The sequence below is a fragment of the Azolla caroliniana genome, unplaced genomic scaffold (assembly GCF_043228905.1).
Source record: "Azolla caroliniana isolate FFs.n. ecotype wild unplaced genomic scaffold, voAzoCaro1.0.p SCAF_7, whole genome shotgun sequence".
NCBI lineage: Eukaryota > Viridiplantae > Streptophyta > Polypodiopsida > Salviniales > Salviniaceae > Azolla > Azolla caroliniana.
In genome coordinates this window covers 3,539,990-3,610,812 of record NW_028230442.1, presented here as the reverse complement: position 1 = coordinate 3,610,812, position 70,823 = coordinate 3,539,990, and the positions used below count along the sequence as shown (strand labels likewise).

The window sequence follows — 70,823 nt, the reverse complement described above, 5'->3', positions numbered from 1 at the left end:
TGTAGGTTGGCATTTCCTCTGGAGCAGCTACAGTGGCTGCCACTCGTGTTGCAAAACGACCAGAGAATGCTGGAAAGCTCATTGTAGTAAGTAGTAAACTCATATATGTATAGATGATGTATGGTGTTTGTGTCAAGAGAGTGATTTGGCCACTCAGCCTGTTAAGTGGACTGGATAATCGATTATTCCTAAATAGGATGAGCTTCTCTTATAAATTTTATTTTTCATGGACAGGTTATTTTTCCCAGTTTTGGTGAGCGATATCTGTCTACAGTTTTGTTCCAATCTGTCCGTGAAGAAGCAGAAAAATTACAACCAGAAGCTTAGAGGTTTAAAGTCACCACATGAGGTTTAAAATCTTTGTTTTTCTCAAAATATCATAAGTTTCTCGAGTATCCTGTGCATGGAGGACGACTCAGTCACCACATGATTTTGATCATTGCTATATTGGGGACATTTTGATCATTCCTAAATAGCATGCTTGAAAATGGTGTAACTTGTTATTATGTATTTGCTATAATCTGTTACATAATATAGCCTAAGATTGGACTTTTCCTCTTGTTTTTACTTATTGCGATATAGAATATACGTCTCTCATCAAGTAAATTCTGAAGTGGTGATTGCGAAAACATTTCTTCACGTATCAGCCAAGTTAGCTTTTCATGCATGAAAAACGAACAGGGAATTATTAGAAAATGCAACAAAATTGTAAGATTCATGTAGGACTATTTGACTTGTTTTAGAGCATATTAATGTTCTGAACTGTCAATTTCAAAGTTTTTGTGAGTTTAAGGATTCATTGCTCCCTGGAGACAGCTTTCCAAATTCTTTGAACATCTCTGTCAAATGCTGGACCAAGTTCTTAGGTCAAAACTATGTCCTAGGACCAACATTATTGTGCAGACAAAATACTAAGCATTTTAAGAAAAGTAACTCCCGCTCTGACATAACTCAACTCATATTGTTGTGTGCATCCATTGGTGGGTCTCAACTTTAAAAGAGCTCTTTGAGAGGACCATGCTAGTATTCAAACTTTTCCTGTGTTTAATCGAGGGCAATGAATGAGAGGGCTAGTCATGAACATTGAATATTTAACTAGCATAAAAAAGATGATGAAATATCAAAACTTTGATGCCTAGGCATTGGTAAATCATATGATAAATTCAAAATACCTTTCTCAAACTATCAAATACAATCACTATCATTCTATGTTACAATCCTCATATTATGGCATTGCACATTTCTTGAGAGATTAATGGCCTAACAAGAGAGTCTATCCACACCCATCCTCTAATGCAATGAAGGCTTAGGAAAACTTGTTTATAACCTTTTAATGTTATGAAGACTTGTGTAAAGGTTTGATTTACAAAAGCGTCTTTCTTTATAAGTTTACTCTTCAATTTTGATTTACAAACTTTCTCAACTCCATTGTAATGAATTCCTAAACATGTATTTTTAACCTTCTAAAGGAGATTTGGGAACTCATTCTTAACCTACTAGTCCAATAAAGACTTGTGTATTTGCAACACATTTCAACATTACATTGATAAATGAAAAATCAGACGTATACCATGCACGATCATGCAAGATGTACACATGGTATGAATTCTTTATCATATAAAGGGTAAATTGTCAGATGTGGGTGCTTGAACAAGAAGGGACTCAATTCAGATGCTAATATATTTATGTTGTGTTTGACCACCAATACCAAAATGGGCCACACTCAATGGTGGCAATAGAGTCAAGTTTCTGCCAATGAGAAGTTGTCATAGCCATAACTGACCGTTATGATTCTAGTCATAACTTATCCTCGCACAATATCCTTCCATCTAATAGTTTATGTGTAGATTTGCCCACTTGTCTTCTTGAGGATAACCATGTTGAAAAGGTTCATCCTAATTGCATTCGATGTATTTGCTTGCATTATCGTAACGTTTGGGCCAAGAATGAAGCTTACACAAATTTGGGATTGGAAAAAGGCAAATTTGTTTGTTAATAGTTGTATGTAGAACTTGAATGCATGATCCAAGTGATGTATTCATAAGATAGGGGGTGTTGTTACTCAATAGTTTATTTTCAAGACTCCATGGAGATTTTGTGGCTTGCTCCAAGTTATGCCATGATATAAACTTGATATAATCACATAGTAAAGAAAAGACTCGTTACTTAAACAACAAGAGATTCTACCAGATTTCCCATGTGCCCGATAGAAGAACAAATGGAACAAGAAATCACCAACTCATTTAAGTTTCCTTGATTCCATGCTTAATTAAGTACATGTTATTGATAATACAATGGAAGTTGCTAACTTATAATTAGGAGAGAGATATTATATTGACATATTTTATGCGGCCAAAATGGCCTAAGACCAAACAAGAGTTTACATATTATGTCTAGACACTAGTCTTTGAGAACAATAAGCTAAAATAAATGTTACTAAGTTAAAAAATAGGGAAAAGTACCAGGATACCCCTGGAAGTTCGTCTATTTACCAGAATGCCCCTGGTAAATAGACGAACTTCCAGGGGTATCCTGGTACTTTTCCCTAAAAAATACAAATAAGATAAAAAGGAACAAATGTCCCATTCACATTAGAGGGTCTTTCCCAATCTCTTTTATTATAATTAGCTTACCCTAGTGGTAAGTTTTACACTATTAGCATTACATTTTGGGTTCGAAACTTCTCACCTCTCTATTACACCATATATATCTCTTATTTCACTAGATGCCATTGTGGAATGTAGGGGTTAAACCCATGACAACCTGGTCTCCATTAGGCAACCTTACCAACTAAGCTACATCCATCTGAGCTCTCTCTCTCTCTCTCTCTCTCTCTCTCTCTCTCTGTAAAAGCACACAATTATATTAAGGGAAAAGTACCAGGATACCCTTGGAAGTTCATCTATTTACCAGAATGCCCCTAGAAGTTCCAAATTTACCAAACTACCCCTATGTCCAAAAAAATACACTTTATAAAGTAATTATACACTTAAATCTACATGCCCTATTTACCAGAATACCCTTAAAACACAAATTTCTTTACTTAAGAGATTCTTTGGGTCCTTTGTACTTACTTTATAAAGTGTATTTTTTTGGACATAAGGGTAGTTTGGTAAATTTGGAACTTCCAGGGGCATTTTGGTAAATAGATGAACTTCCAGGGGTATCCTGGTACTTTTCCCTTATATTAATGCCACTAGAAAACCAGAATATGCACTTGAGGAAACGACCCCCACATGCCCTAACATGTTGAAATTCCAAAGAATAATAACTTTCAACTTCTTCATATAGGCTTTCACCCCATTGTCTATTATCAAACATGAAAGCATTACGCATATTCCAATTGTGTTGCAGTACCCCACATTGCAAAAATTGGAACAATTTCTCCATCTCATCATTTGAACCATTTTGAACATATTGAGAAAAAACTCAGTGTCGAGTCCTCAAATAACAACGGGTTAAACTTTGCCAAATGTTCGATAACTACTTCCAAATGATACATGCTATAATGACATTTAATGAACCTATGTGGACTCTCCTCCAAGTGAATGTGCAAAAGAAGCATGTGGTGCTTGCTTTAATCCATACAGTGCCATTGCACACATAACATATAAAGTGAAACAGGGCGTTGGGGCACAAGTGATGAGAGTGGTCGGCTATGCACACTTTGCCCTAAACAAGTTCGTGAGTCTGAGTATCACACTTTGATACAATGCTCTACCTTTGATCATATTCGACCATGCTTCCACATCTCTTCGATCGAGCCCAATCTTTGCATGAATTTCTCTCACAACCACAATGTGCACTCTCGATTGCAACATTCATTGGTAAAGTCCTTGAACATTGAGAGTCACTACTCACTTTCACACGTATCACGTGAAATGTAATATTTTTGGTCTCATAGGTCATATTTGACCTCCGAAGACGATAATATAATCTATCTATCTATCTATCTCTCTCTCTTTACATGCTCGACATATAGTCCAATTCGTTCAAGATATGCTGACATACTAAGAGGGAGTGATAACTTAAGTGCCATACTAAAGACACCACCAAGAAGGTTGAGCTCATATGTGTATGCTTTATTCACACATAGAGACTTTGTGCTTCAATGTATGAATACCCCTTCTTAGTTCTTAAGAAGGAGACACATATCAAGAACACATGTATACTCTGGTCCCATAGCTCAAAATTGGCCTCTTTATGGACGATAAAAATTCTAATTCTCTCTCTCTCTCTCTCTCTCTCTCTCTCTCTCTCTCTCTCTCTCTCTCTCTCTATTGTAAATAGTTCGCCCTAGTGGTAAGTCGTTACACTACTAGAGTCCAACACACTATATACCTTGGGGTTGAAACCCAATTTTCTCACCTCTCTATTATACTCCATAGATATCTCTTATTTCACTAGATGTCAGTCTGTGGAACCGTAGGGGCTGAATCGATGACCACCTGGTCTCAATTGGGCAACCTTACTTACCATTGCCAACTAAGCTACATCCATTGCTCTCTCTCTCTCTCTCTATTACCCTTCTCTATCTATCTATCTATCTATCTATTTGTCTGTCTGTCTATTATATTACCCTACTTCTACTAGGGAGCCTTGAGTGCACTGGTGGACTAGGAAATGACCTCCATTGATGGTCATTGGTGGGTGTCCAGTGATAAAGTGAGGGGTCACTAGCTCAGCTTACATAGGGTGAGTGGTGAAACCGATGAGAAGCAGGTGGCAGTCTGCAGAGACGAGGTAAACTAGAGGAATCGGTTAATGGTGTAATATAAGTAGGGCCATCAGATCGATCAGTAATCTGTTTCTGATGTGCTGAGTAGGCGGCGATCGTTTTCAAGATATGAAAGCAAACTTTCTGATCGTCAAGTATACCGAAAACTCTGGTAGTTTCAGTCGTTCTCTTCATCCAGACCCGGGAACCACCTAGTATGTAGTGCGTATATACATATGTAGCTTCTGCACATCTTCAGAGATTCTCACATGTTCTTCACATTACCACTTTTCTCTGCATTGTCGTGTTCCACGGGAAAGATCTATGTTGTGGATGGTTGCTGCGAATGCATATATGAAGACGTAGATTTTTTATGATGTGAAATAAGGTGAGAGGTAAGTCTTCCAAATTTTTGTTCTGATTAATGGGGAATATCATTCATTTGGGGGGGTGGGGGGGTGGTTAGGGCTTCTATTGTGAATACGACTTATGGTTCTCTTATGGCATGTGTTTGTTCACTAATTGTCCGTTTGCTCCAAAAAGTGGTATAAATCTGCTTAGTATTATGCCAACCAGCAGAAACTTTAGTTGGTTGTAGGTGGTTTCAGTCTCTTTTCTTCCAATAAGCATTGTAAGAATTGTTTTTCCATCATCCATCCACTTCAGAAAGTGGCCTACATATGCTTAGTTAATATCGATCAATTTCAAGGCTCATGCATTTTTTGGGGATTTCATAGCCTCATTTTTTCAATATGAGCTTCATTTTAATGCCGTTTCATGCAAAAGCTCGTGCATTTTGGCGATTGCAAAACCTTTACTGTCAATAAAAGCATGGTTCGTGTAAGATCTATGGCGTGTTTCGCCAAGAATGGACAATTCAGTTTAGAAAGTGACCTAAACCTGCCTTGTTTATGCTGGTTTGTAGACAATGCTGTGTATTTTGGGGGTTGCAAAACTTCTCTAGTCGATATGAGCACAGTTCTTTTAAGATCCATGGCATGTTTTATCAAGGATGGATAATCTCTGTAGTTTGATGCTGATCTATGGAGAATGCCATGTATTTTGGGGGTTACAGAGTCTTTATTGTCCATATTATCATGTTTCTCTTAAGATCCATGGCCTGTTTTGTCAGTAATGGACAAATCACTTCAAAAAGTGTCCTTCATGCAAAAGCAAGGGATTGCCATTCCCCAACACACAGCTTTGGAACTGATTCAAAGCTGTTCAAAGAGGAAAGACTTGGTTTCTGCCCAAGAAATCTACTCTATCCTCTCAAACGATGGCTTGACATTGATTCCCATCATCCATAACCACATTATCCGAATGTTTGCAGCATGTGGTAGCTTGACTTCTGCTAATGAAGCATTTCATAAGGTTAGGAGACAAGATGCTTACGCATGGAATGCCATTATATCTGCCCATGCAAAGCTTGGAAACATTGATACTACATTTGACATGTATAATAGCATGAGAAGGAAAGGCATTGAACCTTCGGTAGTTACATTTTTATGTGTCTTGAAGGCATTCTATGGTATTGGATCAGTGGGCAAAGGAAGGGCTGTACATGATGACATTATTAGAAGTGGGTTTGCAAGGCATTTGACTTTGAGTAACACGCTCATAGACATGTATGCAAAATGTGGAAGTGTACAGGAATCAAGATGTGTTTTTGACATGTTACCAGATAAAGATTCAGTGTCATGGGGTGCAATGCTCACAGGATATGTCCAGCATGAGTATGGCATGATTGCACTTGAACTTTTGGAGAGAATGCATGCAACAACTATAAGAAAAAGTAAAGTCATATATATATCTGCACTCAAAGCATGCACAATTACTAGCTTTCTAGCACATGGAAGACAAATACACTATTATATGTTACGAGAAGGGCTGGAAATGGATGCACAGTTAGCAAGCGTGCTTGTCGACATGTATGGAAAATGTGGAAGTCTCCAGGAGGCACACAGAATATTTGATGCTCTGCCAAATGAAGATGTAGTATTGTGGTCTTCCTTGATTGCTGGATATGTAAAGAATGGTTGCTTTGTAAATAGTTTCGAGTTGTTTGAGAAGATGCAGAGAATTCCAATACAGGCTGACAGGGCAATCGTCATTTGCATTCTAAAAGCTTGTGCTGGAGTTGGTAATATCAAATATGGATTATTGATGCATGATATGACTATCAGAATGCATCTAGAATCACAGAAAACTGTTGGAAATAGTCTCATCGACATGTATGCTAAATGTGGAGACTTTGAAAGTGCGTATATTGTGTTCAACATGATATCAGAAAGAGATGAGGTGGCATGGGGTGCCCTGATTTCAGGATATGTACAGCATGGACATGATCCTGATGCCCTTCATCTCTACGGAGAAATGAATGAGTGTATACTGCCCGATAAAGGCATATTTTTGTTAACCTTGAAGGCTTGTAGAAGGTTTGGAGCACTTTTGGAAGGCAAATTAATAAATCAACATATGATTGAAGTTGGTTTGGATGTTGATGTGGTAGTTGTAAATGCAATAATTGAAATGTACAGCAAACTTAACGAATTATATGATGCAATCAATATATTTGAGAAACTTCCAAACAAAAACATAGATTCTTACAACATAATTTTTGAAGCATACACAAACCATAATAATGTTGGTGATAGAGCTTTTCAGCTCTTCGAAAAGGCATTTCATAATGAATCACCAAGTACAAGCATCCTTGTAAGTATGTTGAAAATCTGCAGGGATATGAAAGCACTCAAGAAAGGGAGGTATATTCATGATGAGATTGTGAGAGGTGAATGGGAAGTAGAAGAAGTAATTAAAAACACCCTTATTGATATGTATGCCAAATGTGGGAGTATCAAGGAGGCTCACAAAGTTTTCGACGGTCTGCCCAAGAGTAATATTGTATCCTGGGGAGCTATGATTTCTGGGTATGTATTACAAGGAAAGGGATATATTGCTCTCAAACTATTTGAAGAAATGCAGCAACAAAATATACAGTCGAATGAAGTAACCTTTTCATGTGCATTAGGTGCATGCAGCATTATGGGAGCTATAGAAGAAGGTAGATTGTTACATGATAGGGCTGTTAGAAGCGGAGCTCTTACTAGTATTGTTCTGAACACTCTTGTGGATATGTATGCAAAGTGTGGACTCATCGAGGAGGCAGAAAAAGTGTTCAACAGTTTTTCTGACAGCAGTGTCATGTCATGGGGTGCCTTGATTGCAGGCTATACCATGCAGAATAATGGGCTTATAGCCTTAGATCTCTACAAGAAAATGCAGCGTGATAATATTATTCCTAACAAACCAGTATTCCTGTCCTCCCTACAAGCATGTGCCCTCATAGGAGCGATTGACGAAGGGCAAGTTATCCATGTACATATTATTGAAAGTGGGTATGAAACAGATGTGTTACTGGGGAATACTATGATTGATATGTATGCAAAATGTGGAAAACTACATGAGGCTCGTAATATATTTACTTCCTTGGGAACTCAGGATATGGTATCATGGAGTGCAATGATGTCAGGCTTCATTTGGAATGACAAATGCAACGAGGTGGATCAATGCTTTAAGAATATGCAAAAGCAAGGCTTGAAAGCACCTCAATTCATCTTCACAAACATACTATCTGCATGTAGCCACTCTGGACTCTTGATAGAGGGACTTAAATACTTCAAATTGATGACTTTAGAGCATGAATTGTTTCCCAATGTGAATCACTATAGCTGCCTGGGTGATATTCTCGGACGAGGTGGATGTTTGCTTGAAGCCATGGATCTTCTTCATACAATGCCAATGGTCCCAGATATTATTTCATGGACGTCTTTGCTTGCTAATTGCAGGATCCATGGCAGTAGAAAACTTGCAAATAAGTGCTTTCAAGAGCTTCTGGATCGTAAACCAAATGAGGGTTCATGGTATGTGCTAATGTCTGATATCTATGGAGATTCATATCCATCTACAGACTCTAGTGCAAAACCAGAGAAAAGTGATACATTGGCCATTCTAGATGAGTTGTATCCAGAATCATTGCCTTTGGGAGAATGTTGTTCCATATATTAGTTTCCATTCTATTTGTACTATTTCCATCAAATCCATTGACAGTTTTGGCAGATTTGGTAACCCTTGTGTTACTGAATGTTTGAATGAAAAACATTTGTCTTCAGAATCAAAATTCTGGCACTTCTTAGTTGCCTAGCTCTATGGTATGTACTTGACAACTCCCTCCAATTAGCTTGATAACAAGAAAATGCAAGGTACTACAGATGCAACCTATAGTGTCATTGCACATGCCAAGCTAGATGTAAAATGGTGAAGTAACTAGTATGCCAGATGCAGAATGGAGAGGCATATTGCTAGTGCACATATCATTCTTGGAAGGTGAAGAAAAGGAACTTTTGTCCTTGAAGTTGTAAGAACATGTCATCGAAAAACCATTGTGTGCATCCCATAAACTTTGGTATTTAGGATTAGGAGTGACCTAATAAGTTTCTAACCAAGAGTGGTAGGACAATTGCTCTTCTATGTGAAATGTTAGGTGATGTATAAAATGGTTGAATATATGTCATGTAAGTTTCATGACTTGACCAAAGGGTTCAGACTCTTATTTTGTAAAAGAGAAAAAATAAAATATAGTGATTGTCACATCTATTTGGATAGATAAATCCTTGGGAGAGCTTCAGATCCCATGTGTAGCAATAGTTGTGAAGAAAAAGCTCTGATAATTTGTCTGCCTCTATGAATCCAACCACATATATATGGCATCCTAACCTTCAATTAAATTTTATATTGGCACATTGAGAGATTTATATGAATGTACCTCCTATCAAAGTTATTTGGGATAATTGCATTTCAATGCAATGTAGTATCAAGATTATGCCATTTTTGGGTAATTTTGACATCTGGGTCTACTTGAACTTATACAGGCAATGTTTTATGCATATTGCCATTGGAATGATCTCCATCTTGGACTGGATTGGAATGGTCTCCCAAGCAAGTAAAGCACGTTTGCTAATGGGTGAAACTAGCTTTGATGTTGCTCAGGACCCTACTCATGCGGCCCTTAATCCACCAAGGCCTTAAATTCTGCATTGTATCTGAGGAAGAAGGCCTTGAATTTCACTTTTGTTCCCATCTGCATGCATAATAAGCACATAACTTTAATGTGTGGAAGAAGGTTCCAACAGGGAACTCTTTCCATGCCATGCAGAAGTCATGAGTCTGCTGCGGTTGTACATGGTGGTTGTTTCATGAAAAAGTGGGTTTACATCACCTTCTGACAAAATGATAGTACCAACTACCAACTGTAAATAATGGACTAGGAGGTGGTCAATCTTCCTCTCATGAAGAAGCATGTGATGGATAAAGAGCTGTGACAAGGCAGCCGGAATACAGTACATATGTAAAGTCAAGAGCCACTCAATAGATGTTTGTATCTCCTCCATCAAGACTGAATACCTTACCGTGTTAAGCTCCTCTACATAAAACAAGATGCAATTTCCTGCAATGCATCCAGATGACAAGCATGGAGATAAAAGAACACAAAAATCTTGGTAGATGAGCTTCATCAATATAACATGCTGTATAAAATAGCAACAGGGGAAAAAGAATCTAAAAAGGAAATCCAGATCTTGAGTACATGCCAGACAAATCATTGTCTACAATTAAGGATGATTCATTGTCTGTGCAGAGCTCCAAATTTGCCAAAATATATAAGCTTCTTAATGCCTCTAATGGGTAATTCTAGAACCACTGGTATAAAGTTTTGAATTATAATCTTAGACACAGCCAATGGTGAGGACAAACTAAGAAACCCAATGAACCTGAACTTGTGAGCATTTCGGATTTTCATATTCTTAAGAAAGATCCTTATAGACATACTTTCAATCCTTGAAAAAGTACAATTTGTTGATCTTAAATCAGATGCCTATCTATCCTGGCATGTGCATGGTGAATAAATGACCAATGTGCCAACATAGCACATCTTACAATTGTCTTCAAGTTTTTCCTCCATATCAGAGAAAAGCACTTTTCCACTTCACTCCAGTAACACATCATCCACTGCCTTTTTTTGTCCCTAAACTTTCAAATTGATCTTCTTCTCTATACATGCCTGTATCTGCATATATATTACTCATGCACACATATGCTGCAGCATTATCTTCATCCAGTTGTATGGAACATTCAAAGGCCCATCTCCTAAGATCAAAATTTCTCCATTTTTGACATGCACTCAAGAGAGAGAACCATAACTGAATACAATTAGATATCTCAGCCTGATGAAACACGCATATAGCATTCTCAAAGCACCCTGCACGGCTGAAAAGATCGACCATGCAAGTGTAGTGTTCTAAAGTTGGAGGAAAATGGTAGAAAACTTTCATAATGTTGAAGTAATTTTTCAATTCATCTAGTAAACCCCCATGACTGCATGCTGACAACAGAATAACAAATGTGATCCCATCTGGAACAATACCTTTTGCTATCATTTTGCTGAAGATAGCATAAATCCTGTTGATTTTACCAAGTTGAGCATATCCAGCCATTAGTGTAGTCCATGAACCAGCATCATGTATTGGTAGCTCATCAAACACTTCTTGTGCTTTTTCAATCATTCTACATTTAATATACATGTCAATCAGTATATTTCCAAGCATACTATCTGTTTTCAACAGCCCTTTCTTTCTGACATCCGCATGTATCTCTTCGCGCTTCTTAGATAATCCTACGCTGCCACAAGCTTTCAAAACACAAGCAAAAGTAAATGGGTCTGGGTAGAGTCCCTCTTTTCTCATCTGTTCAAAGAATGTCAAAGCCTCACGGCCAAGGTCATGTTGTGCATACCCAGCAATCAATGCCGTCCATGATACAGGATCTCGCATTGGAAGTTTATACAACACTTCCTTGGCTTTTGCTAGCATGCCACATTTGATATACATATCAATTATCGCATTTCCTAGCACAATGTCTTCTCTCAATAAGCCCAACCTATCAACCTCAACATGTATATGTTCTCCTTTATCAGATGATCCTGTGATAGCACAAGCTTTCAAAATGCAAGGGAAAGTGAAGGCATCAGGTGCAATTCCATCCTCTTGCATATGACTAAAGCAATTTAGGGTTTCCTTACCGAGCCCTTTCTGAACATACCCAGCAATGAGAGCAGTCCAAGCAACCAAATCTCTCTCATCGGAAGCTCATCAAACACAACTTGTGCTTTCGAAATCACCCCACATTTAGCATACATATCCACTAATGCTGTGCCAACTTGAATATCATTCTTCAAACATCCACGTTCACGGACCTCTGCATGAATCTTTCTCCCCTCTCTATGGATCCTATGCTTCCACAAGCTTTCAAAGTGCAACCAAAAGTAACTGCATCTGGAGAGTCTCTCATCTCGCATTTGTTCATAAAAAGTTAATGCTTCATTATTGAGCCCATGTTGAACATATGCAGAAATGAGTGCTCTCCAAGAGATAGTATCTGGAACCGAAATTGCATTAAAGACCTCAAGTGCCTTTTCAAGCATACCACATTTTCCATACATGTTCCCCAAAGCAGTGCCCAATCGTACATTTTTCTTCAATAGACCCTTCTTTCAAACCTCCTAATGTATTGCTTCTCCCTTGTTGATCAATGTTCTGCATAGTTGTTAAAAAACGCATATTCTACGTTTAGAGTACGTTTTAGAATACTTTGAAGTATTCTACACGTATTCTACATTTTAGAACTGCCGTTTTTTAAAATTTGACATATTCTACGTATTTAACAAGTATTTATCATTTCAAAAAATATTTTATTTTTTTTGAAAAAAAAACTTTAAATTTTAAGAAGTATTTAACATATTTTACAAGTATTCTACACGTATTCTAAGTATTCTAAGTATTTAACGTATTTAACTTACTTTATCTATACGTATTCTAAGTATTTTTAAAAAAAAAGTTAGAATACTTGTAGAATACTTAGAATACGTATTGTACGCGTATTTTATGCTAAGTATTTGCAACAATGATGTTATGTGACCGCAAGCTTTCAAAATGCAAGTAAAAGTGATGACATTTGGCATGAATCCCTCGTCTCTCATTCTTGTATAACAATCAAGAGCTTTTTCATCTAATCCTTTTGCCTAGTGTAACCCAATATCAATGCATTCCAGGAGATAACATATCGAACCGGAAGCTCGTCTAATAATTCTTGAGCTTTCGTAATCTCTTCACAACTCATGTACATACAAATCAAAGCAGAGTTCACATATATATCTTCAAGAAGACCACACTGAAGAAGATCATTGTGTATGCAGAATCCTTTTCTTATGTTTTTCTGTTTGGCACATAACTTTATAGAATCTACAATCGAGTTCTGGCCATGATGAACCATCTTAAATGTATCCTTTCTTTTCCCGGATATTGTCACATCCACGTACACTTCCCTTATGTATTGAGTTTGACGAGGGGAGTCTCTCTGAGCACAAGGTTCAAAGATTTGAAATAACCATAGAGAGTAATTCTCAGTAAATAGATGGAAAAAACGGAAATGTTAGGGAACTTACCTCACTACTGCGGTTGTTGCAGAATGATGAAGAAATCTGTTCTGTCCATAAGAATACTCTGTTCAAGCATGCCATTAGTTTGAAGGATCCATGGTTTCTCTTTGGGAGGCCACTTAATTCCTATATTCTCTCTCTCTCTCTCTCTCTCTCTCTCTCTCTCTCTACCATGTGGCTCCTATCATCCTCGTAGCATTCATGTTTTCTCTTTCTATAAAAAAACTACCTGAATACCACCCGGCTTCAAAATAAACCTGAATACCACTCGACGTCAAAACCAACCTGAATACCGCTCGACTTCAAAACCAGCCTGAATACCGCTCAACTTAAAAAACTACCTGAATGCCCCTGGGCCCTTACTAACCAAAAAGCATCCGGAATGGCCCTTGGGTTTTTTGGGGGGGGCAAGCTATTGCCTACCTTTTTGACACAAATATGTCAAATCTCTTCATGGAAGCAACTGCCACCACAGTACGATTGCTATCATGTAATGGGGTTTGTTCCATCAGATCACATTCATGCTTCGTGCTCACTTGAAGGAAATGGGATTCAAACTCACGATTCAAGAAGCGTGTATGTTGGTCTAGCAATGTATGGGTTTTCTTCCAACGAATCACAAAAGCACAAGATTAAAACCCATGATTCAAGTAGGTCTTATGTTGATCTAGGAAACCAGAGAGTTCAAACAAGATCAGTGCTAATTATTAACAATACAATTAGCTTAGATATGTCCTCATATATCAAACGATGTACATTATCGCCATGCCTTCTTATGTTTTTCTCCTCTTAATATTATCATTTTTTCCCTTTAACGGTTGTCATGTGGTGAATCGCATGGTTGACTACCTTGAAACCTACCATTCTGTTTTTTAGAGTGGTGAGGTTGTAATCTAACTCTGCAAATAATCACTCACATAATTGATTTAACTTATCCCAAAACTCTATTTTCTCAATCTTAACTTATGCCTTTTGTGTACAACTTTTCAAACTAGGACTCTATTTTTGGCAAAATGATCTATCAATCAATTCCTCTATTTGAGTTGCAATTGTATTAGGACATAATGTGCTTTTCATTGACAAGTCACAAAGGTTTTAGTACTACGTTATTAGCGACAACCTAAATGTGCCATTCAATTATGTTCATGCTTTTCTATAACTTGGTGAATGACCAAAAACTTGGGTTGTGTTTGTTTATCGATCCACCTATGTTTGGTTACATGTGCCTTGTTTTTTTGTATTGTGGAGATCATGTGCTATATATTTTCTTATTCTCGTTAAAATCATGTGAAGTTGTCATTTATATTGTGATGAGGTGAGATGCATTTCTTTATGATGGGCATGCATCAATGGATGTGCGAGATCAATTTAAATCTATTATTTAATTGTTAGCATGGATAGAACACAAAAACTCCAACACTAAAGGATTATAGCGAACTCGTATCCGGTTCAACCATACCATCATTCAATAAATATCATAGCATGAAAAGCACACGATTGCCTTTTTAACCACAACCTACATTACCAACATAGGTATAAGGACGAAGAAAATTACCACCCATGCAAACGTGATTGAACGGACACCGAGGATCAGAGAGTGTCATATAACACAGGTAGTCTTACGCACAAAGGGTTCTGCAAGCTTTCGTCGGCCAATGAATAGCACAGAAGCTCATAAAAAGGCTATAAACCCACGCGGTGTTCTCTTTAAGCTCTATAAAGGAGGTCTGACATGTCTGGACGGGGGGTGGCGTTTTTTGTTCCCGAAAACGCAAGACGGTCTATCGGGGGTTCATTCAGTCACACCTCGGAATAATAAAAATATAATGGCACTCATTTTCTAGACAGAAATGCAAAAGGGCATTTTGAGGAAATACGAGAAAACTACGAAGGGGGCCGGGGGCATCTCCTTGGCAATAAAGGAAAAACTCAGACGTATTTCCGCAAGCTACCACTTCCTGCCTTCTTCTCTGGCTTACGGAAAAGCACGAAAAGGCTTTCGCTTCGCAGGTCTAGCTAGGGTTGCTCAGAACGCAGAAGAAAGAAAAGAAGGCACACAGACACACACAGACAGAAACCCTAGCAGCTTCAAAGATGGTTCTCGAGGTACGCCTGTCTTCCCTTTTTTTCTCTCCTTGGAGAAGTTTTTGAATCATGATGGTCTTGTTTCTTGTCTTTCCTGCACGGAAGAAGATTCTTCATTATCGTACGGCTCTTTCGTTTCTTCTGCTATCCGCACAGACGAAATCTTCTTCCTTCTTGTACAGAAAGAGAATCGTCAAGGACTTTATTGGCACAAGCATCATCAAGATCACATTTCTTTCCTGTGATCGCGATGATCGTCTCTTTACTTGTTATCTATATAGAAGAAGGATCGTTAAGGTCTTCTTTTATTTGCTGCCATTTTTGCGTAGAAGGATCATCAAGATCTTATTTTTGTTCTTTCCTTTTGCACCTTAAGATGAATGATCAAGATCTTCTTTCTCTCTTGTATTCTCCACACAAGAATCATCTCGTGCTCTCAATGCATATATTGTAATCTCTCTTCCTTGTTGTCCTGTCTGCACAGAAAAATCACGAGGCCAATAGTCCATCATGTAATATCCTTACATAAGAATAATTTTCTTTCTTTCATCCTCCTCTTCCCAACAGAAGAATTATCAAGGTCTTCTGCATTTGTTATCTTCTCCACGGAGAAATCCCGTTTTTCCTTATATTCTCTGCATATATCAGATCAATGGTCAATATATCCTTGGTGTATTCTCTGTTTCACAGGCTACGATGATCTGTATTGACAACTCTGAGTGGATGCGCAATGGTGACTATGCTCCCAATCGTTTCCAGTCTCAAGCGGAGGCCGTCAATCTCATCTGTGGAGCAAAGACACAGGTTTTTTTCCAAACTTCTGTTATTCATTCACTTTTTGTTACCTTTTTCTTTAGTTTCCAATTTTCGTTGCTATCTTATTTTTAGCTTGTCTTTTTATTATTTGGTTTGATTCTTACTACCTTCTCTATGTATTTAGTTTTTCTTTCTCTCTTCTTTTTTCCTCTTTTGTTTTGGTTTCCCCTCTCCTGCACCCTTTTTTGTCTACCTTTTTTTTCACTTTGTTTTGTTTCATTTCAGGTTCTTCATGGTTTTATTTTGTTTATCTAGTCTAAGTACATTTTTGTTCTGCAGTCGAATCCTGAAAATACAGTAGGAATTCTAACAATGGCTGGTAAAGGAGTTCGTGTGCTTGTTACTCCAACAAGTGATCTTGGAAAAATCCTTGCTTGCATGCACGGTCAGTATTTTCTTCTAGTATATGTTTGATTTTACTGAATTACCATGGAAAAATTATGCTGTTCTATCCTTATGCTATATTTTTGGGATGTGTAATCTGGTCAGAATTTCACACAAAATCTGTTGTTGGGACATCATTCTTTATTAAATGGCTAAGTTTTCTGTCATGCATGAATCAAATTCAAGTTATGAGAGAATGCCACAGAAACTACACAGGGAATCGTTTATTCTTTATAAAAATGAGAAACCTCTTTGCCAAATATTTCCAATCAGAATTTTTCCGAACTTATTAAGTGTTATAATGAAGGAGGTCATCTTTTCCTTAAAAACATTAATCCAAATGCACTTGCTAATTAGCTCACTTGTTCACCAGGGGTTGAGATTGGAGGGGATGCAAATTTAACATCTGCTGTACAGGTAGCACAGTTGGCCCTTAAGCACAGGCAGAACAAGCATCAGCGTCAGAGAGTTGTCTTGTTTTCTGGGAGGTATGATTTTAGCCAATGTTTTAAAAGCCACCAAGATCAGTGTAATTTGCAATTGCACATCTTGAAAATCATCAGTTCAATGGGAACTCGAGAGTAGAAAAATGTGACAAATTGGGAATACTGGCAGAAGAACCTTGGAATATGTGAAATATTCTCTTAAATAATGTCTCATATGTGCAATCTTGTGAAGTTATTTTAACTCATAGGGAAAACTATATTTTCAACCAATGTTTATAGCACACATATTCTTGGCTTCTGGAGCTTTGTTTTTGATAATGTAAGTTTTCATCTGTGAATTGTGATTGAAATTTCTTTAAAGAATGCAACTTCCTTGCTAATGATGTAGTCCAGTTGCAGCTGACAAGCAGATAAAACTTGCTAAATTCAAGAAACTCTAGAAGGAAGTTCTTGCTAGATATTTTCTAAGATTTGAAATGTCATGAAGTTATTTTCACTCTTTGCAAAAACTGTATTTTTGAACTGTGTTTATAGCTCATGTATTCTTACCTATGTATCATTGTCATGGTGCATCAAGAGCTTTGTTTTTGATAACGTAATTTTTTCACTTGTGAATCGTGATTGAGATATCTATGAAGATACAAGTTCTTGCTTACAATGCAGTCCAGTTGCAGCTGACAAGAAAACTCTAGAGTCCATTGGCAAGAAGCTTAAAAAGAACAACGTGTCACTGGATATAGTCAACTTTGGAGAAGAAGAAGATGGGAAGTCCGAAAAGCTTGATGCTCTTTTAGCTGCTGTGAATAGCAACGACTCAAGTCACATTGTGCACGTGCCAGCTGGTTCTAATGTTCTTTCAGATGTGCTAATATCGTAAGTTGGATAAAGCAAGCAAGACCATACTGATCTGCATTAACATATATACGTGTACTTATATATGTATATGTTTGTATGCATGTGTATGTGTTGGCACACACACAAAGTGTCTATTAGCACATATATTTGTGGATATGCATGTCTTTCTCTGGCTTGATCCGCTTACAAATTTGTTGCAGCTCTCCTGTATTCACAGGCGATGGAGAGTCAGGCAGTGGCTTTGCTGCCTCCGCGGCAGCTGGAGCTGCGGCTGCAGCAGCAGCAGCTGGTGGGGGAGCTGGGTTTGAATTTGGTGTGGATCCGAATCTTGACCCTGAGCTTGCCCTCGCGCTCCGTGTTTCTATGGAAGAGGAAAGAGCAAGGCAAGAAACGGCAGCCAAAAGAGCTGCTGAAGCTGCTTCTGCTTCTGCAACCACTGTCACTGCCACTCCCCAAGATGCAACACAGGAGAAGATCGAGAGAGATACTTTGATGGCAGAAGTGCTTAGTGGTATTCCGGTCACTGGGAATGCACCAGTAGACTATATGGTAAGTACTGCTCACAATAACTTCCCTATACTTATCCAAGCCTCATGATGTGAAATGATAACACCAGTAGACTATATTATAAGTAATTTTCAGTGTATATATCTTTTCAATATAGAGGGGCATAATATGAGAATGCCACATTGTTACTGGTTTATAATAGTTGATTGATTTATAGATGAATGTGTTAATCAAGGTGCTATGATGGACAATGATATATTAGCTTTCTTATACAATGTAACTGGTAAGAGTCTATTGCAAGTAATGTTTACCGTGAATATCTATTCTATCGAGATCTTATTGATACATAATGATAAGATGAGGATTAAAAACACGTGATGATGGCTTCAAGATGTACATCTGTTAGTGTTAGTGTGGTTCATGGTATATTGCTTTTCTTATATAATGGAAATTGTAGAAGAAACGTTCCCTCATGATGTGTACCAGGAAGATGAAGATGCACTTTTGGAGCAAGCGCTTGCAATGTCTATGACTGAAGGAGTAGGTGCCCCTAGAAGTGCTCGAGAAGACACAACAATGACAGAAACTGATCAAGATTTAGCATTTGGTGAGTTCTGTAATTGAGGATCTTTTACTTTCTTGATTTTGTATTTTCATGCAAATGTATGAGAGTTATTTGTATTTTCTATCACCCCCATTAAAAGGATTGTATGTTATTTGGTCCTTCCTTGTTATCTCTTTCTGGAGTTTTATAAGATTGAACTTATACTTGGGTCATAAAAAGATACAGAGCGTTGGTCAAAAATGTAGGAAAAAGCATAGTGAGTTTTGTAGTGAAATTCAGTAACGTGGGTACTTTTAACTACCGGCATTGGCTTGTGGACCATGGGAAACAAGGGTCATTAGAAAATTATTAAGAACATTTTTATCTGTGAATAACAGGGGTAATTTACAGTTTTGGGATGATTGAGATGCCAAATTTAAATGGATTGCAATGGTGGGACTAGGGTTTGATTGATTAAAAATGGTTAAATTGATGTAAAAAACCACTGCAAACAATTATATTAAGTTTACATTATAATTTATGGTGGAATAACGCAATCAAACATCTATATTAAGTTTATTTTAAAACTTATTCTGTATAACTGTTATTAAATGCATGTGTTAGCTAGTTTCTTTGCGTAGCTTGTAGTTTCCTGTTCACATTAAACAACTTGCATCACAATAAAAACAAGGGCACTGGCAACGATCTCATCTCAGTGTAAGTATCATAAGGAAATAGCACAGGACTGCATAAACTGAAGTTTTGAATTGACAACTCTACATGGAATACACAATAGTTGTGGAGGTATGATTGCGGATGCAGATAATATCATACCCATGCAAAAGGTCTATCCAATGGTAAGACCTATGAAATGTAGTAGTTGATGGTGGGTTTTGTCAAAAGGCATAATGGGCTTGAAGTAAAAAATCAGAGATCCTACAGTATGATTATGATTTGTTATGAGTTACAGATTTCCTATTAAAATTGACATGCTCTTGACATGCTTAAAGCAATACAATACAAAAGGAGGATAGCCTGAAACTGAAGAAAATTAAATTTGAGATTATATTTGTCTCCTCAAAAACACTTAAGAAACCACATAAATAGCCATTTGATGCTGTTCTTTAATATGTCAACTTATTGCTCTTTCATTCATGCACTGTTCAGTTTGATGTTGTCTGTGTGGTGACATTATTATCACATGGTCATAATTTGAAAATCGGAGATGATTATTGATAAACACTAACCATTTCGATGCTTGGCTTGATTTCTGCACATTTTGCAGCATTACAGATATCTATGCAGGAGGCTGCCACGACATCTGATGCTGAAATGAGTAAAGTTCTGGGTGACCAAAACTTTGTATCATCAATTCTATCATCGGTAAGGATTACCAGCGCTACAATATTCACATGCCTATATATCCTAGTGTGCAAAAATCTAACTAACAAGCCTTGTTTGGGTTGAATCTATTGACATTGCTATGAAAGCTTCCGGGTGTTGATCCAAATGATCCTTCTGTGAGGGAAGTGCTAGCCTCTTTGCAGTCTGAGGAGGTCAGAAGTTCATGTGTTCCGTTTCAGTATATACTAATATTTTGTGAAGTAAATGAGAATGTTACTGACATTCTGATCTTTCTACAGCATCTCAAATCTAGAGACGATAAATCAGCAGAGAAAAAGGAGGAAGACAAGACGAGAGAACCATGAGAAGATGATGTCGGGCTCAAGGCATCTGTAGTTTGTGTTTCTGTTATTATTCTGCTTTATACACTACCATTTGTTGTGATAATGTGGCAGACATACTAGTGCAAGCAAACTGAAACGGTTAACATTAATTATCGGCAATAGAACATGGATTTGGTAACCTGTTAAACGTTTGTTAAGGATCTTGAAACCCTGTTAATTGTTTTGTGTAAGACCTAATTATGCTGCAGCTAGTTTTTCAAAGCTAGAAGTTTTTAAAATCCAAGAGGCTGTTTTTTCAAATTTCTTGAAAATATTATGATTTTTCTGCTTTTCGTTCATCATTTAGTCGAACTCAACTTCCCTCCGCAGAAATGAATAAGAGCAGGCCCAAGAGCACTTGCTCCATGAGAGTGCTTAATGAGCATAAAGCACCTGCTGAATTCTGTCTTGGAATGATTATCATTGTTGTGCATTTAGTATTTTTGTAGGTATATTTGTGAAGACTTTTCAGAAATCCAGCAGTAGTTAAACCTGTGCATTATCAATAAAGTGTTGTGATTGGTAGTAGGTGTAGGGCTGCTTGCTATTGTGGAATGCCACTTCTGTCATTGCATATGCTAGCCAGAGAACCTCAGCTTGTGTCAAGGTTTTGGGGTTGTTTTATTGCTATGGTCTGCAATGAAGCAATCACAAGTGGAACTACTGAAAGGGGTTACTGAATGATGTTGCTGTGTTCTTCTTTATCAAGGAACCTTGCACTACTCTTTTATTGATGATCAGTGACACCAATGACTGACCATTATAAATGCAGCTATGTCCAATCAATTCAGTGGTAATATTTATAACAATGATCACTCATTTTCACTTATAACTCTAGCACTTGACTGAACCACTCTATTCTGCACAAAGGAACAGTAGAGCTCAATTCTCATGTGATGCAATTTAGAATCTACACGTAAGCATGTCCTTTAAACTAAATTTATAAATCCAATTGAGTTATAACTACCAAGCTGGGCACACAACCAAAGCATGGAGAGAGATCCACGCTGATGGCATTGCATGACTAATATTGAATACTGGAGAACCATGGGAAGCCAGCTCATGATGGACAGGCCCTAATCTGATGGTGGATAGACCCTATTCTGATGCTAAACTAAATGACCAATAATGGACATCATGATAACATTGGAAGCGCATCTTAAGTTGAATTAAATTCTGGAAACACTTTATAAGAGGTCCAATCACAGAAACATTAGGGAATTCGGTAAACAATCAATGAACATCTGCTAGCACATGGGATTTATTCTGTTTATTCTGTTTAACAAATAATAAACCACCATAGAAAATAAACAAGTCTATAATGCTGAATCAATTATAAGATGGAATTATTCCAATGTTTACAAATAATATACAATCAAGAACCAAAATCTGCATGTTGCCTTTATCTTCTTTCAATTTACATATGCAACACGGAGGATTTTTTCATGGAAGAGAGTATAACACTTGTAAGCTCTTTCTTTCATCCTTATCATAAAAGCTTGCTAGGCTATAGTCTGAGACAATAAGTGACCTTTTACTCGACAGCTTTGCTTCCTTGTATGCACGAACTATGTCCTTTCGTGTTATCATTCCTATAACCCTAAACATAGACATTGTATCAAGCGCCTTCTATACAAAGTTAGAAATTAAACACAAATTAAATCACATGCCTAATTATACAAGTTAAGAAATTAAATCTCATGACTGCATTCTTTTATTCAATTGTCATCTTAAGATACAATCGGATTTAGAATGAGAATGTGGAACTTCATATCTAATAACAGATGATTGTGTTAATTAAACTCTAGTCAATCCCTTTGTACCACGTGGGGTAGTCAATTTAAGTCAACATGATAACCCATCCTTATACCTCTCCCTTGCTGTCTATATTTCCACAGTCCACTAACAATTGTAGATAGCTATATTCTGCCAAGGAAGCTAAAACTTTTACGCAACAAACATCCATCTCTATTTTCAACACAACGTTTGAGATTCATTTAGAATAGTATTGACCCATATTTAACAGAAAACAGATGAGATCCACTTAGAACTATATTTTCCAGATAATAGATGAGATTCACTTACAATTGGCCACTAACATGAAGATGATCTCTCAGGTGGTGTCAGATTCATTACTCCTAAAAATGATTGTGACTGTTCACTACGAAAATGTAAAGAGGCTCATAATGGTTAGAGGTATAACTATCCCCCAGGGGTTTAGGGTTGATGAATGGCATTTTAGGAAATGACGAAAACCTTCAGGCATTTGAGGAAATAAAGAAAAGGCTGGGGGGTAACATAGTGATTAGACAATTGACAGTACTATTCCGAGATATCCTTGTAGCAGAAGCTTTGTCCTCATCTGGCAAAAACCTTTTTGAAGCACATACAAAATGGGCAAGGAGAACTTGTCATCAAGGAAATTGATGGAATTTATCGGAGATTGAATTTCCAGGGGCCACCAAAAACACAGGGAAGAACTCCAAAACAACCCCGGGTCTTTCTTTATTTACCTAAACATGTTTGTTAACCCTAGAAAGAAATAAAAAGGGAAATGAATTGACAGTATAATTGCCCAGCTAACACATGATCAAGGAAAAGGGATGATTTGACCATTACTTGCCCAAATAGCACATTTAGGGAAACAAAATTCAAGGGAATTTCAGATTTTTTCCCAAAAACGTAGATCCTCTTGATACAAACAAATTCTCAGATGTGGTCCAAGCCTATGGAAGCATAATAACATCTAAAGGGATGAATTTGATCTGTTTTATTTTATCACAGTGCATAATAAAGTTGATATGTGCAATGATATGTGTTTGGAGGCTAAATCTGTGTTTAAAATTGTCTAAATGGTAAGAATAACATACTTGTTACTTGCATCTATTACACACAAGTGTCGAAGTCCCAGAGTTCGAAATATGACATAGACTCGCTGGGCTGAGCATTCACCACAGACCTGAAATAACACTTTCATGAAATCAGTTTTTGGACCAAAACATGATATATTAAAATCATATGATCTACCAAGGTAACGGGATAAATCTATCTTGAACTTGTAATAGAAGGTAGGAGTCGGCAATGGTCGCCTCAAGCCTAAACCGGACCGTTAAACTGTTGTTAAAAGGTTCAGCGGGTTTGGTTTGGCTTGAGCCATGCTTAACCAGCTAACCAGTTAAGCCATTTATATACTTTTCAATTGATTAGAGAGAGAGGGAGAGATAGGGAAGAGAGATAAGTAAAGGTGTCACAGCCACACAGTCCCAAAAACTGAGAAAGAGGGGAAAAAAGCAAAAATTAAACAAAAAATTCACTAGCCAGTTTGGAAATTGGTTCGGTTCGGCTTGGTTCAAGTTTGAACTCCCCCAAACTGGTTAAGCCTTAACCTGTTTGGCTTGGACAATGCCAAACCGGTTAAGCCGAAACTGAACCATTGCCAATTCCAAATAGAAGGTGCTCAATGTTCAAAGGAAACATTGTTGAGATTAACAGAGTGAGGCATCATGAAATGGCGTTTCATATCTGTGTTTCAAGAGCAGTTACTGAGAACCACAAAATGCTATCTCAAAATTTTCTTTTTTTGTATATCATATATCAGTCTTTTAAAGATCAACGCTATGCTATAGGAGTGAGAAAGAGCAGACTTTCTTTTGCTTACAGTCAATGGAGCACGATTCATGAATGGCCTCAGATCAAGGGCATCTATCCTTTTGATTGTATCAGATCCTTTTAAATCCTCTGTATTTTGCAATTCTCCTATCCCATCTAATCTCAATTTGTTCACTGCTTCTGGAAGTGATGAGAGACCTCTATGATGAGGATTATGAGAATAATGGTAGACTCGCATTTTATTTTCGAGAATCTGTAGTTCTTCCAACGCCTTCTTTCCTACGTGGACTTGTCGCATGAGATTGTAATCATTGAGGGTATTGGGAATAACTTGAAGAAAAGATCTTTGTTCCAATTGAACAAGAAGTTGATGTCTAAGGATTAATCCCACTAACTTCCCTTTTCTGGCAAACTTTTTATCTCCTGAACATCGGAAGACTGGAAACCCATTGTGTTGATTGCTCTGTAGAACCTTTACAACTTCTGATACAGGTACAATCTGAATAAATCATTACTATAAGTAATATACTTTGAGCGCATACTTCTGGATTAAAGGTACTCAATAGATTACCTCCGGAAATCCAATAACATTTGAAGCCATGATATCAACAGCTTTTAATGAGATGAGTTCGTGTGGAGGTTCACTGTGCAAAAAATGTATGTTGCCTACAACAAGTTTATCTTTTCAAATAGTTTCCCAATACCTAAAAATTCTCTTTTGAGATTTGAAACAGGCTGAACTAAAGTCTATATAAGGCCATACCTAATGATTCCAAGTCTGCTTCATACGCACCAACAGCATGGATATGATGACTGATCCAATTGGAGATTACAATAGCAAGTATAATTGGAATTAAAAATTCAATGTTTCCGGTACCTTCAACTACAATAACCACCTGAACGAAATAAAAAAGAACTGATGTTAGCTTCAAAACTCGTTTTCAATGCCTTATAGGAGAAAACTATGTCAGAGAGGTGGGCCTAATGATTAATAGTTCAAGCTTCACAACAATTCCTATGGTGCACAGTCAAATCTGATCTCTTACAATCATAGAGATGAAGCGAGAGGAAGGTCCTCCTAGTGAAGTCTTCAGGAAACCATTCTTAATATTATCAATCCAAATGTTTATAAATAAGACAGGATACGAAGATTGTGATTAGTAAAGAGTTGAGAAAATATAGACAAGTACAAATATTGGCCCCAAATCCGACCGCAACTTTAGGTTCTTTATATTCTTGAACATTTCAGAGTCAACAAAGCTTCTATGTGGACCCATAAGATCTCACATTACTGGCTCTCTTGTTGAAAACTCTAATCTTCACATTCTCAGAACCTAAGTTTTTGACAAGGGAGGCCCATGCGACAGGCCATTAGCTCAGTTGACCTGATAACTCCCATATGACTTTAAGGCGACCACACAAAAGGCAGTTAGTTGGCAGGTTTGAGCCATTAATCAGCTGTGCGTACTTCTACAACAGACACAGGCCTTTTAGTAATTTCCTTAATTTTCAATCGAACCAGATCAAAAAAATTTGATTAAAGTTGTTTCAGTTCTGACTGACTTTTTTGCATGAGTTCCCACTCCGTGGTGCACTAAAAACATGCATACAATTTCAGGTACAGGTAAGATGAGCATGCATGCAAAATCTAAGCCCTAGATTCAATTCCAAACTTAATAGGAATATCTACTAAATCAGTTAAACTGATTCACACACAAATTATCTTATGGAAAAATATAGCTTGTTATGTATTTGAATATTTGCAAAGAATGATCATGCATACGCCTCAATGCTAGAAATATATAGTCACATGTCATATTACCTTCTTAAAGATGAAATTATGGCCTTTGTGATTTACTACAGCATTCCACAAATGAATACACCACTTTTCCATATCAAAGAGAATCAACCATCATTGTACAACAAATTAGCAGTCCGCATACAATGTATTGAATAACTCCCATAAACTTAATGCAAAGGTCAAAATATTTTGACAATTTCAAACAAAAAGAAGTGCAGATATCCTACCTTAGAAACTTCTTTAGCAGATCTATTTGTCAATAAGGCAATACTTCGAATGAAAAATAATAAAGTACGCGACAAGGCCCCTTCAAAACATTGTATACTACATTTTTGCAACAGACCAATGATATCTCATCTTAGTAACCCATTTCAGAGATGTATTGCTAAAATATGGCAAATCTTGCGAATTGTATACTATTTTTTCACAATAGACCATTTTAGAAATTGTATGAAATTATAATGAGTAAAAAAATCAAACTGCTGCAAGAATGCATCACACATATTGCCTCAATTTTGGGGCCTTCCAATAATAGTCCGAAATCTGAACCAATAAGGGATCACCCACTTTTAAAACATGCTATCAATGCCCAGAGCTTTGGACTTTGAAGAAGCCTTTAGTAAGATTGAATTAAAAGGTTCATTTTCAAGTTGAAACTTATTTTCCCGGGGAACATTGGAGACAAATCATCTAATTTCTTTGATGTTTAAGCTGTTTCCTTTGCGCAATACAGATTTGTGCTACAAAGTCATATCACTAGCAATATACTGATGAATAACTTGTCTTTAAATATGCAAAATACAGAAAACAATGTGACAGGAGGATAGGTATCACCTTAATTTCAGTTTGTTAATGATAGTGAGCAAAATATAAGGTCCTATACATGAGCTCATGTCCTATGAAACCCAGATTTGTTCCAGAGATGCATATCACTAGGAATATAACAAATGCATAGATTCTCTTTGAATATGCAAAATACACAAAACTATGTGACATTAAGAAATAAAGAAATAGTAATTGCCCAAAGTTAGCACCCAGACGTAGGATGATGAAACAGCAGTTAGACATACCAAGGATATTGTGGAGCGAAAGAGCCCACCAAGCATAGATGTTGCACCTATTAGAGCATGAAGCCCGGGTTGGATATTTGCCCTGCCATTAAACCAAATTGTCACAAACAGTTTTCGTCTGGTTTCATATATTTATTTATTTTTAAAATTGATACGTTGGGAAAATATTCTTGAAGACAGTCCCAATCAATGATCCAAATGATGCTCCAACCTGAGGTTAGTGCACGAAAAATTAGGACCATGCATTGAAAAGAATACATTGTATTTTCAGATGCACTCACCATCATCGAGGGCATGAAGATACCACCAGGAGTGGCTACACCATAGGAAAGAATGAACTGTAGGAAGAAAGAGCATGCATATATTGACAGGCTTCTGACGGTGAAGTATGTATCAGTTGAACTCCCAAGTTGCAGAAGATGTGTGATTGTCTGCTTGGTCAAATAGTTGAAGTTTCAAATCCACTAAAAAATGAAATACTGCTACTCATTACTGAGCAAACTTGTTCATTGCTTAGGTCTTCCAAGAACAGAAGGGAGTTGACTCAACATCTTAACTGCAGAAGTCTTACTGAGATATCATAGAAAGGCGAATTCCTTTCACATCCAATGACCAAAATCTTAGCTACAAAAGCATTACTGGGGTATCATAGAGAGGTGAACTCCTTTTAGATGTGTGAAATCAGTTTTTGTTCATGAGAAAAGATTGTTGCAAATTGTTGGATGCTAAGATGTCCAAGAATAAAGCGTCATATGAAAGGTTCAAGTATCATAACAATCAAAGAAAGAAGGAACTTGAAGGGATAAAGTTAGAGGCATTTTTCAGAAGTAGAAAAAAGCGAGGCATGGATATGAAGATTAGATAGATAAAAAAGCTCATCACTTCTTCATCCGATATCTAAATTGCGAAAGAAAAGATGCATAAAAAAGATGAAAACAAGAGGTTTCCAAACATATCTTGTATGACAAATTTGGGATTAAACAGGCGAAATAGTGGTATAAAAAACGCCTCACATAGAATCATGTCTATAAAGAGGAGGGTTTTCTTAGCCATAGGGAGAAGGAAAAAAGAAGAATACAAGGTCTACAAGATGTGAGAAGGGGCTTGGTAGAAGAGGGCAGGAAGAAGGAAAGTCTATTGTCATTTAGAATCATAGAAAGAAAAGGGGTTCTATGGAGTTGTATTTGTATTTGGAGTCTAAGAAGTTTGTATTGTTCCCTTAATAGTATAATATACCATTCTTATATCTTCTTCTTCTCTTCTCTATCTTTTCTCTAGCTCTCTTCATCAATATGTAATGACATAAGTGAAAAGATAATTAATTCATTGAACCAGATCCAGCATCTTAACAACAAACAGTTACTGTGGTATCATAGAGCAGATAAGTTATGCACCTCATGTGGAACTGAAAAGAACAAAGTTGCCAAATCATTGTATACTTTCCCCTCCGAACCCTGTTCACAGTTGTAGGTAAACCAGAAGTCCGTGTCACTGTAACTGTTTACAGGTCATGTTTGCAAATTACAGAATGTTAACAAAAAGGAAAACAATATATAAATCCAGGAACCTAGGCCTTGAGTCTGGTACTTGAAATTCAACTTACTCTTCTGGAAGTTCTTGACAATGTCCAAAGAACAAAGGCAAAGTGAAGATTACAGATACACAAAGCAATGTGAGAATACAGGCCTCTAGTATCCTACAAACAGGAAAAAAGAACACTAAGAGAGAGACAGCGTATGAAATGTCTTTTGTTCATTACTAAGATAGTACACCTTGCAAGACGGTGTGAAGCGGATGGCCTTATCCAACCCAACCACCTATGAGAAATGTTCACCAATGCCCCAAGAAATCCAGCACCAATACTTGTAATTATGAATAGTGGTAAATCATAAATGGAAAAATCAGGCTGCCAAAGAAAAAATAAATTATTTCTAAGAATATAAAACCCTAAAAGTCATGCATAAAATAAAAGAGACAAATAAAGAAATTTGGATTAACCTCGAGTCCTTTGAGTGATAATGTTCCAGGAAGAGAGAATGAGAATGCTCTGTATAATAATGGGTACACTTCTGAATGTAAGGTTTTAGCAACCAAATCATTAATAAAATGCAGCATATCTAACTATAAATTTTGCTGGACTGCACACACCTCTGTGACAGCCATGACAACATCAATGCTGCAACAGTCGTACATACTAATGATCGCCACATAACCTGAAATTGATTTCCCATCATGTTTCTATATTACAGTTTGTAAAATGTCTGACTTCCAGAATGCACTTCTACCTTCCTGGACCAAAAGCTTGAAGCTTCCTCTAATGAATAAAGAACACCACCAACAGGTGCTCCAAATGCTGCTGCCAAGCTACAAAAAATGAAATTAAAAATAACAAAAAGGAACTCTGTATAGCAGCACCATGATGTCAAGTTCATTACCCTGCTGCAGCCCCAGCTGAGATGAATTCGCGACGATCTTTATCGTTATAAATACCCTGGTTATATTTTCAATGTTGGAAATTAATTTTAAATATTTAAGATTGAAAATAAATAATTGATAATGGGGCACAGCTCACAAATGGTAAGGGATTTCCAAAGCATCCTGTGGAAGAAGCTGACTTGTGTTTCTTGAATGAATCAAAACCACAGTGCAACCATGTTAAAGTAGAAGCAACAGCTGCACCAACATGCACCATAGGACCTTCTTGACCAATCTGTCCAGAAATTTAAAGGACTGGCCTAAATGAAACCATTGATATAGACATCAAATATTCTTAGATAAATCTTCTATATTTCATCATACGTTGGCTTGATAATGCTCTATAGGCTATATTAACCAACTGAGGTACACTAATCCTATACTGAGTCCTATATTTAAATTCGCCAACATAATAGCATTCTCGATAGAGAACTATATGTCACCAGAGAGAGTTGATAGATCTAACATAGAATCAGTCACTTTTATAACGAATCTATGAATCCAGGCATGGGCCTTACCCAGAAAAAGAGCATCATACATCAGAACTTTATGCTTGATGCCCAACTATTTCAAGATAAGAATAATAGCTTTAGTCGGGACTAAATACCTATGCACACTTGCTAGCTGCAGTTGAGGTTACAGGTACAAAAGGATTTTAAGACTACAAAAGAGGTCTCGCCTACTATAAAATGATCCTTAATAGTGAGATTCCAAAATCTTTCCCCTGTTAATTTAGAAACATCTCAAACAGACTTCTTTCAATGTCAACATTGAGCATACTAAAGCACATTTATATTAGAGGCCAAAATGTCATGTGAGCAACTTACAAACTTTGTTGTTCCTGTGGAATAATCTCAAGCATCGTGTCAAAAAACAATTCCAAATTTGGGGCAAATTTTCCACAATGGTGGAGTGAATTTCTAAAGCAGATTTTATAAGTGATCTAATACAATGACAATGACGATGCATTTTTTTCATGTTTCATCATTCGTTCTGCTGGCAAGTTTGTTGTGTGAACACAATGCATTAGAAGCCTACATAAGGCATTTGACAATGATCTTCCTGAGACATGCACAATCATAGGGTTTGTATTCAAGTAGAAAGAAAGAAAGAAATTCATGTACAAACAGCCAACAACCAGACAACCAGGACTGAGTTGACCCAAAAAGATGGTGGTGGAAGACATTGTTAAATCTTGGTTGGAAGTTTGACAATATGAATGAATAAATGATTAAAAAAGATATAGTAAAGTCTTTTACAAGACCAAACAAGAGATTACATCTTAATTTTTGTCTCACTTTTGAGAACAATAAACCAAAATAAATGTCACAGGGTAAAAAAACTTAAATAGGATAAAAAGTGACTAAAATATCTTGTTATCGGTATATGTAAGATTCTCTAAGTCAAATGTATTGTAATTTTTTTCTTCGAAAGATCTCTATTATAGGTCGATTCAGAATGAAGAGGTCTCCAAAGTGAGGGAAGCACTTGTGATGGTGGGAGATAATTGCATTAATTTCAATGACAAGGATGGTGAGATCGTGGTCCATGGGTTTAAGGCCTACATGCACGACAAATTGCAATTGCTGAATCTATTGTAACCCCTTTGTAATGTCCTGGTTGGGAGCCCATTTGTGTAGCCCTTGATTGATTTGCCAAAACCTTTGCTTAAAGAGGCAATGGTATCTCTCTTACTTCATAAAAAACACTACAAGGACAAACATAGTGTTCTTCAAATTCCACTCCCTAATGACACAATTGGCAAATTCTTTCTTCTAGAGGTATTTCATATCTGCCTACCTCAATCTCTGACTAATGTGATGAAGTTCGCAGCTACCCTGTCAAATTGTGCAGCTCTTAGGATAGATGTATGTCCATATAGGATGCCATGATGGTGAATCCATCCTTCAATGTGTAAAAAGTGCCTTATGGTGGGCCATCTTCCTACCAGGTATTTTGGGGTTGATCCACAGTATCTGGTTTATGTATCAGTTCAGATCACTCTATTGTTTTCCACTTTGACCATGTTTACATGGGGGGAACTTAAGCTATATTCAAACAAGGGTAGCGCATTTACACTTATGCCATGTGACTCGAACCATTGTTGCATTTCAGCATACCAACAATGAAGATTTCCATGTTCACCAAGTTTTGATGGATATATCCATGTTTTTACGAAATAAGTGCAACCTTGAGTACCTAAAGCCATTTGATACATGTCATTGATCAAAATAATGCCTTGATGATTATTGGGGCTGCTACCATCCTTGCCCGGATTATATCATTGGACACCGATGCTTTGATCCTTATCATGCATGCAATCATTGAGACTAACGGTCTCTCTAAATCTTTTTACTTATTTGACCTGTTAAGACTTTGTCCCCGCGTTTCTACTCCATAGAGAAGAGTTTGTTTCTTACAAAAACAAGCTAAGTAAGTGCTCATTTCAAGTAAATTTAGTTAAGTTTGTTTCTACAAGCAGATTCAGAAATATATATCAGGAGCTACTTCAGAGACAACAGTTTTTGACTTTGATAACACACCATTATAGTAATTGAAATCTACATACTAGTGAAATTTTGAACTTACAGGCAATCCAGAAGATATCGTACATATTGTTCCCAAGATCTATAAGAAAACAAAAAAAAACAAATATTTTCATTCGAACTCCAGATATGGCATGTTTAAAGACTCAAGTGGGTCAATCAATTTAATGTCGATAAAGACCTTTGTCACAAGTGTCCTCACTCCTAAGAGATCAGGAATCTCATTGCCATTCAGATAAGCCATGACAAGTGTTACCTGCAACATATGAACATTAACAAATATATACTTGTGACATATGCATATGTACATAATATATATACATATTATGTGTGTATGTGTTTAAAGTAACCTTAGGCTCATAAAAGAATAAACATTGCATACCCCACCACCAGATGCAGCTGGAGCCCAAAATAATACTAAACAGCTTGACAGAGTAACCAGCATAATACTAAAACCTGCATAGCCTATGAAGGAAATCCAAAGCCCATGTTCTATCGTACTCTGTGTCCACGTCCTCTGCACAAAAGCTAACAAACATCTAAGCATATTTGGGAATGTTTCAGAGAAAGAAAATGAATAATAATAAAACAAATATATCCTGATCCTCAAAAGTACTTACTTTGTAATCTATTATAAGTCCCTGGAAATATGATATACAATATGCTATGCATCCTGTGAAAGAAGGAATGAAAACGAATTCAGGGAATATTATTTCTTGGTAACAACTTGGCTTTGTCGTTCAGAAGATTGCAGTTTGGTTTCCATAGCCTGAGCAGAGAAGAAAACAGAAGCATGGCTGAGGGAGGAGTAGCAGCATCCATCTAAATCATTTCCCAATAATCTCGACATTCAAAAAGTTTCAAATTGCTTTTCAAATAAAGAAAGGGAGGAGGCTCGAACCTCTGACCAAAGCAGTACGTGCTGAAGCACATTTGTGAAAAGCATTTCATTGCCTTCACATACTTATGTGTATAATATGCAGAGGAAATTGTAGCCATAAATTACATGCATAAACATCACTCATGTTGTAATTAATACTAAAGTTTAATACTTTATCACGTGAAGGTTTTGGGTTCAAGTTTGTTTATATACATTGCATTTTTGTCCGAAAATGTTTCATTTACTACGCCCAACAGAAATTGTTACAATTCTACCTTTCAATGTATAAATATTGTGGTGAGTTGGTAAAAATGTCTTTGCTTTGTAATGTTAAGGTTTTCTAGGTGGGATCAAGTCAAACGTGAAGGATCTAAGGTTACACGCTCATTGTAAAGCCCATTCACTTCAATTGCATTGTCATCCCAAAACAGTAAACACAATGGAGTGAGCCATACCAAGACCGTCACTAAATCTTTGATTTCCGCAACCCTGCCCAAGGATTGAGAATTCTATACCAATGCCAATGAAATCACAAATTGGGATATAAAGTGAGTGACAACATTTTTACAGAGTAGTTAACTCTCGATAGTGATAACCTACACAACTAGTCGAAACTTAATCAATGAAATCTATGAGCTTATTCTAATATTGTCATATTACCCCTAACATGGACATTACAAATGTTGTCATATGCCCGATGGTCATGAGTTTTGTTTTCTAACATCATGATTAGAACAACCCCTCACCATCGGTTCGGGGTCTATATATATTATACACAATCTTACCCATCTAGTGTTGGGGACAACATACTCACCAACTATGGCTCCGATAAGTATAGTTAGAGTCCATTTGGTGAAAGTGATTCCAGAATACCTATATGCAGAAGAGAGAATGGCCACCATGAGGACCACATATAACATGATAACCAAATTGGATTAACTCTATGTAGAGAATAAACAAGGAATCAAAACAATTGTATTTATATGCACAAATGGATACGTAAGGGATGGCTACCCACTTGGTGCATTTACCATGCATCCTCTTATTTCCTTCATTCTAGCTAATACTAGTAGTAAGCTCAAAGTAAGGAAATGCAAATCCTAAATCTAATGTAGTGCTACACGATCTCCCAATGTAGTACAGATCTATAGGACTCTACTCGCGGAACATTTTGTTAGATGGAAAGTTAACATCCAAGACTTATATTATTAATCATGATTGCTTCAATGTTTAGAAATGCTTCAAATCTCTAAATCTAAGGAAGCCTTCTGTTGTCAACCATTATTACTTGCTTTAATTTGTCTTCTATTGTTGATCATGATTCCTTCAATTTTAAAAAAAATATTCACTAGGTCGCTAAACCTTTTGTCATCCCCCACGATTACTTCAATCTAACTGCTTTAATATGATACGCTGATAAATCTTCTATTGTCAATCATAATGACTTCAGGCTAATTGCTTTCATTTGTTGATAACATTCAATTTCTTTGATATGTTATCTTCAATTTAATTGTTTTAATTTGCATTCCATCTGAGCATTTTTTTTTTCTCAAAACAGGTTAGCATACACCTAAAAATCACCTTTTCTTTTTATATAAAGGTTATAGATTAGATTACCCATAAATCTTCCTTTTCTGAGGTTTTTTGGCAGTCTTAGCATATACAATACTGTGAATGGGATCATAATCCAGGCTTTCGATGGTGGGGCCACTAGAAACAGTGTCTACATTACATCCTTCCCTTGTACAACATCCATCATCAACATTCTGTACACAATCGACATCCTTTACACGAGATTCATCATCATCAGACATGCTACCATGGACATTATTCACATAAGATTCATCATCATCAGAATAATGGTAATCATCATCATCATTGTCTGATTCCTTGAAGATTTCTTCACGCTCATGCATATTGCGAGATGCCGATTTAGATATAGGTCCATGGAGCAGCAACGGACTTTCCAGATCCACGCCTACAGACTGAGCATTGCCATTCTTTTCCATACTTTTGTATTGGTGGATACTGCTCAAAAGTGCCGCTTGATTTTTGCCAGGAACAAAACTGGATGATGTGAAGGAGAGACACAGATTCATCGACACTGCGAGGACATGATGAAGCAGAGATTCAAGGAAAAGGTGAGTGTGCACTCAGACGTGTGAGAGAGATGGAGCGATTCCGGTATGTCAGTCTGTCTCCATCGTCGTGGCCTAGGCCCTACACACACCACAGCGCACAGACAGCCTGGTTCGTTCATACAGCTAGTTGGCTATGGCTGGACGAAGGATTTTCCTTTCCATTCCTCCAAAAGCTCCATTACTGTTGGTTGGCTATGGCAGGAAGAAGGATTTCCTTCCCATTCCTCCAAAAGCTCCATTACAGTTCGTTGGCTATGGCAGGAAGAAGGATTTCCTTTCCATTCCTCCAAAAGCTCCCATTTCCTTCTTACAGAGGATTGGAGGGGACACATAATGAAAACAGCAAAGAGAGATGGACATGAAGACAAATGGGGAGATTAGACAAGAAGACTCAAGAGAAATGGTCATGAAGACACCAAGTGAGATTAGACAAGAAGACACTAGAGAGAGATGGACACGAAGACACGAGAGAGATGGACACGAAGACACGAGAGAGATGGACACGAAGACACGAGAGAGATGGACACGAAGACATGAGAGAGATGGACACGAAGACACGAGAGAGATGGACACGAAGACATGGGAGATATGGACATAAATGTCGGGACGACGGTGTGTGTGTGTGTGTGTGTGTGTGTGAGAGAGAGAGAGAGAGAGAAAGAGATGCATGTGTTATGTTGGACCATACACAAGGAGATGGATCCATCGATTCATCCATCCGCATGTATACATTTGCTGCAATATTACTATCCAACAATGATGCCCATGTTTGATTTAGCTCGTCTTTGATACGTGATCAATGTGTGAGTTATTTACCTCGCTTGACATAGTCTACGATGAAAACTTAGCATGGTCCATTATGTCTTTTTATCCACATCACTATATGTTGCATTGTTCTATTTCTTTATCGATCATTACTTCCATCATAGACGTTCACCACTATGGGAGAGCTTGCTGAATAGGATGTCATTCAAAAGCATCAAGGTTCACATAAAGACACATAGATGGAAATAAAGTGTTGAGAGCCTAGTTAAATATGCATATAAGGGTTTATTGGACCATAGAATAAATAAATCAATTAATCTGTCCATGCCCATCTACACATGGTGAAATGTTGCAATATTATCCAACATTGAGATCCATTGTTTGAATTTGACTTTGATACGTAACCAAAAAGTGCCTTCTTTCCCTCATTGAGAACTTGTAAAATGAAACGATAGCACAATGAACAATGTTTTTATGCACATCATTCTATTTTATGCTAGAAAATGCAGTTTTGGAAGGGTTAGTTTGAAAATTGCTTCCATTGTGATTGCTCTCCACTCTAGGAGTGCTCACGACATTGGTTGTTACTAGAGGCAATAGTAATGTGGATTCTCTAATAATAAGTTCGAGATTATAGTGAGAACATTATGTTGAATTTCATGAGAAAAATGTGGGTCATGTTGGAATGTTCTTCAACAATCCATTTTCTATAAGATGATGCTTGAGTGTGATCAAACAAATGTTAAATACTATGAGAAATGTATCGATCATGAAAATCTGATTAACCCATAGGGAGGTCAGTTGGATGATAATGGCAACATAATGTTATATTTCATGGAGCAAATGTGAGTATTATTCAATAATTTGTGGCACATATATGGTGCTAAAAAATGCACAATACGAGGGTGCAATCCTATTGACAAATGAATGTTAAGTGAAAACCTTGTTAAATTTTTAATGGGTTATTGAATGAGCTGAAAAGCTTTGGCATGATTTGTTTAAGGGAAAAGTACTAGGATACCCCTGGAAGTTCGTCTATTTACCAAAATGCCCCTGGAAGTTCCAAATTTACCAAACTACCCCTATGTCCAAAAAATTTCACTTTATAAAGTAATTATACACTCAAATCTTTGGTAAATAGGGCTAGTTCAGGTCCATTTCCTCCATCTTTGGTAAATAGGGCTTGTAGATTTGAGTGTATAATTACTTTATAAAGTGTAATTTTTTGGACATAGGGGTAGTTTGGTAAATTTGGAACTTCCAGGGGCATTCTAGTAAATAGATGAACTTCCAGGGGTATCTGGGTACTTTTCCCTTTGTTTAATTTACTTTCGTGCTTGCCAATGTTTCCTCATTAAATTCCAAACATCCATGTTAGTGATTTATGTAAGAAAAACATGTTGGTACTTTGTTGTGGGGTTGTTCTTAGTTTACAAAGATGAGTGTCATCACATGGTTGTCAAGTTTATAATGGAACCAACACATTGACTATTGAACAATTGAATACAAGCAAATGATGTGTAGTTGGGTTGCCTTTTTAAGCCACAATGGATGGTGTTAATCAAACTGCTATAAGTTTGCTTAAAGAGATAATGCAAAATCTAAAGACCCATCCCTTGTCATAGGAGTGGGTTCATTCTGATAACGAGAAGCTTGTTGCATGCAACATTCATATAGAGAATATTTCAATGTTCACATGCGACACTATTGTAGAGTGTAAGGTATTTGTTGACCGTGGATGAATTTCATCACTATAAGCAAGAAAACATTAAAATGGTAGTTCCTAAATCTAAAAACTTGTTGACATTTTGGATTGAATTTTGACGTAACTTGAAAACCGAAACCGAACCACAAAACCACAATTTTAACGATTTAACAGTTTGGATTTTTTTGTAACAATTCAGTTTTTTAACGGTTTCGCGGTTCGGTTTTGACACTCTCGAACCGAACCGAATTGGTGCCGATTGTTAGTCAGGCGTCCACGGGATTCATTCTTGTTTTTTAAGCCCTCAATGTCGTCAGTCCCACGGAGAAACTCGAGAACAATGAAGAAAAAGACATGGAGAGGATAGGATGGTGTCGAAGCTTTTAGAGAATTTATAGAAGGAAAGGCGAGGGGTTAGTTGGGAGATTTAAGAGGAAAAGGGTATAATTGGAGAATTCCGTATAAAAGTGGCAGGGGGGCATTTTTGTAATTTCATAAAAGTATATGAACAGAAAGAAAAAAAGGCAGAAAACAACGATCGCTTTGCTTTGCAGCTTCTCTCACCCCATCTCTGTGTCGATCGGCTATGGCGAAATCTGCTCCCTGTGGTTCTTCTTCTTCTTCTGCGTCATCGTGTTGGTGATCCCGCGTTAACTATTTCTTCAATCAGAGGTTCTGATAGCGCTACGACATATCGCAGTCCTGTTTCTTCGAGGAAGAAGAAGTCAGTATCTCTTAACTTCTTTCCTATATTTTTCTTTTTCTTTTTTCCTTCTTCTTTTGAACAACACCATTGTTCTGTTACGACTCTCAAAGGTCCAAAATCATGATGGATTGATATGTGATCACTTTAGCTTTGCCTGTGAGACATTGCTCCCGTTGCTAGCACACATCTTTAATAGAGCTATGTGTAAAGGTTTCCCTAATATCTGGAAAAAATATGTCATTATGCCAATCTTCAAGAGCTGAAACTTGATGCCGGGAAATTATAGGACAATCATGATTGACCACTAGTTGGCTAATCTATATGGGTTGATACTAGAGTTAGAATCTATGTTAGGAAAAGTGCAACCTCCTAATGGGTTATTGGAGGTCGTGGCTAGCACAATTGGAGTGAAACAAGGGTTCCCACTATTACCCACTCTCTTCAGGCCCAGTATAGATGAGGTATCACATCACATAGAGATTCGGCAGTTTAAGAGCATGCTTAGTAGGTATAACTATACATATATTTACTAGATGCTGATGACATTGTTTTGATCTCCTACTCTCAAGAAGGGCTACAAAGACATCGAAATGCTTTAAAATAAATCTGTATGTATAAATGTTCGCTGGTAAACCTCGATAAAGCTAAAGTGATGTTGTTTAATACCACTCAATCATGAATAACGAGATCAGTACCAGAATTCTTGGGAAAGTAAGAGGCATACACACAATTGTACACATACCTAGGAGTAAAATTTTCAGGACTTCGGCGGTCCTTACGGGAGGCTGTTTGTGCTTGACTTTTTTGTGGATTTTCAGCCCTTGTGCATTTGAATCTGCAGATAGACAGCTCCACCAGCCATGAGCTAAAGTATTTCTATTTGATAAACTTGTGACATTGACTCTTCTCTATGGTGTAGAAACCTGGGAACGCAGTCTTCACAAGGTAAATAATTGGAGAGATTTGGAGAGACATTTTGTCTTGATTGTTTGCACCATAAGGAGCAAAGTATTGGTTGCCATGATGTATAATTCACATATGGGATCAACCCCAATAATCATCGAGGCATTATTCCGATCAATGACCAATGTTGAACGACTTTGGGAGCTCCCTAATGAATGTAATCAAGTTTGGCACTTATTCCATTAAAACAACTTGCTAAACATGGAGATGACATTGTTTATTTGCGGAAATGCAACAATGGTTTGAGTCACATGGCATAACCATAAATGTATACCCCTGTTCCAACATAGATTGGAGTGTCCCCTTTGAACATGACCAAAGTGGAAAAGAAAAGAGTGATCCAAATTGATAGTATCAAATTGGATAATGGAAGAACATGGATCAGCCCCACAACATCTCTTGGTAGGAAGATGGCATATTGTAAGGCACATGTTTTACAAACACAGGAAGATTGATTCATCATCAGGTCCTCTTATATGGATATACATTTGTTGCATGCGCTGCAAAGTGTGATGGGGCAGTAGCGGACCTCTTTACATCTGTTAGAGATTGAGGTACGTAGATATTTATGCATGCGTTTGGAAGAAAGAATTTGCTAAGTGTGTCATCAGGTAATAGAATCTGAAGAGGAATATGTTTGCCTCTTTAACAAAAGGCTTTGACCCACCATTCTGGATAATGGAATATGAGGACCAGTTGTAGGACTGTTCTTGCAATAGAGAGAAGTTGTTGAAGGACAATTATGCAACCACACAAGGTCATCAACAAAGAACAATCATGACTTTCTTTAGTCCCATCATTCCTAGTCATGCTACAACTGGATCAAAGGCTACCCAAGTGGGCTCCCAACGAAACATTGCGAAAGGGTCATGATAGATTGACAAATAACAATTTCTTGTGCATGTAGACCCCGGTCTTGTGGATCACAATCTTGGCACCGTTGCTATCCTCAGATAAAGGCCATTATCTCTTGCCATTGCAGGGGCTTCCCTTGCTTTGGAGATCTCTCCATTTTGGATTGACCCATGTTGAAGATCTTTCAAAAATAGAAATTTCAATCTATCTTACTTGAAAATTTTGCATGTATAGATAATAGGATTCTTTGGTCACTTTTGTTTTTATTTTACTACATCTATTTTGGTCTGTTGTTCGCAAAAATGAGACAATATTTTAAGATGTAATCTTGTGTTTGGCCTCTTAAAAGACATTAGTATACATTTCTCTCTTTCCTTTTTACTAGATGCATGTAAACTCGAACAATTGGTAGTGTGAGTTGCCAACTGAACAATGATGCAAGTTTTGTTCATAGAAAATTGTCACTATACCATTATAGATATTCAAAATTTACCACAAAATCATTCTGTTTCGGAATATTATCAATTTACTAGGAAGTCTTAAGAGACTTAAGTGTAAATAATCACTTTTGCTGACCTTCTTTGGAGATACTGAAACAAAATCTCAAGTCCTCTTTGTGTAGCATTTATGTCTTCTTTCAAAATTTAGCACGTGTTCTTCATCAACGTATCATATGATTTCATCTTCAGAAGAACTTAATATGTAGAGTGCATGCCCTCGATAGGTAAATCAATTTTCTCTCTAATCATACATTAAAATGTTATCCTGAAGCATCTTTTGTTACTTTTAGATTATGTCACTGAAGAAGCAGACATGCAACAGAAAATTGCTGAAAATAGGAGAGAATATATTTAAAAAAGGAAGAGCACATTAGTGCCTTAACCATAAGGGTTATACTTTTGGGCTAGGGCAAAAACTTTTAAAGATGTAAAAAAGCCCTAGCCATCCTAAATGTAACACGTACTTAATTTTAAGTGTGTTCACACATCACTAGCACAACATATCAACAAATCCCCCCTAAGAGGGATGTGATGAACATGGAGCTGGCATTGATACATAGGAATTGCCAAGCTATGTGGAATGAAATCAATCCACCAAAGGTAGTAAGCCAAAGCTTTTGGAAAAGCTTTAAACTATCCCAGCCAATCTGCTCTGCAGTATTTGCAATAGGTATTGCAACAAGACCAGGAAAATGAAAATCATCTTCAACATCATCCACATCACTTTGTATCATTATATTTGCAGGTGTTGGACACATTTCGACGCCCTACACAATGTTCCATAAGCCATTCGTCACCAATATGTGCCTCATCATAGAAGTCCACAATGGGTGGTTGGATCCAGCTAATTTTTCCTCAAGGGCCAGCATCTTGAATACATTTTTCCATTGCAAGTCACCAAGTGATCAAATAACCTGATGTAAGAATATTGTAGTTCAAGAGACTGTCAGAAAGTATGCTAATATGCACATAGCAGACGATGAGACGTGTAGCTCAATGGTAGAGTTTATTGCAGCTTGGTTCACTGATTTGAACCTGGTTGTACTGTTCTGAGGTGGACACAGAATGCTGTGTACTTTAAACCCTTAACCTAAAGAAGACGGTGACCTACTCTAATACCAACTGCTGGATTCCATTGCTGAAGTACATCGGCAGCAGATAATAGGAGAAAATATATTTCAAATAGCACATTAGTGCCTCAACATGAAGAGTTATACTTTTGGACTAGAGTAAAAAACTCTAAATGAGATAATAAGCCCTAGCTATCCTAAGCATGTTCATACATCACTATCACAATATATCAACATGTAACAAAGCCTCAAATAGCCTTAGCGCTGTCAATATTGGGAAAACCCTAAACCCTAAACTTTTTGTGTTTTTAGATATCCATGTAACAATTCCATCTTTATCTCTCCTTGTTTCCCATCTTACATTGATTTGCTCTCTCTCTTCCCCATCTAATGACTTATTTTCTATATTAATATCTAATTTTTTCTAAGTCTTAGGGCAGGCATGTGTAGTGTCTAAATTTTTTGAAATGATTTTGTAACAAATATTGAAAGTTATGAAAACTTTTAATAAAATTATTTAGACCTTCAAATACCCAAGTGTAAAGTTGATTTTTGGACGCTCACTTGAAGCTTTGTTTCACCTTGTTATTCGGTGCTGCATAAACAAATTTTAAAATTGTGCATTCTTTTTTATCCAGGCTAATAATACATGAGGGTTTTCATTACTTACGGAGATCAATGATGGAGGCAAATCTACCTCAAGTATGATTGTGTTTAGCATAATATCTTCATCTTTGATATGTTATAGAAATGGCTGAATGTTGTGCATTCACAGAGAGTGATACCATGGATCCCCATATCAAGGGTGAGTCAGTTGGATGCTGCCAAATTAGATGTAGAGATGACAGCCATGCTTAAAGAGCAGCTCACTAGAGTATTTTCTTTCATGCAGGTATGCTACTGCTAAGAGCAAATTGTTAGAATAATATCTTGCACCAACATTATCATTTTATGACAACTTGATATAAGCTATTGGTATTATCACTCTTATTGTTTTAAGACCCACTCTGAAGTTTTGAAAATGGTTTTAAAGTATGAATTTCAGGATATGTTGCTTATGTTTTCCAAGAAGTAATGATTCTTTTATAAAGGTGACTCTTTCTTAGTTGTAAGACTAGGTGAATGGATGACATATTTTATTTCAATTTGGCTTGTTTTCCAAATGTTACTTCTAAAAAGTATAGGAGAAATATGTTTCCAAACTCTCTACATAGTGATCTTTATTACTAATCCAACCTCTTATTTCATATACTAACTGAAATTTCTTAATTTAATGATACATAGGGCATAGGAAAATAAGAAGGCAGTGCAATAGATGTTTGGCTGTTTGAATGCTTATAATGTTTTGGAATTCCCATGTGCAGCCAGGATTTCTGTCTCGCTATGAGCATGAGCTGGATGCCTGCCTTGAATTTCTTATCTGGAGATTTTCAATTTGGGTGGACAAGCCAACTCCTGGGATTGCTCTTATGAACCTTAGATATAGAGATGAACGAGCTTTCCTTTCTCTGGTTACGCTTGGGAAAGGTCTATATTCTTCAGATATGCTAGCATATTAAATGAAATCAATTACTAGGATAAATGAGCAGAAATGTCACTATTATTGAAGATACAGAATTATTTTGTAAAACTAATATGATGTCTTATTTTCTTTTAAAACTAGAGAGAGTCAGAGAGATGATTTGTGTATCTAATGATTTTCTTTCCAAAATACAGTTCGAACTGGCCTTGAGGGTCCAGGTTTGACAAAACATCAGAAGATTGGCTATTGTTTAGCCTTCATAGTTGGTCGTTATGGCTGGGCTCGATTGCAGATGGTATCCGCATTTCGAAGATGGGGTGACAGTGGCCAGGTACTGTATTTTGGCCCATACATTGGGCAGGATATTCTTATATTTAGGGCTGGGGGTTATATTGGTAGATATCCTTATAAGACGCATGATAAATAGTCACACTGATTTTTATAAGGTTCAATGTAAGAGGGCATTTATAAGCTTGAATATCCTCCTTCAATCTAAGTATGAATTCCGAAAGCATTAACCAGAATTGGAGAGAAGGGGCAAAAGTGTGTGTGCGTTGGGGGGGGGAGGCCAAAATGGCTCATAAGACCAAACAAGAGATTACATCTTAAAATGTTTTCTTGCTTTGAGAACAAAAAACCAAAATAAATGTAACTAAGTGACTAAAGAATCCTGTTACTATAAATGTAAGATTCGTAAGTTAGATAGGTTGTAATTTATGTCTTGAAAAGGTATCTAACGGAGTGGAGAGACTCCGAAGCAAAGGAAGCACCTAAATAACGGGAGATAATGTTCTTTATCTATCAATGACAAGGGTGGTGAGAACATGATCCACGAGGCCACTATTTTAAATTGCTATTGCCCGATTGATTCTAACCCCTCTGCAATGTCCTGATTGGGAGCCCATTCGTGTAACCATTGATTGACTTGTAGCATGAGTAGAAGTGATGGGGCTAAAGAAAGTTGTGATTGATCTTTCTGGATGAACTTGTGTGGCTGTATTGTTATCCTTCAACAACCTCTTGCTATGTTTCTTGAGTTCTAGCAAGAATAGCCCCAAGCACTGTTGGTCCACGTATTCCATCACCTTGTTACTGGGCCTAAGGCTTGGTTGATGAGGCAATGATATCTCCCGCTTATTATCTGCAAAACAATATTGTGACATAAATGGCGCTCTTCAGATTACATTCCATAATGACATAATTGGCAGATTCTTTCTTCTAAAAGTGTGTGCATGTCTGCCTACCTCAATCTCTAACTGATCTGAGGACAACTACAACTGCCTTATGTCACTTTACAGTGCATGTGATCAATGTAAATATAAGAGGGCATGATGAGGAGTCCGTCATCTGATGTGTGTAAAAAGTGTACCTTATAGTGGGGCTAATATCTGTTCACACACACACACACAGGAGAAGGATTCTGATTTTCGTGCATTTTTCAAATGAGGAAATGTAATCTGATCTTGCTGCGTAAGGCAAGCAAAACCAAGTCAAATAGTTTCCCTTTGTCAACACCCATTTAATATGGTTCACCAAACTTTGTGATTTCTTGGTTGGTGATGGATCTTTTCTTCTAGTTTGAAAGTTAGTACATTCACTCTTGAAGTTTTATAGGAGAGGTAATTTTGCAATCATTGGAAGACATCCAACAACTTGGTGTCTGTTTATTCTTTATGGTTGTCTCTGTACTCAAGCTAGCAGATATTATGACAATGTCAGGTAGTGTAGAATTTATTCTGGCAGAGGTCAATCATCAAAATGGTAATGGTTTTACAAATTATTTGGAGAACTCTTCCTTAGATTTCTAGATTGGTTTTGGGGCGCAGGTTACATGTTTGGTCAAGAGAAAGAAACCTACGATATGGTCTATATCTATCCTGGGAGCAAACAGTGAATGACATATTGCCTTCCCCCTAGAAAGCTAGGCTCGGTATCCCTTCCACTCTACCTCCTATTCATGATATCTACATTCAACTATGCTTTAGGCGAGAAAATCTAAGTAGACTGCTGTTTACTGAGGGTTTAAATCCCTCTCCTTCCTTTTGAAGCCCCGCTTCTTCTACGTCCCTTTCAATGCCCAAAGATCCTATCAGAAAGATTGAGATATCCTCTTCCGTTCTTTTTTTTTTTGGAGATTTTTACTGTGCTAAAACGTGGTTCAACTGCACATGTGTATAAGCTTATTAGCATTGCTGGCTTGCAGGTTTCTTTATACGTGTTAGACCTGTGGATGTATGTTCGATTCAGCCAAGTCATCGCCTATTCATTTCCGTGAGTTGGGGTAGTCTTGAGGCCGAACTGGCTAGTTTGCTGCAGAAAATACCTTCGCGTTTTGCAAATTGCCTCTTCACATCATTCAGAGATCTCAAACTTTGTATCCTTTAAAACACGGGTGACATGACACCTCGATAGGTATTAGAAGGTACCACAGTCCAGAGAAGTTCTGGGCACATAAAGGAATGGTAGCTAAATGCTTCTTTCCGGCTACATAAAGGACATCTCCAAATGTTTCTATCTAGCTGTCATATCTAGCCGGCAGACCATTCAATTTAAACTGAATTAAGTACCGTGATCTTGTCTAGTGCCTTCTTTCCAGAAACTTACATTATTTGTGGGTTAGCTACAAACAAAGCTTCTGAGACTGGTACCTTTATAGTCTGATTGTTCAAAATAAGCAATTACCTGCTTATCCTCGTAGCTGTTGTATCCCACAGGGGGTCATATACCTGTATTATAATATTGAGAATTTCATCATTCACAGAGACGATTTATACATACATATTACATTTATACATAATTTTAAGAATCAGATGTTTGTCTCTTTTGTGGTCAACAATTAGCTAGGTTTATAAACCTATATATTGAGAATTACATCATTCACAGCTACAATTTATATATACATATTACATGTATACATAATTTATGAGGATCAGCTGTTTGCCTGTAGTGCTTTCTTTCCAGAAACTTATTATTCATGAGTCAGCTACCAAAAAAGTCTCTGAGAGATTTACCTGATGAGCTGATTGTTTAAAAATGAGTTACTGCCTACAGGGAACCATGTATCTGTATTATAAGATCGAGAATTTCATCAGTCACATGTCAATTTATATATATGTATTACATCTATACATGATTTTGAGTATCAGCTGTTTGCCTCTTTACAATTAGCTAGGTCTATAATTTTATTATATTATTTTGTGATTGTTGTTGCCTCTCATGAATCAAGATTCACAAGTCATGGTTAAGTAGATCTGATTTGATGTTGCATAAGGTGGTTTGTTGATGCACGTATACAATTGACTTCATCGATTGCTTGAAGCTGATACTTTTTTTATTTTGTGATTAAAAATGAAGAATCATTGGAGGCATAAAGCATGGGTTTTACTTCAGAAAGCAGAAAATGTATACAAGGCTGCAAGTTTTGTCAATCTCCTTCTATTTCTTCGGACAGGCCGGTAAAATAATTTATTTTATTTTGCTTGTATTTTGACAAATATACAGCTGAATCATGTAAGGGAAAATTACACAATTTAATCCAATATTCAGTGTGTTTGTCATCTTCTTGTAAAATAAAGAAATAATTTTCTCATTAACAATAAAAAGAGAGGTAATTTTCTTCTAATGATCAAGTTTTTTCGTTTATTACTTGGTTATATAATTTTGTGAAATAAATTTGAAGAAACAGCAGGCTGACACTCTTAACTTTATAGAAACATAATATATTAAAATTCATGATACTCAAATTTTAGTAAACAGTGGATTGTTTTCATTCCATCAATAAAATTAGATTAAAGCCATTTGTTTATCTGGTTTCTAGGTACCGAAGTTTGATTGAAAGATTTTTAAGTGCAAGGCTTGTATATGAAAGACCAAATATGAATCGAACAGTCAGTTTTGAATATATGAATCGACAGCTTGTTTGGCATGAATTTTCGGTGAGTATTCCTTTATTGTTGAATATGTGAGTTTTCTTTTGTACAATGAATGTCATATGGAGAGTGATACACTGAAATAAGTATTCTTGTACTAAAGTCATCAGTAGGATTAGTTTAGCTTAGTTGTAGAATAATCTCTCTCTGATAGAATAATCCTCGAAGCTTTGGAAGAATCACATTGCTCTGCAGTGTTTCCTTTAGTACATGCTACTTACTAGAAAATATAATGTTGGCCCCAAGAATACTTGAGAAAGATAGCTAAACGTATGTTATGGATCCTTAGCGTGATCTGTCATGGTGGTTGAAACTGGGATCCTCTAATAATCTGTCATGGAAAATGTTTATACTGTGCTTTGCTCCTGATTGGTTTTGTTTGTAGCTCCCAATAACTTCCATGGAAAGGATATTACCCTGATTGCCTGACATTTGTGGTGAATGATATGGTTATTTTGTTTTATCTTGGTTTATCAGGAACTTTTGTTGCTAATATTGCCATTGCTGAATATCACATCAATCAAGAAGGCTCTCACGTTTCCATTTTCTAATGGGCACCTGACAAAGACGATGATAAAAGATGACGCATGCCCCATTTGCGAGCGATGCCCCATCATCATACCATATGTAGCACATCCATGTCAACATCGATATTGCTATTATTGCTTGAGAACAAGGTGTATAGCCAGCTTATCTTTCCGATGTGTGAAATGCAACGAGCAAGTGTTAGCCATGCAGCGTTTGCACCTACAAGAAAAACTCAAATGAGTTGTCTCAAAGTGTTCAGATGGAGATCCCAGCCAACAACATGATCGTCACTTGAACCATAAGCTTTGTGTATAAATTTGGGTCCTAAAGGTTTTCTTGGTCGAACAGTCTAACATGCAATTGGATTAATGGCTGCTGCCATTTTTGAAGAAAATTAAAACGATTGTTATAAATGTTACTACTCATGCATTTACTTGCCATGACTTATCTTCCCAGACATTTGAAGTGTAAACATTGTATTTGGTCTTTGGCAAGCATTTGTATTATTTTCTCAATTATGGTAATGGGAAACATGTATATGAATGGATACTTTTTTATTCGCTCAATGATTATTTTCTAGCTAGTTGTTTGGTCCTATACAGCATCTTACGTTGAGATGTTATCACTCCACCTAATCTATTATTTGTTGTGCTATGAGCAATATATAAGTGAGACCATAAGTTACTTTGAAGCCACTCATTGAAATTCGTAAGTGTCTCGTAGATATGTAGCATGAAAGGTGCAATTACATGTGTGGCTATTGTGCGTAGTTGCATGTCTACAACTTTCTTTATCATTAAACTTGGTAGTGGCAAACTTTGACATCTTCCTTTGTCCTTGTCCTTCTCTTAGTGATGCTTCCGTAGACACTATTATGCTTGAGAAACTTCCACACATCCATGCTAGTGTTTTGTTGTGGGGTTGATTGTAATTGACAAAGATGGGGTCATGTACTTTCGACTATGAGTAAAACATAGGCTATTAAAAAACCAAATACAAGCAAATTATGTGTAGTTTTGGTTGATTTTTACACCATGGTTAGTTTGAAGGAATCCACCACAAATCCAACAAACAATTTGTAGAGGTTTCGTTGTAGAATATGGTGCAACACACGCGTTTACCAAGTTTTCCAAAGGTAACATCATCCATAAAAGTGATAAACCAAGGCAAAAAAAATTTGTTCAAGTGCACAACAGGTCTATAGGAGTTAAATTGTCCGATGATAAATGTGTAGTAAGATCAGCAGAGCTAAGTGTTTTGATTAGAATTGATCAAATTGAAACTCCGGAGGAGACCTAAGGATTTCTATTTTCAAAACTCTACATGCCATCGAACACATGGAGAGACTTGAGCAAAATGTTTGTTTCATAGATCATGGAGAAACTATAATATAAGCTCATAATACATATTATATGGTCTTGGGAAATTACAGAAATGGCCCGCCTGTTTTATACGGAATTCCTTCCCTGTGCCTGTGCCCTTCCTCCACGATTTTGTTTAGCTCTTCTTCTGCTTCAATTTTGCTCTTCTCCTCTTCTTTGTTTCAGATCTTCTTCTTCTTCTTCACTTGCAGTAACCGAGACATCCCTCCCAGGAAGATACCTCCTCCTCCACCATCATTGAAACAATCGTCTCCTACAGGCTATAAGGTATGCCTCCACCTCAATCCACCCTAGAACGAGTTACACTGTCATGTCCTGCATATGTTTTTCAGGTAAACATTCATTCATTCAACCCTAAAATCTATGGAAATTGCAGAAAAATCCTTCTCCCCCGCCGTTTTCTGATGCTCTGATTGTTAGCAAATTGACAAGGCTATTTTTTCCATACATTTATTTGGGAGAGGGAGAGAGAGAGAGAGAGAGAGAGAGAGCATGAATAAGGAGTATATCATACGTCCTCTCTCTCCTTCTGATTTCTCGAAAGGATTCTTAGATCTTCTATCTAAGCTCACTACTGTTGGCAGTGTCTCAGAACCAGAGTTTACCAGAAGATTCGGAGAGATCTTCAACACAGAGAAGAAGAACAGTAGCCCTCCTCCATACTTCATAGCTGTGATTGAAGATAAGGGTAGAATAATTGCCACGGGTACCCTTCTCATAGAGAATAAGTTTGTTCATGCCTGTGGACGTGCTGGTCACATAGAAGATGTAGTTGTGGACGAGACTATGCGCGGCCATCACCTTGGACAACGTATCATCCAGTTCTTGACAGACTATGCCAGAGATGCCCATTGCTATAAGGTGATCCTTGATTGTAGTGAACATAATGTCGGGTTCTACGAGAAATGTGGGTACTCTAGGAAAGCTGTGCAAATGGCACAATACTTCGATTAATTTAGATATGGAGAGATGATCATTTCGCTAATATGATTCTAGATTATATTGAGAGCATAATGTTGAATCTCATAAGAAAAATGTGGGCAATATGGAAATGTTGTCCATAGTTCTTTTGCTGTAAGATGATGCTTGATTTTAATAAAACATAATGTTGACTCCTAGGAGGAGCATGCGGCACAACATAACTTCATTAATCCAGACGGAGAAGCCCATTTCTGTGAGAAGATAATGTTGAATCTCATGAGATAAATGTGAGCAATATGGAAATGTTGTCCATTATCCTTTTGCTGTAAGATGATGCTTGATTGTAATAGAACATAATTTCATTAATCCAGATGGAGAAGCCCATTTCTGTGAGGTAGCTCTGGATGATAATGGAAACATAACGTAAAATTTTATGAGATGTAATGCTGAAATGTTGTCCATATATGATGGAGTCCGTTTGCTATGAACTGATGCTTGATTGTAATGAAACATAATGTTGAATCATAGGAGAAGTGTATTACACATCATGATTTGATCAATCCAAACAGAGATCCCACTTTTGTGAGGTAGCTCTGGATGATAATGGGGACATGATGTTAAATTTCATGAGAAAATGCGGCTGTTATTCAAATGTGGTTTTTCTGTGGTGCTAAGGAATATGCGCAAACTGAGGTTAAAAAGGAATCCTCCAGCAAGAATATACACTACATTTTGGTAACTTAGTTTAAGGTTTATGTTAATATTGCTTGTCATTGGTAGTGTGTTTTTAAAATGACAGTTCTCTAAGTGTTAAGTGCAACATACCTAATAGTTGTTTATTGGACCTAGATACATGATTACATGTAATGTAATATAATTGCGTTTGCATTCTTACTAGAACATTGGATTTCTCTACAACATCTATAAAATTCACTAGTCTAATTTGCTTTGTTATTTGAACATTGGATTTCACTCTCTCTTTTTTTCATTGCTTGCAATGCAACAATAGATTTCACAAGCTTGTGTTGACCATTGATTGTTTGAAATCTCTATTTTTGCAAAGGGACATAAATTCATGTTGGTATGTTACTCAAAAACATTATCCAAAACATTCTTAGGTGTTATTTGTTATGGGAGGCATATGTAGAAACACATATTAACACATGTTTGTAGTGCAAGAAGTGTGAGAAGAAAAGAGAATAAGGCAAAAATACATCACGATGAAAATCGAGCCTCAACATGTTGATATATGTATCTCTCCAAACTAATAATTGCATCAACAAAATGGTTTTGCTTCCATAGACCAAAAATATCCATATCCTTCTCAAATGATTCCAAAGTGAGTCTATATTTTTTTATTTAGGAGGCTTGATCCTATATATCATTCCTCTTCATATTCGACCTTGACAAATGGCATTGCAAAACAATCACACTTTTACTGCCAAAATGTCTGATTCTAATTATGCTCCAAGGACCCTCAATCACTCTTTGAGGGGTCCCCCCATAGACTATGCAACTCAACCCAGAGTAAGAAGTCCTTTCATTTGTCAAAATGACATTGGAGAGACCATTTCCTACTCATATTAGAAGATATATTCAAGTCTCAAGCTGAAATGGGTGAAATCAAAGGACATTACATGAACACCATTGAAGGTACATGCGAAGAATTGCTCAAAAGAGCTCATTTTGCCATCTCGAGTATTCTTTGTTTGTCAAGAGTGATATATAAAACTAACCAAACTAGCATATATCATAGTATCGATAGATAGATATCTTATTGACATCTATGGGAGAACATGGCAAAATTTTGACAGGTGTCATGCCTGTTAAAGGCCATTTTGCCCATCAAAAACATACACTTAATAAAAATGTATGTCAAGCGACATACAAAGTTTCAATTTCCATTTTCATGTGAAAGGCCCCTAAAAATTATACATGTCAAATGACATGCTAAAATTTTATTTTCCATTTCATGTATATTATGTATATATATGTCACATATTATCATATAAATATATGTATGTACTATGAAGTGTGTAATTATATATTTATATTATATTGTGAAATGCACATAAGAATGCACACCACAATATGGTTTTTTATAACACGATTAAAATGTGGTGGAAGGCAAAGATGTGGTGGTTGTTCAGTCCAAACCTAAAGTCGAAAGAACCGGCTAGTATACAGGACAGGGTGGCCCGTGCCATAATGATGTCCTAGTCAAGTGTAAGAGAAGGGTTGGTCTTAATGCAACCAAAAACATTGGAGCTCCAACAACCGTTGTTTTGGAACCCTTGGATTAAAAGCAAAGACGGTATGATGCTTGGACAGAAAAAATATTTGCCATGGGGCACATGTTAGGGTACAATGTTAGTTCAGTAAGAGATTGGGAGGTTTTCAGAATGAAAAGGAGCGAGGGTCAGACTGGTAGCATTATTGGCAGGCTAGAAAAGGTGACCCAACTAATATATAAGGTTGTTGATGGTCTAGAAAGGTTGAATGAGGAAGAGGGGGTTTGGTATGGGTGGTTTGTAGGTGAGGGTGTTGGACAAATTATCCATGGCAAGTGCCCATCTAATGAGTATCGCTTGTGGGGAAACCTAAGTGCTTTGTCCGACAATGGCAGTGGTTGGCAGTGTTGGAAGGTAAGAAGTGGCAAGTGAACCCGGACCCAGGGAAGCTGGATAATGATTGTAAACTATGGCTATTTGACTTCAAGCCCCTATGTGATTTGGAGTGGGATCCATTAGAGGTATGGTGGCTGAAACTGGGAACGAACAAATTGGAGGGTTTTTTTGAGTATAGTACTAAGCTAGGAAGGCAAATCATTGGTTCCAAATCAGTGGGTGTTGCTCAGACTCGCAATAGTTGGAGGGATAAAGGCATATCATATGACTTGTTGAAGTTATGGATTTATAGTGCAGGGTGGCAGTGTGTTCCAATGTGTAAGTTATGCTGGTATGTGGACACTCTCTAGAATCGATACCTCATTGTTTTGGGGATTGTGCATAGGTGATCAACATTTCGAGTAGAAGTCTGTGGATAGTGGCAACATGTGGTGTGAATGGGAGAGTTGTGTGGGGGTCCTTACAAGGTTTGAAGCTAACAGGGGAAGGATGGGCGGAACAATTCCACCCACATGGTCATGGATTTATAGTGCAGGGTGGCAGCGTGTTCCAATGTGTTGGAGTGAAACTAGGCACAAACTCTGGTTTTTTTCAGAAGATATGGATGTTGATGTTTTTCAGCAACGAAAGCTCCCACACAATGAGGTGTTGCTCAACATTTGGTTCGAGCTAGTATCTTGGTTGCCGGACGATACGACTCAATTGAAGGGAACTCAGATGAAGCATAAAGGGCTCAATCAACGTTTCTGTTGAAATGGGATGGTTTTCCTATGATGGTAAATTCATTGTTAGAGCCTAAATGGAACCACCAAGCACCGAGATGGTTGTTTCTACCAATGGCTTCCATTAATGGACAGGAGATGTAAATATCTATAGTTGCAGTACAAGTAAGTTGCCATGTAAAAACATCCGGTGGGATACTTTTTTTGTGAATGACGGGGTGGGGATTATGATTAGTTCTGTGTGGAGAAGTGTGAGTTTTGCTTAGTATGGTTGAACTTTGATGTACTTCGTTTGCTAACTAATGTGAAGTAGTGTTTTTTTCCACACTTAAAATAATATCATCATCATGTAATAATGATATATTTCAAATTTGTTTTTTTTTTTCCAAAAAAAAACTCCTTCCATTAGTTATAAATATATTTTCAAATCTTTATTATTTACTAATAATATTAGTTTAAATTTGATTGAAATTTTAAACAAAAACCTTTATTAAATATGTACCCTAAGAGTATAAACTCTAGATTTTAAGTTTTAAGTTAAACTTAATTTTTTACTAACCTTTTTTCCGAAATATAAAACTTTGTATTTTTTCCAAAAAGATTTAGCCTCTCTTTTTTCCAAAAAAATAACCTTTTCTTCATACTTAATAGTAAAAACATTAACGCGATATTTATTTTATGTGTTTCATTAGCTTTGTGAGGTAGTTATGCTAATTTGTGTATCTTTGTGTTATAGACTATAGACTATAGTAATGGCATGTATAATAATATAGCATTCTATAGAGCTTTTCATTTTTTTAATTTGTATGTCAAATGGGGGGGGGGACAATCTTGAAAAAGGGGGGGAGATGATGCACCTAGGCTTTGAAGTTTCCCCTGCTTCTTAACTGGGTGCCAAGGAGCCTCGCAACCGTTGGGTGGCTCGGCCTTCCCTGATGTTCGAGGGCCCGGGCTTCCCTTTCCAAACTTACGAGGACATTCCTTAGCTAGGTGCCCTTTTTGTTTGCAGATGAAACACTGCCCAGGGAGTCCCTCATATACCACATTCACCATTGTGAGACCGAGCTCCTCAGAGTAGAGCCTAATTCTAGTAGGAAGTCCATGGAGGGAAGGCACTAAGATGCGAAGTTTGGACACCTCCGCCACTGTATCTGCCATGGACATTTTGTGAGGGCAAATCGTCCCTATTTGTTCGCCAAAAAAAGGAAGCAGATGACACAAGTGGGGAGGGAGGCCCGGAAATGTTGAGTTCTCCTACCTTGTCACCAGCAAGTGTGGACGAACAACCCTCGAAACGGGTGAAGGTCTTCTCAGGGAGTGCGGAGGCACACAACCTACAGGTGGGAACGTCCAACAGATTCACATTGCTCCAAGGGCTAGGGAATGGCGACCCAGAAACATTGGCAGCATTGATGTCCCCCTGTGAATCCTTGTCCCCCAAACTCGTGTTCTCCACCCCGATGGAGATGCAACCACACCAGGTACCCTCCACCCTGGAGGAGATGTTGTCAAAAGCCCCCCTCAAGATGGAACGTGAATGTGCTGGTGACCTCAGATTAGTGAAGTCGTGGATCCGGACGGGCACGATCAAGAGTAAAATAGGCAGCCCATCACCTGGTTTGGCAACGTCTCTCTGGGCTAGAGGGATGCAGGATATGCAACCGCCTAGGAGCCAAACTGTATCGCGAGACCTATTTGAAGCGGGCCGGGAACAACAGGCTGGGAATCCCTTAAAGGCCCTCCAATCTACTGTGGAGTCCCTGCCCCCAGAAGTAGATGATAGGTTGCCCCCTGACATGGGGGTCGGCCCCAACATGGGCATCAACCGCACCGCCTCCTAATGAGGATCCTAACGTGGAATGTGCAGGGCCTTGGTGGAGGCCGACAACAACATGAGTGCAAAAGACTTTGGGAGGAGTTGAATCCCCTTAATATAGGGGGCAACATTGACATATTGCTTTTGCAGGAACACCACCTCTCTCAAGTGAGAACTCAGAGCCTAGTAAACCCCTTGTCGGGTGGATGGACCACGTGGTGGTCGGCTGCACAGGGTGACCTCCAACGAAGAGGAGGGGTTTGCATCTCGATTAGCGATCAGGCCTGCTACGAAGTAACATCACATGGCACGTTGGTAGCGGGTAGAGCCTTATATGTGTTGTTGAAGTGGCATCACCTTCAGATTGGGGTGCTAAACGTTTATGCCCCTAACTCTTCCTCCGAGAGAGCAATCTTTTGGAGGATGTTAGCGACAACATTGCCTGATGCAGAGGCGTGGGTAATGGCCGGAGATTTCAACATGACTAAGCATCTGGGAGATAGGAAAGGGGGGACCCAAAGACCGCTTCATGGTGCGGAGTTGGACTCCTGGGCTTTCCTAATTGGGAAAATTGGGGTGAAGGATACATGGGGCTCTTCCCTTAGGAGATGCTCACGTTCGCTACACTTCTCCCGCGCTGCAGTGACTTCTAGGGGTGGTAGTCTTGCGCGGCTAGACCGAATATACCTAAGCTCGTCCCTCGAAGAGTTGGGGGGCTCCTTCACTATCTTGGCAGGTCTTACCTTCTCGGATCACCAGCCGATGAGACTAGACCTTAACCCACCCCGCGGGAGCAAGGGGAGTCTCACTATGAAAATCCCCACAAAGATCATGAAGAGTGCAAAGGTGAAAGCGGGGTTGCAGAGCATATGGCGAGAGACCAGTGTAAGTGAATCGGCCAGTGAGGATTTGCAGAAGAAACTGGCCCTCTCCTCCTCCTTTTTACAAGAGGAAACCAAGGTGGCCCTCCAACAGGCTAGAGCCATTGAAACAAAATTACGAAAGTCCGTTGCGGCCGCGCAACGTTTGCTACAAGCAGACCCTAGTTGCAATTGGTCGAGAGCTAAGTTGGAGGAAGCGAAGTTGAAGCTGCGGGAAAGGACGTTGGAGAAGAACCGCATGCTATTTCGCAGGGCCGCAGCATGGTGGGCTAGAACAGACGACAAGGTCAACCATCATTTCTTTCACTCCAGGGCACCCAAGGGTGGTGGTGGACATATACAAGGGCTGCGCAAACCAGACGGCTCAATAACGGAGGACAAGGATGAGATTCTGCATATGGCAACCCAATACTATCGCGACCTGCTCGCACCTATGCATATGCAGCAAAACACGGAGCTGGTTGAGAGAGTGATGGCTTGCATTCACCCCAAGGTCACCCAAGAGATGGAAGTTGTGCTTGATAGCCCCATTTCTCGATTAGAACTCTCGGAGGCACTTCAAGATTTGCGGAGAGGAGCATGCCCCGGTCCTGATGGTCTCTCACGAGATTTTTTTTGAGATTCATTGGGAAACCGTTATCCCGATAGTGGAAGCTAGGATTCAAGAGATTTGGTCCTCAGGAGCGATGCCAACTGGACTAGCGGAAGGAATGATCTATCTCATCCCTAAAGCGGCAGGGTGAAGCCTCGAGCTACGCCAATGGTGCCCAATCACAATCCTTAACACGATATACAAGATACTCGCAAAAGTCCTAGCTAGGCGAATAACAAGCTTCCTACCGGACATCATACATGAGAATCAAACAGGGTTTATCAGAGGTAGGTGTCGAATACAAGTGTATAATGGACGTATTCACACTATCCCTTTGTATAGATCAAGTTTGGGCCATTTGTGTAATTAGCATAAATGGTAGTAACTGCCCTAAGTCGGTCACTATATAAAGTGACCTTGTAACCTTTTTGTAAGGTTGGGTTGTATTATTGTTCTATGAATAGAAAGACTCTTTGTGCCTCTCTCTCTCTCTCTCTCTCTCTCTCTCTCTCTATCTCTGTGCACGATCTTGGAAACTGTCATACGCAGGTATTCAACACGAACAGAACGCTACTTGATCTTCCGCATTGACGACGGCCTTGTCTTCAACATTTGGTATCAGAGCGAAGGTTCCTCAACCCGCTGTCGGCCGTCGTCTCAGCCTGCACAGCGTTCGGTTTCTTCCGTCATTCGAAGAAGGGAGAAGAAGAAGAAAAACGAGGCTTGCATCTCATCGCGTTAGATCATCTTCGCTTGGAGTAAGCCAGCCGGTTGTACTCTGTTCCCTGTGATCGTAACCGCTCGAGGTGAAATCCCCTTGTGCAACATTGACACGATCGTGCTCCACTCGGTTAAACGGCATCCGAAGAGGTCATCAAACGCTGCTCGCCGCTCATTGTAACCACTCGGTGCAGATCGGTCTCAAGACAACAACCCCAATTCGTGCTTCATCCGGCTGATCGACATTCAGGAGGATCAGTTGGATCCGTCTCTCTCGTCGCTGCAGTCACCCGAAGCAGAATCGGTCCAGACAATCGGTTTCAATAATCGGTTTTTGGCATATATATACTCGGAAGCGAACCGGGCTCACTCCGACTCGGCAACATTCGGGAAGACAAGTCGGTTCTGTCCCTCAAGTTACCGGAGTCAATTCGAGCAAGTTCAACAATACATATATCCGAAGCCGAACCGACTCGGGTTCAAATCCGACTAGAATGATATCGGGTGAGCCAACCGGCTGCACTCCAACAAGGTTCGTAGTCAACTCCGAACCGAGCTTCGTCAACCGAAACCAAATTTGATGGCATCAACATCCGGCTCGTCAGAAATGAGTCTACGAAAGTTCGATGGATCGAACTTCAATTTCTGGAAGGAGCAAATGCAGGACTATCTCATAGTCAAGGGGCAAATCGATCCCATCGAAAATGAAGAACCTCCAGAAGGATACAAACCAATTGAGTGGCAGAAGCTGGACAGAATCGTCCGCGCCACGATCCGGATGCACCTATCGGAATCGGTATACTTTACGGTGCAATCGTGTACGACAGCATTCGAACTGTGGAAAACACTGTCGGACACCTAAGAAAAGAAGGTCGCTGCAACAAAGATGTTTCTGATCCGGCGCCTCTACAACTTGCGGATGAAAGAATCAGATTCGGTTCAAGCACATCTCAATGAGTACGAAAGCATAAGCTCCCAAATCTCATCTCAGGGGACGGCAATCGAGGATGAACTCAGAGCAATGATACTCATGAGCAGCCTTCCCTCATCATGGGAAACTTTCGTCACAACCGTGTGCAACGCGTCAACCACGGCTGTTAAATACTCCGAAGTCACGAGCGCAATCCTGACCGAAGCGGCTCGGAGAAAGTCTTTCGCCAAAGACTCAACAGAAGACGCTTATGTAGTACAAGGTTCGACAGACCGATCGAACATACGAGGAAGAGATTCCTCACGGCAGCCGAACAATCAGCGAAGACGGAGCCAGTCACGGGATAATCGAATCTGCAACTATTGCAAGAAACCCGGACACATCAAAGCCGACTGCCGCGCACTCAAGAACAAGAACGACAAGTCTCAGAAATCAGATAAGAAGAGTGGCCGGCATGAGGAGATCAATTACGTCAGCTTCTCAGCTGATGTGCTACCAAACGACCCGAATATACTATCAATCGAAAATCCAGTCGGATCAGAAGTTCTGCTCACGACTGAAGAATCGAGCACATGGCTCTTAGATTCGGGCGCGTCATTTCACGTGACTCCTCATCGATCCCAATTTCGGCAATATACGATCCGTCACTCCGACTCAGTTCGAGTCGGCAACTCGCAACACTGTGACATCATTGGAATCGGCACAGTAGAGCTCAACCTTGCAGGTGGCTCTACACTTGTACTTCACAATGTCCGACATGTACCCGAGCTCTCAAGGCCATTGATCTCAGTCGGACAACTAGATGAAGACGGCATTCGTGCCGGTTTCTCTTCGGGAGGGTGGACACTCCACAGGGGGAACCTCCTGCTTGCTAGAGGACCCAAGATACACTCACTGTATCCGTTACACGTTACGCTCAGAGAGGGTAACCTGTTTTTGGTTGATATTCCTGTGTCATCACTATGGCACAGAAGATTAGGACACCTCAGCAAGGCCGGCATTACGCACCTATCTAGAGCCGGATACATCCCTAAACTCTCCTTCTCGGACCATCAATTCTGCGAACATTGCCAGTATGGCAAACAAGCAGCCGCATCACACCCGACATCAGCACCAAGAGAAACGAGACCTCTCGATTTAGTCCACTCGGACGTCTGTGGCCCAATGCCGCATCAGTCTCTCGGCGGTGCCTCTTACTTCGTCAGTTTTATTGACGATTCGACTCGAAAGGTGTGGGCTTATCCAATTCGTACCAAAGATCGTGTCTTCTCGATCTTCTCCGATTGGCTCGCTATGGTAGAAAATCAAACTGACCGAAAACTGAAATGCTTTCGGACCGACAATGGGGGAGAGTTCAAATCAGAAGAATTCGTCAAATTCTGCCGACAACGCGGCATCCGACGTGAATTTACGGCACCACACAGTCCGGAGCAAAACGGGATTGCAGAACGCATGAATCGGACAATCCAAGAACGGATAGTTTCCATGCTCCAACACTCCGGACTGTCGGATGGCTTCTGGGCAGAGGCTCTACTCACGGCAGTACACATAATCAATATGTCGCCAAGCAGACCTCTAGGACTTCAAATTCCTCAGGAACTATGGATCGGCAGTAAGCCGAATTACGACAAGCTGAGGATCTTCGGATGCGAGGCGTACGCCCTTATTCCGAAAGATGATCGCCGAAAACTTGCACCTCGGTCCAGGAAATGCATTTTCCTTGGATATGGATCAGACGGCGAAATGGGATACCGACTCTGGGACCCCGAACGCAGACAAATCGTTCGAAGTTCGGACGTTGTGTTCAACGAGTCGGCTATGACTCCATCAGTCGCAACACCGATCGAAGTCCGAAGGGTAACATTTTCCGATGTGCCGACCCTTCAAGAAGGCCCCGCTCTTAACACACGGTCAGCTTCACGGGTAGCTGAACCTTACACTACCGACTCGGACAACTCCGACTTGGCACAGCAGAATAATTCGCTTTCGGACCATCCGACCTCGATACCCGATACGACCAGTCCAGTCATACCTCGACGATCCGAGAGACTGTCGCAACCTCCGGAGAGGTATTCTCCTGGAATTTTCTTCACCGACGCCGGCGAACCGACGTCTTACGAAGAAGCATCGACATCTGTCGATTCAGCCACTTGGCATCTGGCGATGGAGTCGGAAATGCACTCCATTCGGGCAAACAAGACTTGGGATCTGGTCGAATTACCTAAGAATCGACGTGCTCTTCCTTGCAAGTGGGTCTATCGACTAAAAGAGACGTCTGATTCGACCACCCCAAAGTACAAGGCCAGATTAGTTGCGAAGGGCTTCCGACAAGAATATGGCGTCGACTTCGATGAGATTTTTTCACCAGTGGTGAAAATGACAACCCTTCGTTTTCTACTCGGCGTAGTGGCAGCCGACAACTTGGAGCTGATTCAGCTAGATGTCAAAACAGCCTTCCTCCATGGTGATCTTGAAGAGGAAATTTATATGGAGCAGCCAAAAGGCTTCGTGGCAACTGGCCAAGAACATCTAGTCTGCCGACTCCGGAAGAGTCTATACGGCCTCAAACAGGCACCGCGACAATGGTACAAGAAGTTCGACGACTTCATCCAATCGATCGGCTTCTCAAAAAGCGATGAGGACCATTGTCTTTTTACCAACACAGCTCAAGATGGATCACCCATCTTCCTCATCATTTACGTGGACGACATGCTAATTTCTGGACGCCACGCGGGCGAACTTGCCGATCTCATTCGGCAACTGCGGTTGAAGTTTGCCATGAAGGACCTCGGTCCGGCACGACACATACTCGGCATGAAGATTAGTCGGCATCGCGATAAACGACATCTGTTTTTGTCTCAGACCGACTATATCGGACGTGTCTTGGAACGCTTCAACATGCAATCAGCCAAATCTGCTTCAACCCCGCTCCCCATGAATCTTCGGCTCTCTCAGCGAGACTGCCCGACATCCGGTTCGGAGGGGGAAGATATGAAGTCGGTACCGTATGCACCGGCAGTCGGCTCCCTTATGTACCTGATGGTCGCGACACGGCCTGATATCTCTCATGCCGTAGGAGTCGTTAGCAGATTTATGCACAATCTTGGCCGATCGCATTGGAACGCAGTCAAGCATGTGTTCAGATATCTGGCTGGCACAAAAGACCACGGCATTCTTTTCAGTCCGAACCGAACCTCAGGCGTAGTCGGTTACACCGACTCGGACTTCGCCGGCTGTATAGACAGTCGGAAATCAACAACTGGATACTGCTTCAAATTCGGCATTGGAGCAATTTCGTGGAAGTCGAAACTTCAGGAGTGCACAGCGACCTCAACGACCGAAGCAGAATATGTAGCTGCGTCCGACGCTGCAAAAGAAGCTTTGTGGCTCGGCCGGCTGGCGCACACGTTTCGACAAGTCGACCATGACTCGGCCCCAATTGTCTATAGCGACAGTCAAGGTGTTGTTGCCTTGTCGAAAAATCCGGTTCACCACAACGCCTCCAAACATATCGACGTTCGATATCACTTCGTTCGGGACTGCGTCATTTCAGGGAAAATCGGTCTAGAGAAAATATCCACAACCGACAATGTCGCAGATGGAATGACCAAGTGTCTTTCGGCAGACCGCTTTAGGTCTCTTCGGCATCAGATGGGCGTAACGACAAACCAGTCCGGTTAGAGCCGGACACAGCGCAGGATGGTTTCAGACAACCGACATCAATTCCTTAATGATCGGCTTCAACTCTTCCGACCCGACCAGTTCGGTCTTCTGCCTTCGGACCCTGCCGACTCGAACAAAACTGATATGTCCGAGAACCTAGGTTTATACCTGTAATCTTAGATAACTCATGTATACGCCCATTACGGGGGAGTGTCGAATACAAGTGTATAATGGACGTATTCACACTATCCCTTTGTATAGATCAAGTTTGGGTCATTTGTGTAATTAGCATAAATGGTAGTTGCCCTAAGTCGGTCACTATATAAAGTGACCTTGTAACCTTTTTGTAAGGTTGGGTTGTATTATTGTTCTATGAATAGAAAGACTCTTTGTGCCTCTCTCTCTCTCTCTCTCTCTCTCTCTCTCTCTATCTCTGTGCACGATCTTGGAAACTGTCATACGCAGGTATTCAACACGAACAGAACGCTACTTGATCTTCCGCATTGACGACGGCCTTGTCTTCAACAGTAGGTGTATCTTTGACAATGTGCTGCTTCTCTGGGAAGTTATGGCATTGGCAGATAGCACCGCATCGAGCTCGGCTATTCTGATGTTAGACTTTGAGAAGGCCTACGACAGGGTGTTATGGCCCTTTCTGGAAAGAGTGATGAGAGCTATGGGCCTTCCCCCGCAATGGAGGAATTGCACTTCTGCACTCTATCAGACTGCTACTAGTAGCGTGTTGGTAGCTGGTGCAAGGGGCCCCATCTTCCAACTACATCGCTCAGTGAGGCAAGGCTATCCCCTAGCCCCATATCTCTATCTCTTTGTAACCGAGGCTTTCTCAGCCTTCTTACAAGCACCAAGCAACGGACTAAGGGGATTGCCCATCCCCAATGCGACTGAGGATCTTCTATTATCTGAATATGCCAACGATACGGTCCTTTTTTTGCAGGGTGATGATGCAAATCTACAACGAGCTGAACATCTTGTTGAAGACTTTTGTCAGGCTGCCGGTGCCAAGATCAATTGGGATAAAACCCAAGGCCTCTGGTTCAATGAACAAGAGAAGCTAAGGTGGCATCCCCATGCTGATTTTGCATGGGTCCTTGACAGGACGACATTCAAGTACCTCGGATTTACGATGGGGAGAGCAATCCCCAAGGGAGCGCAATTGTCACATGTGCAAGCCAAACTAAGCAAGAAGATGAACCAATGGAGTAGGTCTAAACTATCCTTTGCTGGGAGGGTTCTTATTGCAAACCAAGTGATGCTCGCCACCATGTGGCACTCAGTCTCGTGCTGGATTATGGACCCTTCAGGCTTGCGCGCGGTTAAGGCTACCATCAGGGGGTTTATATGGTTAGGAAAGGACAACCCGATGGCTGCCGCCAGAGTTTCATGGCATTGGTTAACACAACCGCGGGCCAAAGGGGGGTTTGGCCTCATCGACCCCTTAATGCAGAGTCGAGCATTGCTAGCCAAAATGGTGGTTCGTTGCCTCCTGCCAGGTAAGGGGTGTTGGAAGGTTCTACTCCGCAATAGGCTGCAGGCAGGGACTCCCAAGTATGGTAGGCCTTGGCCCGACTCCTTGAATTGGTGTTGCACGAGCGGCGTCCCACCCAAGATGGCTTGTCTTCCGGAGGAGAGGGTCACAAACTCCATCTTGCGGGCATGGTGTCACGTACGACATCATTTGGTCAAACACATGCCGACGACACTAACCGAGTGGTCTAGACAACCATTATTTTGGAACCCTCAGGTGCGAACACGTGACAACATGATGTTAGGCCAACTTAAGGGCCTAGCATGGGGAAAGTTGGCGCAAACATGACTTCACTCTTTAGATGATTGGAGACGCACGATGGCTTTAGGAGGAGCCCAGGAGGTCCCATCCCCTCCCCTCAAGGGAGCCATGAAAATGCGGAGATTGCTAGCTGAGGCAGTTGATAGGGTTCTGATGGGGGAGGTGAGAGAAGATGCTTGGTTCGGTCTCTTTGATGAGGCTGGAAGGGTTAAGGCACTGAAGGGCGTGAGTGGATCGGGAAGAGATAGGATTTTTGGGGAGAGTCAGAGTAGGGGCTCTTGGCACCCTATCCGCGTGGTGGCACAGGTTGGTAACATCTGGAAGACAGACCCGGATGTTGCTAAGGTGGAACCCCATTGGAAGTTATGGGTGTATGGTTGTCGTCCCCTCGTCGAACTAGAATGGGACCGAGGGGATTTCAGGTGGAAACTGTTGGTAGACAGGTCCCTCCGGATGGGAAGTGAGAAGAACAGTGCCGACGAACAAACTCGGCCGAGGCCGAAACGGTATGAACCGGATGAGGAGTACCCGACTGCGGAGAGCCGGATGGAGCCCATCGAGGCTACATTTGTAAATAGCCGAAAAGTCATATTAGTATAAATATGACTTAGGGCAAACTTTTAGTTTGAGTTGTCGTTCTTGTTGTTATTCTTTGTTGTGGTGCAGAAGAAGAAATCAGAGCGCGTAACTGTACAGAGAGAGAGAGAGAGACGAGGTCGTTGCCTCTGTTGTAACCGCCGCCTGTGGCGAAGATCTGAGAGCACGAGGTCGTTGCCTCAGTGATCTCACTGTTGTATATTTCTACATAGTGACAGTTTGCAGCTTGCGGGCTGCCGTGGTTTTTCCCCTATTTTGGGGTTTTCCACGTATACCTCCTGTGTACCATTTCTCCTCTTTTGTGTTGCGTTTCATTACCTGTTTTTCTGTGTATGAAAAGAATCTCGGTTGTGGCCGAGCGTCGGACATAAGGAACGTCGAGTCCCTAACAGAAACATGATGGCAGATTTCACCATTTCTTCGAGTACAACACTAAACTAGGTCGAGCCTTTCAACTACAGCTACACGGCCCCCTTCGCAATGGTTGGCGTACATTGGGCATCCTGGATGAGGTGCTCAGTACCTTTTGGAAGGGTCTCTGGCGTCTCCACTTGCCGGAAAAGATAAAGTTTTTTTGGTGGCAAATCGGGCATAATGTGGTTCCAGTTGGCGAATGGCTAGGTAAACGTGGCGGCCCGTTAGGCTGCCCACTTTGCCATTCACCTATTGAGACTCTGAGGCATTGTCTATGGGATTGCCCTCACGCTCAAAAGGTATGGGATAGGGTGACTCGCCTCCTTGTGGCATGTGAAGTGGAAGGAACAACATCGTGGAGTGTTGCGGCATGGCTTGATCATTCTAGTGATGGGTGGACGGACGCCTTCAATGCGGATAGTTGGTGCTATGTATGCATGCAAGGAAAAATCTCCAAGATTCGATTTGAGAGAGGCTTTCAGTCCGCATCCCCTAGGTTCCCGGACATTTGGATGTTGATCGTAGGCTTCACCGTGTGGTACGTATGGAAAGCGCGCTGCCTAAAGGTCTTCCAGGATCTGGTGCGACCCCCGGAGGAAGTGATCATGGACATATGGTTTGCGCTTATTAGTTGCCTACGAGGGCAATTGGACGAGGTTTGCAGCCACTCCTTTGACGTGGATACTGCCCATTTGCGTTTTTGGCAGAAATGGCGGAACACGCCTATGGTGACACTAGGAGGAAGTGGCCCGAGGTGGAACTACCAACCCCCACGTTGGCTGTTTCCGGCTCACTTACCACCCTCCCTCTGTTGTCGGCCCCAAGAGTTGTCTCGTACTAGTCATCAGTACAGGGCATTGTTTTAGCTGTTGGTACTTACACTAAGTAGTCCGTCCGAAAGGCGTTGTAACTAGTCTCGATTTCTAGGACTTGAGCGGAGGGGGATTCCCCGTTCTATGCTTAAGCCTCCTTGTACAGTCTCTTAGTAATAATCTTACCTAACTAATGGGAAAGTAGCTTCATTTTGGAAAAAAAATAAATTTGTATGTCAAATGACATGTTAATTTTTGCAATCTTAAGGCACGGTTCGGTTTGGGTTCAAGGCAAAGAAACCAAACCAAACTAAAGCTAAATTGTTTATGAACTCTTAGTATTTTAACCAAACCATTTAAGAAAAAGTCAAAACCAAACCGTTTAGGGAAAAGTTGAAACCAAACCGAACCATTTAATAAAAAATTTAAACCTAACCACTTAAGTCAAACTAATTAAACATCTAAATAAACAAGAATACATTAAATTAAATAAGCATTTAAGTTAAATTAATTAAATCAATAAAAAACCATTAATATACCATTAAATCAATAAACTGTTGAGGTTAAAAAAAAGTTAACCAAAAACCTATAAACCTGAGTTTTAGAACCGAACCGTTTATAAAAAAACCAAACCATTAATTTTTTTTGGAACCAATAAACCGTTAAACCATGGCTTAACAGTTTGGTTCAGTTTGAGCTGAAACCGTGCCCATTGCTAATGACATACACCTTTTTTAAATGCCCGTCAAAAAACTTTGATAGTAACCCGTCAAATTTAGGCCCTGTGGGAGAATATTTGTGATTTAAGAGATGAGGCCTAGCCTGTGGTGAGGAGTGAACTTGGGTTCTCTCAAATTTATGATTCTAATGCTACAGTGTAAACCATCAAGCCAATAACCAATAAGAAAGGAGAAGAAAAGAAAAGCCAACGTGGTTGATAAATATGATTTGTTGAAGTTGTCTTAACCTCACAATTGAATTTTGTGACATTGTCTCGTGCTTGAAGTGTAAGCCTACCACATGATATTCCCGTGTGATGAGAATTACACTCCCATAGTTAATGAATATAAGGATGGTTATTGAAACCCATACTAACATGTTCATGCTTCTAGATGTATTGAAGGTGTGTTAGCCAATTTCAATGAATTTCAATGACTTCCGGCATATTATTTTTGTAGATGGAATAACATGATATTGTTGCCAAAATTGAGCCTAAATAGTAGTGAACATTATGGCTATACATATAATAGTAGGGAAAGCAATATCCAATGGATTTAAAGCTCAAAGTTTGAAACAAATAGAGTGATTAACACTTCTTAATGAGTGGATAATAGATCCCAGATCAGAAAGGACATTAAGGTGCAAGTTTGTTTACTAAGCTTTTAGTTCATCCATTTAACTAGAAGCATGAGCCCTCTACCATATGATGCGATCGTCACATTTATGAGTAAAAGACAAGGAGTATACATTGTGTTCAATTTCTTCATTCAAACAAGATAATATCTAGTATCTAATGGTGGACAATAGTTTTGGTACTTGATGCTTATCTTGTTCACATAAATATTTTTAGTATTTTAACCTTTATATGCACGTACATTCTATCCTTTATATTTTTACATACAACTACATGTGTTCACATTTTTATCTCGGGCTTAAAAGCAAATCAAGTCAAAGAGCAATTATCTACAAAAACTTTTGTTGGGCGAATTTTTGTATCAGAATGTGGTGATAAAAAGACTTTGATAGGGGGGATAGAGGAACAAGTTCTCGATGTCGGGTAAAACATGAAAAGCAAGATATTGTGACGTATACTTCGTTTAGTGGTGAATATAACTGCGTGTTGCACGATTAAGTATCTCTCTCGTTAAGGTCCCAACCACAACATGGTGGTTATACTCTAGATAATATGGTAAAGTGTAATATTATAATTTACATATTGATACATCCCGCTCAATTGAATATGTGCAATGACATGTTATTGTATATTACACTTTTTTTTATTTTGTGGATAATGTTGTACAATAATCGACGCAGATTTTGGAGGATGATGTGTAAATGGAGTTTGTCGCAAAGGTTTCTCATAATTCAATGTGTGTGTGTGTGTGTGTTGTGTTGTCGAATCTCACTACACACATTTCGTATGATTGATATATGCACACATGGCTCATGCATATGCACACGTAAACAAAGGTATACACTTTTAATAATGGTGTTTGACGTACTCGTAATTATGCTTCCAACTTTGCAAAAAAAAAATGAACGTGAATATTCAACACTTCCATACACGTGTCTGTGGCCTCGATGATTCATGATTTAAAACGTGATGTGGCCTAGATGGATGATTCACGATTTTAAAACGTGATGTGCATGTAATCAATGCGGTTAATCGTGATTATTTGCCAATTACCGAGGTTATAATGTTGACGAAACATTTTTATCGAGTCAATGCTTCTCACTCGAGTATTGGCTTCACATAGTTTTCACAAAAAATATATGTTGTGCTAGCCATGTTGATAATGTTGTGCATATACTCACAAAGCACCATGATATATTATATGCAATGATGTGGCACGACACGAGGATGCGCCATAATAGGTGTGGCCGAAAGGATTGTAAGAGGAATAATCAAGCCGTCAAGGGCCAAGGCAAGTGCACTTCTATATGGTACATACACACACACACACATGCACATGCACACGATCTATTGCAGGTGCATGCACACCACATATGCGTGTTCTATACTAACGAGAAGGAGCGATTGTACACACATTCATAGGCATGGGCACATTTGATCCATTGGGGTGGGGGGGGGGGGGGGGACAAGGCGAATCGCTCTCCTTTGCTGCCTTCTCCTGCATGCATCCTATGCATGCAGACACACACATGAAGAGCCTAGAAAGAGAGCGAGAGAGAGAGAGACACACACACACACACACACGTAGAGGAGCGAGTGGTCCTAAGTCATATAAATGGAGACACGAACTCATGGACAAGCACACATAGAAGAGCAAGTACATTTACGCTAACGGTTGGTTACATTACAACACACAAATGCAATCCATTGCATAGAGACTTTAGAGATTTGTTTGATTGCTTAGGGGAGAGAGAGAGAGAGAGAGAGAGAGAATGGATGAATGAATGAATGCCATGCTTCCTAACACACTCACTCTACTCCAAACAAACAAATGAATGAAAATGTATCTCAAGCAAAAAGCAAAAAAGCAAAAAAGCAAAAAAGCAAAAAAGCAAAAAAAGCAAAAAAAGCAAATCCACCCCAAACAAACAAATGAATGAAAAATGCATCTCAAGCAAAAAGCAAAAAAGCAAAGGAAAACACACACACACACACACACACACTAAATATGCCAAAAAAACAACAACAAATTTTACCTTCTCCTTCTCCTTCTGCTTCTCCTCTAGCTTCTTCCAGACGCCATAGCCGCTCTCTCTCTCTGTCTCTCTCTCTCTGTGTCTCTGTCTCTGTGTGTCTCTGTGTCTCTGTGTCTGATCAACGTAGCTTCTTCCTCGCCATCGCGCCATATCTTCGTCTTCTTCCTTTCATCTCTGAGGCCTCCTGCCTGCTGCCTCTTCTCCGACACGCCATATCCCCCCCCCCCCCCCCCCCCCCCCCCTTACTCCCCCCCTTTTCTTTTCTTTTTCATTCAAGACGTGCATCTTTTCCCAATGTCACTCGATTTCTGCATCCGGAAAACAGAAGCAGCGACAGAAGAAGAAGATACGAGAAGGTAATAAAAAAGGAAGAGGCAAGGGTAAAAACGGAATTGGAAACCCGGAGAAAAGAGGAGCTGGTCTCGTCGCTCCTCAGGGATTAAGATCTTCCTGACAGTAAATGAAAACTAGGTAAAAAAAATAATCCGGATTGTTTCCTGTTTCTTCCTTCTTAGCGCCATAGATTCCTCCAGTCGTGGTTCCTTAACGGTAATATAGTCCTTGTAGGACGTACTTTCACCCGTTTCTTTTCCTCCTTCTGCACATTGTTGCTTCCCCTAATCAAAGCTGCTGATTTTGCACCAGAACAGGGAAATAGGAGATGAGCTTTTTGTGAGGTATAAGTACTTAGTCGAGGATTGTCAAAATTCGAGCTGTGCTTCTGTACCTTCTTCTTCACACTGTAGCTAAGATCAGCAGATTTTCTCCATCAGAAACTGGAAACAGAAGTGGAGCGGCCATGGTTGATCAGGGATTAGGACCTGGCGAAGGATAAATTGGAAGTCACTTCTTCTTTGTGCTGTAGCTATACCTAGCTTACTCACGGTTCTGCATCAGTAAACAGGCACAGGAGAGGACGTGGCATGGTTTCTAAAAGGAAAATTTGTGGAGGATGACCCTAAAAGCTTGGTAAAATTTCTCTGAGATAACATGAACAGAATAGGAGCTGGCATAGTTTCTTTGAGATAATATCTTGTGAAGAGAGTGAATGGAAAGCTTCGTAGATGAACAGACAAAGATGTGATACAAGTGGGAATGGTGGACAGGCAAGGGGTGCTCTTAGGCACCCTGATCTCCAATCCCTCGCGAGTTTCTACACGGATTAGATCATCAGGATGGTGTGAAGGCAAATTATTGATCTCATTTCTTGTGGAATTGGTGGAGCTGGAAGGATTCATCAATGTGGAGGAAGAGCGATAACATTGTGCACCGGTTGTTGAGCCGCCAGATATCCACAGGGCCTCCTAATACTCATGTATGTTTTTACTGTTGATTTATTCAATTTGTCTTTGTTAGCATGTCTCCAGTACACTGCAAACATTCCCAACTGCTTGAGTGGGAATGATTGACTCACCTTTTTGCCACATTGTATGATTTGGATGGCAAATCTGCATGTACCAAAACCAACATGGTGGATGTATATCAAGTTCTAGCCATAGTGTCACAGTTTAGCAGGGTGGGACTGATCTCTTTGCTTCCATTGAGAAACAATTTCGTTTGGCAATAAGCTTCACATGTTTCCCTGCCAACTTCCTATTGTTTTCTGGCCTGGAGCTGCCCTCGAGACAAATTTATAAAATTTTAGATCTCTTCTATCTCTTCTATCTCTTCTTTTATGCTGGTGCTCAGAATCCAAGTAGGGAACAAGAAAAAAAGAGTAAAAAATTTAACTGAGGAGAGAGATCCTGGGACAATTTTGTTTTGTCAAGCATTAAGGTTGGTTGGGGATAGATTGTATCCTGAAACGTTCCTGTTGTCAGTCTAAGGAAGTTCAAATTGGGAGAATTCAAA

At 39.3% G+C, this 70,823-nt stretch overlaps 8 protein-coding genes across 10 annotated transcripts in view; 6 read left to right on the top strand and 2 right to left on the bottom strand.

Moving 5' to 3' along the window:
• Window positions 1–567, top strand: part of LOC147861593 (cysteine synthase-like) — a 3,991-nt gene extending 3,424 nt beyond the window's left edge. Inside the window, exons 9-10 of the mRNA XM_087322137.1 lie at window positions 6–86; window positions 235–567. Of these exons, the coding sequence (XP_087178263.1) occupies window positions 6–86; window positions 235–327 (174 nt within the window). The 3' untranslated portion in view covers window positions 328–567. The remainder of the gene's footprint in view (window positions 1–5; window positions 87–234) is intronic.
• Window positions 568–5,174: 4,607 nt separating this feature from the next.
• LOC147861592 (pentatricopeptide repeat-containing protein At5g27110-like) lies at window positions 5,175–9,126 on the top strand. Its single transcript, XM_087322409.1, has one exon. It carries the CDS (start codon window positions 5,852–5,854, stop codon window positions 8,783–8,785), a length of 2,934 nt encoding a protein of 977 aa, XP_087178535.1. The 5' UTR covers window positions 5,175–5,851; the 3' UTR covers window positions 8,786–9,126.
• Window positions 9,127–9,785: 659 nt separating this feature from the next.
• On the bottom strand, window positions 9,786–12,272 carry LOC147861591 (pentatricopeptide repeat-containing protein At2g13600-like). The gene is made up of 6 exons (XM_087322411.1): window positions 11,952–12,272; window positions 10,836–11,862; window positions 10,604–10,611; window positions 10,385–10,465; window positions 10,186–10,302; window positions 9,786–9,857 (listed from the first exon to the last, which is right to left on the bottom strand). The coding sequence occupies exons 1-6, from the start codon at window positions 12,270–12,272 to the stop codon at window positions 9,786–9,788; spliced, it is 1,626 nt and encodes a 541-aa protein (XP_087178537.1).
• Window positions 12,273–15,237: 2,965 nt separating this feature from the next.
• Window positions 15,238–20,893, top strand: RPN10 (regulatory particle non-ATPase 10). The gene is made up of 10 exons (XM_087322027.1): window positions 15,238–15,374; window positions 16,044–16,157; window positions 16,449–16,554; window positions 16,927–17,041; window positions 17,663–17,872; window positions 18,055–18,403; window positions 18,848–18,968; window positions 20,191–20,288; window positions 20,396–20,461; window positions 20,549–20,893. Exons 1-10 carry the CDS (start codon window positions 15,363–15,365, stop codon window positions 20,612–20,614), a joined length of 1,257 nt encoding a protein of 418 aa, XP_087178153.1. The 5' UTR covers window positions 15,238–15,362; the 3' UTR covers window positions 20,615–20,893.
• A 1,054-nt stretch (window positions 20,894–21,947) lies between these two features.
• LOC147861589 (uncharacterized) lies at window positions 21,948–35,241 on the bottom strand. Of its 2 annotated transcripts, none has more exons than XM_087322025.1 (22): window positions 34,631–35,241; window positions 33,828–33,886; window positions 32,754–32,806; window positions 32,516–32,650; window positions 32,315–32,389; window positions 32,177–32,215; window positions 29,685–29,822; window positions 29,548–29,603; window positions 29,398–29,476; window positions 29,261–29,325; window positions 29,111–29,159; window positions 28,885–29,018; window positions 28,716–28,808; window positions 28,507–28,609; window positions 27,394–27,543; window positions 27,268–27,323; window positions 27,113–27,194; window positions 25,005–25,137; window positions 24,813–24,907; window positions 24,291–24,740; window positions 23,503–23,591; window positions 21,948–22,232 (listed from the first exon to the last, which is right to left on the bottom strand). In XM_087322025.1, the coding sequence occupies exons 1-22, from the start codon at window positions 35,110–35,112 to the stop codon at window positions 22,076–22,078; spliced, it is 2,772 nt and encodes a 923-aa protein (XP_087178151.1). In that variant the 5' UTR covers window positions 35,113–35,241; the 3' UTR covers window positions 21,948–22,075. The 2 variants fall into 2 exon arrangements, with proteins under 2 accessions (XP_087178151.1, XP_087178152.1); XM_087322026.1 differs by having other exon boundaries at window positions 32,516–32,661; window positions 34,631–34,768.
• A 2,999-nt stretch (window positions 35,242–38,240) lies between these two features.
• TED3 (Pex2/Pex12 N-terminal domain-containing protein / zinc finger (C3HC4-type RING finger) family protein) lies at window positions 38,241–48,291 on the top strand. Of its 2 annotated transcripts, none has more exons than XM_087322589.1 (8): window positions 38,241–38,348; window positions 42,357–42,420; window positions 42,494–42,610; window positions 43,083–43,245; window positions 43,435–43,571; window positions 46,595–46,695; window positions 47,058–47,175; window positions 47,647–48,291. In XM_087322589.1, the coding sequence occupies exons 2-8, from the start codon at window positions 42,397–42,399 to the stop codon at window positions 47,935–47,937; spliced, it is 951 nt and encodes a 316-aa protein (XP_087178715.1). In that variant the 5' UTR covers window positions 38,241–38,348; window positions 42,357–42,396; the 3' UTR covers window positions 47,938–48,291. The 2 variants fall into 2 exon arrangements, with proteins under 2 accessions (XP_087178715.1, XP_087178716.1); XM_087322590.1 differs by having other exon boundaries at window positions 38,271–38,356; window positions 42,368–42,420.
• Window positions 48,292–49,212: 921 nt separating this feature from the next.
• On the top strand, window positions 49,213–50,437 carry LOC147861587 (glucosamine 6-phosphate N-acetyltransferase-like). Its single transcript, XM_087321962.1, has one exon. It carries the CDS (start codon window positions 49,572–49,574, stop codon window positions 50,031–50,033), a length of 462 nt encoding a protein of 153 aa, XP_087178088.1. The 5' UTR covers window positions 49,213–49,571; the 3' UTR covers window positions 50,034–50,437.
• Window positions 50,438–69,625: 19,188 nt separating this feature from the next.
• The window catches only part of LOC147861586 (light-mediated development protein DET1-like), a 10,000-nt gene continuing 8,802 nt past the window's right edge, over window positions 69,626–70,823 (top strand). The window contains exon 1 of the mRNA XM_087322114.1: window positions 69,626–70,287. Within this exon, the coding sequence (XP_087178240.1) occupies window positions 70,213–70,287 (75 nt within the window). The 5' untranslated portion in view covers window positions 69,626–70,212. The remainder of the gene's footprint in view (window positions 70,288–70,823) is intronic.

Coding starts and splice junctions, on each gene's coding strand:
- LOC147861592 (XM_087322409.1), top strand. CDS start 5,852: ATGGACAAATCACTTCAAAAAGTGTCCTTCATGCAAAAGCAAGGGATT.
- LOC147861591 (XM_087322411.1), bottom strand. CDS start 12,272: ATGTATGGAAAATGTGGTATGCTTGAAAAGGCACTTGAGGTCTTTAAT. Junction 11,863..11,951: donor ATATGTATGCTAAATGTGGG/GTGATTTCGAAA, acceptor GGGTATGTTCAG/AAAGGGCTCGGTAAGGAAAC. Junction 9,858..10,185: donor ATGTAGAGGAGCTTAACACG/GTAAGGTATTCA, acceptor TTATGCATGCAG/ATGGGAACAAAAGTGAAATT.
- RPN10 (XM_087322027.1), top strand. Junction 16,158..16,448: donor TCTGTGGAGCAAAGACACAG/GTTTTTTTCCAA, acceptor TTTGTTCTGCAG/TCGAATCCTGAAAATACAGT. Junction 18,404..18,847: donor ATGCACCAGTAGACTATATG/GTAAGTACTGCT, acceptor GATGTGTACCAG/GAAGATGAAGATGCACTTTT.
- LOC147861589 (XM_087322025.1), bottom strand. CDS start 35,112: ATGAATCTGTGTCTCTCCTTCACATCATCCAGTTTTGTTCCTGGCAAA. Junction 32,216..32,314: donor TGAGGACACTTGTGACAAAG/GTCTTTATCGAC, acceptor GTTTTCTTATAG/ATCTTGGGAACAATATGTAC. Junction 29,019..29,110: donor TATCACTCAAAGGACTCGAG/GTTAATCCAAAT, acceptor TTTCTTTGGCAG/CCTGATTTTTCCATTTATGA.
- TED3 (XM_087322589.1), top strand. CDS start 42,397: ATGATGGAGGCAAATCTACCTCAA. Junction 42,611..43,082: donor GAGTATTTTCTTTCATGCAG/GTATGCTACTGC, acceptor TCCCATGTGCAG/CCAGGATTTCTGTCTCGCTA. Junction 47,176..47,646: donor TTGTTTGGCATGAATTTTCG/GTGAGTATTCCT, acceptor TTGGTTTATCAG/GAACTTTTGTTGCTAATATT.
- LOC147861587 (XM_087321962.1), top strand. CDS start 49,572: ATGAATAAGGAGTATATCATACGTCCTCTCTCTCCTTCTGATTTCTCG.